Below are 72089 nucleotides of genomic sequence, written 5' to 3'. Positions count from 1 at the left end.
CCTGCTTTGACTTTTCTAATAAAGTTTTTAACATTCTATACACTCAAGTGTACTTGCATACCTTTCATATGTGGTTCACATATTTCACTTCTTCAGCTAGGCTTTTAGCTACAGTGGGAAGAATCCACAAGGTCATGTGTCTCTGTGTAATCAGCTTCATCTGGGTTTCTCAAAGACTCCCCAAGTGAAACAGATTCACGGGGATGCCCTTCAAACCCACTCTCAGTGAGCACAGCTGCCTGCTGCTGCTCTGCCCCAGGGCCCTCAGCATGGTCAGCGCAGTGCTCTACCCTTGGCGTAGCCCTCACAGCCTGCAGTGGGATGCGCCACACTCCTTTCATGAGGGGTCTGTGGAGCTGCTGGGAGTTTGTGTTCCATGAGCTGAACTGTTCATTGGAAATATATATAACCCTACATGGAAGCAAAGTTAGATTATTTTAAGTTTGGTACACATTTCATTAATAATTTTAAGTTTCCTTATCATAATAATATTGCGTAAGATTTTTTCACTATGCCACATCCTAAATAGATATACACAAAACCCTTCTATTTTGCCCCAGGGTGTCATATACATATAATATTCTATGTATGACATGATGTGGAAAATATTGCAAAGTTTATAACCATTTTAATAGTAACAAAGACTAACAGATATTAATTTTTATTGACTTATATTAATATTTAAATGTAAAGGAGTCCACTCTATCAATATTTCGGTACAATTTAGATCCATAGTTTTTGAGTTGATAATTGTATTAAAATTTGATTATGTAGTGATTGTTTATCAGCACAGAGTACTTATATGGCACTTAATAGGTCTTAAGCATACATTATTTAATTTTTACAACAACTCTATGAATAAGGTATTATTATCTCTTTCACAGTTATTTGAACCAGGCAATTCCTCAAGGTCACAGAGCCCATACACAGGGAAGCTGAAATCTAAACTATTATCTTTGCTATCACTATATACTCTCTAAAATCCTTAGTTATACTAACCTAAATTTCTATTTAAATGTTTGAATAATTTATAGCATAAATTCCTATTATAAATCAGATAATGGAGAGCATATTAATCAACATCACTAATCACTACTATGATATTTATTTGTGTGGCAGTTTCTTCTTTTCTATATAATTGGTCTCTTTCAATTTAATTTTTCTACAGACATGTCCTCTCCTACATTATCAAATTTTAGGGATAATAAATGCTAGGTGAGAAGGATGGAAGGCAAATATTTGAAATTGATACATCAACTAAGTTAGGTTTGGTGCCTCAATAAATCAAGAAATTAAACTGAGTCAATGTCCATTACTTCTAGTGAACAAATGTATATAAAAAATGAAAAAATTTGCTCTTTGTCAAAATACTATAAATTTGAACCATAACTGATGTATTGAGGATGTCTACAAATGTTTACAGAAAAGGGTTCTTATTACCAGTTTGGTTTCATCACTTCCAATATTATTGATTTCTGAAAGTTTTCTTGATAAGGTATGACCACATATGACCCAGGTCTTCTCATTCCTCTGTCCTGTAGATTTCAATGATCATTTTTTTTATTCTCACTGGACCATGTATAAAGTAAATCTCAATTATGAAATTGTCCAATAGATATCTACAATATGTTCCCTGAGAGCCAGAAGATAAATTAGAAAGAAATGCAGATCACCATTATCTTCAGAGGAAACTCTTCTTGCCCAAAGTCACAGAGTAAGTTAGTGGCAGACTTGTTAAATGTCACCTCTCTTAATACTATATCCTTGTTCTTGCTGTCACTAGAACAAGAGTAACTTCACTTAACTGTGAGCTGGACAGCATGCTTTCCTGAACACTTAATGGGAGAGAGCATTAAACTAACATTCTTTCTTCTTTCATAACAAGGTTTGTGAAATAGAGCCTCCTCTACTGAACCCTTCTTGATTGAACAAAAATGAATACAAATTGCCTTGCCCTACTTCTAATTCCAGAGGGCAACTTGTATTTCCACAGTGTGAGAAGTCATGGGAAGCTCTACTAAGGCTTTGAATAATTGTAGTACCTAACACTATGACTACTGACTTCTCAGAGTACAGCTTCTTAAAAGAATTTATAATATTTTTAGAGCAAAAGTTTCTTCACTATTCCCTTTCTACTATTATTTGCAAATACATGTTTATTATCATATTTTTTTTGAGGCAAATCTCCACATTACGGGAGACTAAGAAACATTTTGCTGTATTCTCCAGTGAAATAGCCTGAACCAGGTTGGTCATGAGGGACAATCCTACCATTATGTATAATATAGACTCATATAAATATCAGCAATCACTAGTCTAAGACTAATTTTACAAATGGAGGAAACCATTGCTCAAACGGGCAATGATTTTTGTAAGTGATCTCAGTTATGAGCAGAACTATAAATATGATTTTTTTATAAAAAACTTTATTGTTGAAAATATTACATATGCGACCTTTTCCCCCATTGACCTCTTCTAGCCCACTCCCATGCCCACACCAGGCCTTCACCACCCTATTGTCTATGTCCATGGGCTATGCATATATACATACAAGTTCTTTGGTTGATCTCTTTGATCTCTTCCCACTCCCATCCCTTCTCACCCTCCTCCTTGCACCACCTTCCCTCTGAGATTTCACAGTCTATGCTTCTGTGTCTCTGGATCTATTTTGTTTATCAGTTTATTTTTTTCATTTGATTCCACACATGAGTAAGATCTTGTCTTTCTCTGACTGGCTTATTTCCTTTAGCATAGTAATATCCAGCTCCCTTGATGCTGTCTCAAAGGGTAGAAGATTTTTTTTACAGCTGCATAGTATTCCATGGCGTAAATGTACTACAACCTTTTATCCACTTATCACTGATGGGCACTTGGGCTATTTTCAGATCTTAGCTATTATAAATTGTGTTGCTACGAACATAGGGGTGCATTCTTTCTGATTGGTGTTTTGGGTTTCTTAGGATATTTCCTAAAAGTGGGATTACTGGGTCAAATGGCAGTTCCATATTTAATTTTTTGAGGAAACTCCATACTGTTTTCCATAATGGCTACACCAGTCAGGAATGTGATTTTTTTAACACCCAGCAGGTGTACTTTTTACTGCAGCGCATGTTTCTTAATAGTTATATTGGTGTTTGGAATATAACAAATGCAATAAAATGTATATTAAAATGCAAATAACTTTACATTTCTATTGACTTTGATGATTCATTTAGTAAATGTTAATTATTTTAACATCACAGTTTATTTAGAACATAACCTTTCGAGTTGAAACTTCTGGATTTGGATCTGTCTTTCACAATATTATAATATGTAGAAAGGCTAAAAAAATACATAATTAGAGAAAAATTTCTCCTGGGAATTATTCAAATCAGATAAATACTAAACCTAGATAATATACAAAGAAATATATAGGGATCAAAATGATAAAAATGTATTCATTTAATTGCATGCAAAACACTATTTATTTTAAGATGCATCATTATCCTATATAATAAAAGCCTAATATGCAAATCGACTGAATGGCAGAATGACTGGCAGAACAAACAATTGCTATGATGTGCACTGACCACTAGGGGGCAGACGATCAATGCAAGAGCTGCCCCCAGCCGGCAGGCCCCAGGCTAACCAAGGCAGGTGAGAGCAGGGGCTCCCACAATGGCACCTGGCTGGCTAAGGTGGGTGCCAACGGGGGCCCCCCAATTGCCCCATGGGTCGCCCCACAGATCAGCTCTGATTGCCAGCCAAGCCTAGGGACCCTACCCATGCATGAATTTTGTGCATCAGGCTTCTAGTTTTATATAATAAATAATATCAATAGCACTATGCAACAATGCTAAGATTCACTTGAAGACAGATAAGGTGATACTTCAATGATAAGATGCAAAGAAATTTGTTTTAGAATTTATGAAATATGTTATATCTTTCTTAGTTATAAAAAAATAGAAAATAAAAGTCAGGTAAATAAAGGGAGATGTTACTATGTACCATGGCACAATGTTGTTGATTTTATAGGTATAATCTCATTCAATACTCACAACTGTCTTTTGAATTAGTTGCTATTTTCATTTCATTTTACAAATGAAGGAGCTGAATCCTGCAAGGTGACTTCTGGTAAATCAAGTACTACTCTAAGGTATATTATATCTAATTGAGGTATCAAAGTCATGCACACCTGCAATGAGCAATAATCTCATGTCTTAAACATAGTCTAGTCTAAGATCATCCAGTCCATGATCATATATTGACTTTTGGCTTAATGCTTAAAGGAAAGGAAAGGAAAGGAGGAGAGATAGAAACATCAATGATGAGAGAGAATCGTTGATTGGCTGCTTTCTAGACCTCCCTACTGGGGACTGAGCCCACAGCCTGGGCCTGTGCCCTGGGGGAATCAAACTGTGACCTCCTAGTTCATAGGTTGATGCTCAATCTTTGAGCCACCCAGCCGGACATGTTTAATGCCTTTTTTATGAGCAAAAATGATGCACCCATAATTGTGTACACCAAAACAAACAAATAAAAAGACTGAAAATAAAGATTTGTTCAAAGGACTGAAAAATCCAACTGAGCCCAATTTTCATGCTTTTACAAAAATAAAAAAGAAAAATTGAGCATGGACTCATATATTTTTAGTACATTATTTTTCCCTTTTTTTTTTTCCTCTTTTACTTTTGCCTTCCAGGAACACAGTAAAGTCAATTAAAACTTGAAGAATGGGTAGTCTCATTTGGGTGATTGGGCAATAGGAAGGTTTCTGTTTTGCTGTTGTTTTTTCCTTATCCTGGAGGACAGTTTTTAGCAAGTTCAAGTTATTTGGGTTTGTGCACTACCTACCATGCCTGTAGTGTTTGTCAAAAAGAAACGAACGAAAGAAAATAAAGAAAACACATGCACACATATCAAACTAGTATGCATGTCAGAACGTCACAGAGAATTCAAACAGAATTGGGAGCCTTGCACGAGGGAGCATATTTACTGAAGCAGAAAGTATTCTCTGTGTGAATAAGCTTCTCAAAAGTATCTTGGCATAAACGTGCTTAAACTCACTTAGAATAGCACACTCTCCATGGCATTCATGCCTGTCAGCTTCCTCAAGCTTCACTGCAAGCCACCTCCTCATGGTGTGACGGTTTCGCACTTGTTTGTGACATACATTCAAAACCTTATCAATATTTTAAAATTTAATAATCGCCATTTAAAATTATCATTTGCTAATGTCATTATGTGTTTTAATCATTTTAAAATCAGAACATCTATAAATGTTCATTAATTTTATATAAATAGAGTTCAAATTAATTCATTTGTCTTAGTTTAGTGATGTAAATTATTCTGATTTCCATTTGCTTTACCACCTAAGGATATTAAAGAAGTGAGAGTTTTTTTTTGTCCTATTTTTCTTTTTTTAATCCTCACCCAATGATATTTTTCCATTGATTATTTTATAGAGAGTGGGAGAGAGAGGGAAAGACAGAGAGAAATATCGATGTAAGAGAAACATCGATTGGTTGCCTCCAGCATGCGCCCTGACCAGGGCCTGTGCCAGGGAGGAGCCTGCAACTGAGAATTGAACCCAGGACCCTTCTGTCTTCAGGCCGTCACTCTGTCAGGCTAGGGCTGCCCTGTTTTTCTTGGAATAGGAGCAAACATGGATTATAGGAATCTGAAAATTGAGAAACTCAATTAATTTATCCCAGAAAGGGCCAAACATTCTCCAGGTAATTCTAGTGTGCTCTGAGGTTTAAGGACCACTGACTTTTACAACCGAAGGGTAATATCATGAAGGGTATTAATTAATACAGATGTACTTTCTGGAATCTAAGGCAGCATTATAACTAGGTCTTGAAACCAGAATACAAGAAAAGATTGAGAGAACCAAGGAAGTCTTTCCTCTGTCCTCTTTGCTTCTTTCCATTTGCTACTGTTGTTCTATTTTCCTCAGGTTTCTCTGCTACTTAATCTGCATGATTAAAATAGGACTACCAATACCTTTGAAGTGCACAGTTCAGTTAAGATTACTCTGGCCCTGGCCGGTTTGGCTTAGTGGATAGAGAGTCGGCCTGTAACTGAAAGGTCCCAAGTTCTATTCCCATCAAGGGCACATGCCCGGGTTGCAGGCTTGGTCCCGGTGGGGGGCATGCAGGAGTAAGCCAATCAATGATTCCCTCTCATCATTGATGTTTTTCTCTCTCTCTTCCTCTCCCTTTTTCTCTGAAATTAATAAAAAAAATATATAAAAAAAAGATTACTCTGAAATTTCTCATCCCAATTACAAATTATTGGGAGTAAGATTGGCCATTATTGAGTCATATATACACCCTTAAACCTCTCAGCTGTGGCCTGCACCTGGGATCATGTTTTGTGAACTGGTTGCACTCTCATGAGTATGGATAGAAGAAGATAGAGGTGGGAAAAGGAATATAGGCAGATAACCCCAAAATGTTGCCAAAAAAACTTATTAATTTAACTTTAATGCTCTAATCTCTATGCTATGTACATAGTGGTAGATGAGGACCTGGGATATATGGTTTGTCAAAAACACAGGATCCTGCAAGGAGATTGCTAGGACTCCTTCCTGTGATTTTGAAGGGTCTGTATGAGTGAAAGGCTACAAAGTTTAGGATTCTTTAGCTTCCTAGTCTATCTCTTCTAGAATGAGTTTGTTTTAATATTTTTCCCTCCCAGAATCACAGACATATTTATGAGAAATGAATAAATAAATATTACATTGTTCTGGTTAGCTTAAGATGTTCTATAGTGGAAATTGCACAGTGAGGAGTGAGGTTAAGAAGATGGGGCCTACTGATTTCTCCTTAATGTTAAAATTAAGTAGAAAATGTAAAATGAAGTGAAACCAATGTGACAATTATAATAATTTCTTTCACTGTGGGGGTGACTTCAAATCTGGTTGGTAGAGGTTAGTTTTGTTGTTACAGCAATGTAGAAGTGGCATAAGAATGGAAATGCAAAAATCAAAACCTAGTAGTGTACAACTGAAGTGTAGAACAACAAAGGCCTCATTTTATATTCATGATTTCTTAAACCAGAAGCCAATATCAGACACTGCTATAGCAATAAGAAAAAGTAGAATAAACATTGAAAAAACACACAAAAGGCAGAGACTTTGTGTAGAAATTTCTTTAAAAATGACCAATAGCCGAAACCGGTTTGGCTCAGTGGATAGAGCGTCGGTCTGTGGACTGAAGGGTCCCAGGTTCGATTCCGGTTAAGGGCATGTACCTGGGTTGCGGGCACATCCCCAGTGGGGGATGTGCAGGAGGCAGCTGATCGATGTTTCTCTCTCATCGATGTTTCTAACTCTCTATCTCTCTCCCTTCCTCTCTGTGGAGAATCAATAAAATATATTTAAAAAAATAAATAAATAAATAAATAAAAATAAAAATAAAAAAATAAATAAAAATGACCAATAAGATGAGAAATAGCAAAGAGAGAAAGCTTCTCTTAAGCCTGATTAATCAGTTGTATTAATAAAATAAGCTTTATGGAAAACAATCTAATTCACTTGGTAACTTATTATCACTTACTTTTCAAGTTTCTACTATTTGGTAAGCACTAAACTGGTGCTCTGGAGTTAGAGTTTATGCCACTATCATTTTGACAACACAGGTTACCATATTTGGTCTTCCAAAATGACAAAGAGGAACATGATACCCAGAAATGTCCAAGAACTAATATTTTAAATTAAACTCTAGATCCCTTAGCAAGAATTAACAAGTGCTGTGATTTCATTAATATATTGTCTTAATTTGAAGTCTTTTTAAAGGACAAAGAACATGACCTTATTAAAAGGCTTTCCATCATTTTAGAATGATAGGCTTTTTCTTTTCGCTTGGGTGTAGAAAAAGAGAAGTTCTGGATTTATTTACTTATTTTAAATTGTATTTATTTATTGTTAGTTTATGAATAGTTGGTATACAATGTTGTACTAGTTATATTCATATCAGATGTACAACAGTGTTTTGCCATTTTCATATCTTACATTGTTATCACCTCACTAATTCTAGTAATCATCTGTCACTGTGGACACTTATCACAGTATTATTGACTATATTCCCCTTCACCTTTTACCCATCCCCCCAACTCATCCACTCTGGTACCATCCCTTTTGTCTCTGTTTCTACCAGTCTGTTTTTATTTTGTTTTGTTTGTTTTAGATACTATATATGTGAGACTATATGATATTTGTTTCACTGTCTGACTTGTTTCACTTAGCCAAATACCTTCTAGGTCCATCCATGTTTGTTGCAAATGGCAAGATTTTATTCTTTTTTATTGCTGTGTAATATTTCATTGTGTGTTTTTGTGTAGAAAAAGAGAAATTTTGGATTTATTTATTTTAAATTGTATTTATTTTTTTATTTTATACAATATTATGTTAGTTGTACAATAGATACACATATGTATGTATTTATATATATTTATATATGTGTGTCTATATATATATATATATATATATATATATATATATATACTAGGGGCCCGGTGCACGAAATTCGTGCACTGGGTGTGGGGCGGTGGGGAGTGTCCCTCAGCCCAGCCTGCCCCCTCTCACATACTGGGAGCCCTCAGGCATTGACCCCCATCACCCTCCAATCTCAGGATCGGCCCCTTGCCCAGGCCTGACGCCTCTGACAGAGGCATCAGGCCTGGGCAGGGGACCCTCATTTCCCCCCATCACTGGTTCTGCCCCCAGCCCAGGCCTGATGCCTCTGGCCTAGGCGTCTGGCCCGGACAGCGGGGACCTGCAGTGGCAGCGGGGGGCGCCGCGATCACTCGGGCTCTGCCCCTGCCCCTGCAGGATGCCTCTGGCTGAGGCGTTCGGCCCGGGCAGCGGGGACCCACAACTGCAGTGGCCCCGAGATCGTGGTCTCCGCTTTAGGCCCAGGCAAGGGACCCCTAGCTCCTGGGACTGCCAGCTTCGACCGTGCCCAGCTCCCATCACTGGCTCCACCCCTACTTCCTGCTATCACTGGCCAGGGCGGAAAAGGCGCCTGATTTTCCGATCATGGCTGGGGGGCAGGGCAAAGGTGGTCCCAGGGCCGCCTTTGCCCTGCCCCCCAGTTCTTAGCTCCCCCGTGGGTTTCCGATCACTGTCAGTGGCAGGGGGCTTCTTCCTGCTTTCCCTTTCGCCTCCCTGCATTGTGCCTACATATGCAAATTAACCGCCATCTTGTTGGCAGTTAACTGCCAATCTTAGTTGGCAGTTAATTTGCATACAGCCCTGATTAGCCAATGAAAAGGGTATCATCGTACGCCAATTACCATTTTTCTCTTTTATTAGTGTAGATACATGCATACACATATATATGTTGCATATGGCAACATTTCACTCTTTTTTATTGCTGTGTAATATACATTGTGTGGGTTTATATGTTACTAGAGACCCAGTGCATGAAAATTCATGCACTGGAAGGGGGGTCCCTCAGCCCAGCCTGCCCCCTCTCACAGTCCGGGAGCCCTCAGGGGTGGGAGGCAACCCGGCAATCAGGGGAAGGCGATGACCCATCACACCTCTGCTGCTGCCACTGCCGGCAGCACAAGCCTCAGCTGGCCCTGGTTACCTGAGCCTCGGGCAACCCTGGGCAGCTGGGGGGGCTGAGGCACTGGGGGACTCCGGAGGCAAGCACATAGCAAGGCCCGGCCTTGCCGCATGCCTGGTGCCATGGTGGGGCTGAAGGGACTGGGCACCACCATCTTGTGGCTGTGGGCACCATCATCTTTGAGGGCAGGGCAGTCAATTAGCATATTGCCTCCTTATTGGCTGGGGGTGCCGTCCTCTTTGTGATGGCATGAGGGTCAATTAGCATATTCCCTCTTTATTAGATAGGTTATACACATACATACATATATACACATATGCATGTATATTTGTACATGTATATTATATATATATGCACACACATACACACACACACACACCTCACATCTTTTTTATCCATTCACCTACTGATGGACACTTAGGTTGCTTCCATATCTTGGCTATAGCTGTTGTAAACAGTGCTGCAATGAACATAGTAACGCATGCATTCTTTTTTAATTGGTGTTTTGTATTTTTCAGATAAATACCCAGAAGTGGAATTGCTGGGTTTCTGTTAGACCCATGTATACTTTTTTGCGGAATCTCCATAACGTTTTTCACAGTGGCTGCACCATTTTGCATTTCCACCTACAGTGCCCAAGGGTTCCCTTTTCTCAACATCCTTGCCAAGACAGGTTATTTGTTGACTATTTATTAATAGCATTTCTAGTGTGAGGTCGTATCTCACTGTAGTTTTGATCTGTATTCCTTTGACGATTAGTGATTTATTTTTAATTTGCTAAAAATAATATTCAGAACAATTTGAGTTACTCTTAGAAGTGGGCCAATTAGTTTGAAAAAGTTGAAAATGTACAGATAATAATGCTAAGTTGATAATTTACTTTATAATTTTTTTAAATTCTTGTTATTTTTTTTAATTATTTGTAAATTCTGTTAATACTTTAATAAAAAAAAAACTAGGGCATTTAAGACAGGCAAGAAAAAATTCTAATTATCTTTTGTTGCAAAGCACCATATGTTGCTGCTTTAGCATCAGAAAAGATAATGAAGAATATTCAGATATTACACAAAACTTTAATAGATCAAGCCGGGGTAAAAAAGTTAAGCTGGTCAACACATTGCAAAGTAAATCTATTTATGACATATTTAATCATCCCAAAGTATTTATCACTCAGCATAAGCACCCATGAATGAAAGGAAAAATGTGGTTTATCATTTTAATACTCAGCATAATTTTGTATCCAGCTGTGGCCCTCCAGAAATTTGAAAACTTTTTGTGTGGGATTGAGGTTTTGAAAGGAGAAGGATGAAGGGGAGGGTGATTTGTGAGTCCTCTTAAAAAGCAACCAGATGTTTACTCTGGCACTTTGCATAAAAGTTAACTGAACATTAAAAATATTGACAGTGTATGCACTTTGGATAAAACAGGTTTTAACTTGGCTTTATTATATATTTGATCTCTTGCAGAAAAGAACATGGAGTAGTGTCTTAAAGATTTTAAAAATAAATATGCATCTAATTTTGTTTTGGGAAATGTTGTAATACCATACGTGTATTTTTAGTTGGAAAGAAAAATATGAAAGGAATTTTCATCAACTATTATATACAACAAGTGTGTTCCAGTCACCATCCTTATATTGTAGCTAGCTGGACCTCTCTTCCTCAGGAAGAAATGACTGAGCACCAAGTAGGTATCAGGCACTAGTTAAGTTCTAACAAATAAGCAAAATTGCATTTGTCCAAAGACAGGCAGGCTTTTTTTTTTCCCCTGCAACTTCCTGTTATGGTAAAGTTTAAAAGAACAGATTGTTCTCAATTGTTCTCTCATATCTTTGTGTGACCCATAATCAAAATAGCGGGAAAATGCCATTTCAAGATTTAATTTAAATGAAGAATAGTGAACAATGTATCCCAATGTATTTTAATGGATCTAAACTTTGACTTCCGAGGACTTTTGATCCAAATCTACATTCAGATAGAAGAGAAAGTTATTTCAGAGTATTTTAAGAATTACATGTAACTGAAAAAATATTGATTTGTGGATAGAATTTATCAAGTTTTATTAAGGTATTTTTATACTGTCTAGACTTGTAGTCATGAAAAGCACTTTGCGTTGCTAAATAATTCATTCAATTTGATTTCTACCACAAAATCTGATTTTTGGTATTTCAAAAAATTTTTAGTTTCTAAGTCACTTCTCTCTGTCTCATACATTTTTCAAGTTGAGAAGACCACAATTCAAATGGTTTTCTTTCTAGAGACAGACATATTATTCTATTGTGTGAGAAATACCTCATGGCATGGTCAGCCCCAGTGTAAGGGTTAAATTCGTGAATTAAAACTTAATTGTTTTCCATGTTCCATACTTTGTGCTTTCTTTACAGTCTGAAGCTCCCTCTTCTCTACCCCAAACCCCAAATATTCACATCCGATTCTTCAGCTACAGAAAGCTCATCCAGGCCACTCTGGCAAAATGATGCTTTTCTCCACAACTCCCAATGTTCCTATGCATCAGAATTGCCCATGCGATTCTACCCTCATTTCTACGTTCACTAAATATCCCATCCTCTTGATGGAATTTGAGTTTATTCACCTGAATAAATGAGTCACATTAAATAGTTAACTCACTCACTTTAAAGAATGAAAGATTAATAACCAAGCCTGGTTGAATTTTTATCTGAACTGAGTTTACTTCCAAATTAATTTCTAACTAAGCTCAGTATAAAATGTGTTTTTAATGGGAAATATTTGCTCAGAAGTTGTTAAAATTAAATTCACAAAAAAGATGAATGGTTTTTTTAAAAGTAACATTTTTTATTTCATAGAGAAAAAGGAACATTTGTAATTTTTTTTATATGTGCTATATCTCTGACTTACATTTTGATTTCTCACTAGCTATATGCTTAGTTAAGATTTTAGGAGGTTTTTATTTATTACTTTCTTTACTTTGAAATTTTATTAATGTATGAATTCTATAAGCTTTGTGATTCATTTAATTTTTTTCATAGACCCCCAGGTTCTTTTAAGATAATAAGAACATATATATATGCATATATATGTTCTTATCATATTAAATATGTATTAAAAAGTAGGTTGGACCAGGAAAATAAAGAACCCCCCACCCACAGAAGCCTGGCACCTAGTAACCAGCAAGAGTCGGATGTGCTGGGGATGTGCGGGAAGAAGCCTCATCTGAAGCACAGGCCTGCAGCATCTCCTGAGAACTAAGACAGGTGCAGCTCTGACGTGTAGGAAGGCCTTCTGGTCCCCCAGGAGCCACACTAAGGACAAGGTACCCACAGCCAACCAAGGGGGACTTTGAGTCTACTTAGAATGTTGAAACTCTCAGAGAATATGGCATCCACACTAATGAGGAGAAAAAGAAAGCAAAACAGATGATCTACTTAATTTGATAAAGTGAACAATTAGGTCCTAAATTAGAGTTAAAAATTGAAGCAACATAATGTTTTAAGAAAAATAGCTATGAGCAGAAGTATAATATTAAAATCTTAGCAATGTCAAGCTTTTGAAAACATTTTTTTAAATGGTCTATTTTTTTAAAAAATATCTTAAACTGTCTCCAGATTAAGGCAATGATGCTGTTTAATAAACTGATGACATTTCTTGAATTACTGAGTCATTGCCTTCCATTAGAACAACAACACGAAGAAAAGTGTTTTCAGCCCTTGGTGCCTATCACCACACCATGCTACTAGATGTTGCCACTTCTTCAATTTCTTCCATAAGTGGTGTCAGAACCCCTCCTTTATCAGTCAATCAATCTGCCAACTGACAGTGTCCTCTCTTACCCTCACATTCTCTAAGTTATTTCATAGTTCAAAGGCTACTAAGTGAGAGCCAAGCAATAAGGAGCTGCACAGCAAAGCCACCATTCCCATAATTTTCACTAGTAATAACCCATGGCAGCAGCTGCACTTAAGAGGGGTCTGTTTAAGTTACTATCATTGCCATTATTAATAGGCAGCCAATGTCAAGGCATATTCAGTGTGAGATATAAAGATACCCCTTGATTTATTGGCTTACATTTCTGAGCTTTAAGAGAAGAAATTCAGTTAGTACAGGAATTAGAACGTAGAAAATAAAATAAAGAAAATAGAAAAAAATATCACTGAGGATTAGTATATACCAGTTAAAAATGATTAAATTTACTTAATAATTATTTAATTAATATTCTACTTATTCTTCAAAAACTGCTATAATATTTAAAGATTTAGGTTCAAGGAATGCTTAAGAAATTAACCATTACATTTATGGAAACTTCTTACATTTTTGCCCACACATTATATAAGGGAAGAAACTACTTGACTTTTTTTTTTAAAATATATTTTTATTGACTTTAGAGAGGAAGGGAGAGGGAGAGAGAGATAGAAACATCAATGATGGGAGAGAAGCATCACTGGTTGGCTGTGAAAGGACAGACTGTGTCCCTGACTCCTCTTCCAAGGAAAAAAAACCACTAAATGTATCAGTGACCACGCCCCTGTCTTTGTGTAACCAGACCCTAGCCGCACTCTGCCCTTGCGTCGCTAGCCCCCAGCCCTCACTCAACCAACCGGAATCGGCCAAATCAGTGGTCCGAGTGTGTCCCCAGCCCCCAACCCCAAGCCTTATAAATTCTTTGTTCTCTTGGGAACCGGGGCTCTTTCGCACCCTATCTCTGAGCTGGTAGGGGAGGCCGAGGGACCGAGCCTGGGCTTGAATAAAGACTCTATGCTTTTGCATCGGACTCGGCACTCACTGGTGGATCTTTGGGGGATCTTGAAATCTGGGCATAACAGCTGCCTCCTGCATACCCCCTACTAATCCAGCATGCAACTCAGGCATGTGGTCTAACTGGGAATGGAACTGTGACCTCTTGGTTCATAGGTTGATACTCAACCACTGAGCCACACTGACTGGACAGAAACCACTTGATTTTTGAGAGAGAGAATCTTTGTAGAAACCATCCCTAACCTTAGTTATTACCTCTCTTCATTGAAAAGCAAGTTGACTGGTTTCTGGGCTGAACATTCTATTTGACATTGGTTTTAATAGCACTCTTAAATTTGTTAATATTTATGCAGGGGTGGGGTGATTATTGGTTATTTTCTTGTTGGTTGGTTGGTTTAATTTCATCAAAATCTTTGTTTCCATGTGAAAGATAGCAATTGCATTTTCATTATTGCTTCTTAAAATGCAATTACTTATGCTCCTCATTTTCAATCCCGAGGAGAAAAGAGTTGTATACATTAAAAAACAGTAAGTCACCATCATGCATTTAGTTATAGAGATGATCCCATTGTGTATTTTGTGAAGAATCAGGCTGGGGATGTAACCCAATACTGAAAGAATCCCACAATTAAGGAGACTGACTAGTATGTACACCTATTTCATCAAACATTGTTAACTTCTTTTATTTTCTTGTAGAGAGAATAAGGCCCATTTTAATCATATTACTGAAGCAGGGTTGAGATTTGCTTCTAATTACTTTCCTTATATGCCACTTCTCTAACACAACTTTGCAGTGATGACATAAGAAACATCAAAACCTATAGAGAATTTTTATGAGATTATTTGAGTCACACTGATGACAATTGCTGGTGTTACAGCAAAATTTCCAGGTGGCAGGAAGACAAAACAGCCAGGCTCTCGGAAGATCAGGAAATGCACTTTATTGCAGGAGCACCAGTGCTGAATGGCTCAGGGGAATTGGTTCCCAAACCTGAGCATCAAATCTGGTAGGGCTTTCCCTTTTATCCCCCTTTGTGCCCTAGATAGGCACTAGGCTTCCGGACTTTTCGAGGGCTTCTGCAGCCCCTGTGATGGTTGTAAGGGGGAGTGAGATTTCGAACAAGACTCTGTCTGGTGCCAGGAGCTGGCAGCTCTTGTAGGGGTTTTGCATAGTTTTATGGCCCCTGTAAGACAGGTTTTTCAAGGCTAGGCTACAAGCAGAAAAGGGGTTGGGGTTTAATTGTAGGCTTGTATGCATACATGCTAGAATGCAGGTTTGACGGGGCACAGACCTAGGTTGCCACCCCGAATTGCCTTCACACTGGGAGGCAAAAGTTAAATGGATTGAGAAAATGTTCCACAGAATGACAGTTTTGCAGCTTATTTTATATTAGAATAAAAACCAGAGATATGCTGAACCAGTTTGTCTCAGTGGATAGAGCGTCAGCCTGCGGACTCAAGGGTCCCGGGTTCGATTCCGGTCAAGGGCATGTACTTTGGTTGCGGGCACATCCCCAGTGGGGGGCGTGCAGGAGGCAGCTAATCTATGTTTCTCTCTCGTCGATGTTTCTAACTCTCTATCCCTCTCCCTTCTTCTCTGTAAAAAAATCAATAAAATATATTTAGAAAAAAACAGAGATATAAAGAGAATTACATAAAGTAGATTAAGGGGGCAAGAAAAGGCAAAGGGGAAATCTCTGGGATTAGATAAGTAGGCAAAATAGAGAAACACATGCTTCTTTTACATTGATGGGTACAGGATAGTTAATGATTAACATTTATAACGCATAGAGATTGCACATGTGGAACAAAATAGCTATAAGGGCACTGTGGTCTGTGCTCTGGTGTGCTGATTATGCCCCAGGGGGCCTGGCAAAGGGGATTGCTCTGAGATTTCAAAGATATCTATCTTAGATGCAAAAAGACAATGGGCAGGCTCACTTAAAGCGAAGCTTCATCTTTGTCAAGGAAGCTACAGGCTCACTTTTAGTTAGAAATGTTTATGGTCAAACCATCCTATGTGGCTACTTTGGTCTCTGAGTTTGGAAGGTTTGCCACACAGGCCTCCCCTCAGCTTGTCAGGGTTAGCATGTGGCTCTGTTTTCATTCACAGCAGGATAACTAGTCTTGTACTGGGCCAAGAAAGCTGTTCATCGGGAGTTCATTGATAAGTCTTTCATTTTTCACTATGCATCGTATGTCTGTAGAAAGGGGTGATTTTTTTAAAAAAAAATATTATTATTCATTTCAGAGAGGGAAATGAAGAAGGAGAGAGATAGAAATATCAATGATGAAAGAGAATCATTGATTGGCTGCCTCCTGCATACCCGCTACTGGGGATGGAGCCTGAAACCAAGGCATGTACCCTGACCTATAATGAAACTGTGACCTCCTGGTTTATAGGTTGGTGCTTAACCACTGAGCCACGCTGGCTGGGCAAAAGTTGTGGTTTTTGATAGATCAGGTGACATTGAGTACCCATACCACATGATTAGAGAACCTTCTAGCTCTGTTCTCTACTGTCCTACTGTGCCTAGAACTGAGTTTGCTCCATTGTAAGTCCTGAATATATGTTTTTTAAAAAGAATTGAGTGCGTAATTAAAGAAGGATTTCAAAGGTACTTATGTCACCTCTCGGGTTTACCCTAAGCTACTGTGTATTACATGCTTGGAGGATGATCCTGCATCTCCCACTGCTCAAGCAGCACATACTTGTGAGAAGGACCTGTAAGAGCCTGATGATAGGGACTTGTGAATGTGAAGAAAATGCTTTAACCTTTGGCAGCAGATTTGCATGTTGATACAACAATCATCCGCCCCCCCCCCGCCTCCTGTACATCCAACAGTGTTTTATTATAATGTTAAAAGAACATGTGATGCACTTATTTTCATTTTAAAGAAAAGTGTCATACACAGCTGACAAGAATGCTGAAGTTCTGATAAATATAAAGTGTTTCTATGTGGAAAATTATGGATGTTATACAGAAGCTGAATGACACTTCTCAAATTACGGATGTGTAAAATGAGATTTTCTGCTATAGCTCCTTTTCATCTGTGAAAATGTTCATCATGCTTTAGGCTGAAGTGGGTGCTACACAGTGTGTAATGTGTAATTAAAATAAGATGATGGTTATGAATTATCCAACATTTTTTAGATTCTGTATTTATGATTTATTTTTTCACTTATTTATCTTAAAGGAATGACATGTTTTAGATACAGCATTTTCTACTTCATTTAAAAAAATAAGCAATGATTAAGTATCATACTATGAGTAATACCGTGTTAAAAATTACTAGGTTAATTAATAGGTAAATAATGGAGTTATGGAGGAGGAGATTTTAAAAACAAATTTGATTTATAATGCATTTAGAAAACATGTGCTTACACCTCAACGAAGAAGAATTATTATAGTAAGACAGTAGGGGCAGCAAAATAATATTTCAATCTCTATAAATCCCATGCCTCAGGAAGACCAAGCAATGTAGCAAACAATCAAGTTTATGAATTGATCAAGTCTGCTGAATACAAGGTCAAAATGTAAAGCTCAATTGTGTTTCAATAGACTAGCAATAAACTTCCAGAAATTGAATTTTTTTTAAGTATGGTTTATAACACAAAAATCAAAAATTAATAAATAATCTCACCAAAGAATGTAAGACTTCTATTCTGAAACCTATAAAATATTGGTGGAAAAATTTTAAAAGTCATACATAGAGCTATACCTTGTCCATGGATTGAGAGAATCAATATTGATAATATGTAAATTTTCTCCAAATGGAAACTGCAGTGATAAAACTTCCAGGAGAAAACTTGGTGATAATACTTTTGTGACATTTCAATAGGCAAAGCTTTCTAAAACAGTGCACAAAAACACTTAAAAAATCCAAAACTAGTTATAAATTGGACATCATACTAACTAAAAACTTCTATTCATCAAAAGATCCCATTAAAAAAGTTAATAGAAAGAAAAAGGGGCATAAAAATTTATAGTACAAATATCTGGATAAATACTTTCAGAAAAGTACAGGGTGTGACAAATTAGGTTGACAGTTGTTCATCTCGAAAATAAAACAGTAATTAATAAATAATACAAGAACAGACTGTTTTGTATACTCACAACTGCAAACCTACTTTTGCCTCACTTTGTGTATATGTTAGAAGAAAAGAAAACTACAGGTAAACTATCTTCATGAAAAGATAGCATGGTAATCTCTAGAGAAAATCATAAAGAATCTACAGAAAAGGCTATTAGAAATAATTCATAAGTTGAGCAAGGTGGCAGCATGCAAGGACAATTTATAAAAATTAATATATTGCTATATGCCAGCAATGAAGACTTAGAGAACTGGAACTAATCTTGATGTCCCTCAACTGGTCAATTTGTTAAAGAAAATAAATGGTGGTACATTTCTATAATAAGGTGTCACAGAACCATAAAAAAGAAATTCACTACTAATATATGCAACAATAACTAATATTGAATGCATTCTGATAACTGAAAGAAGCCTGCTTTCATAGGCTGCATACTACATGATTCCCCTTCTAGGACATCCTGAAAAAGATAAAACTATAGAGACAGAAAAGAGATTAGTGGTTGCTAAGCGCGGGAGTAGTTGTGGGTTTGACTGTGAAAGAGCATGGGGGAATCTAGGTAGGGATACTATACCTTGACAGTTGTGCTGATTGCCCAACACTATGTCTTTGTCAATATTTACAAAATTTTAAGCTAAAAAATGAGATTTTCACTATATGTATATCATACCTTAATAAAAGTTTAAAAAGGGGAAGATAAACTACTAGGTAATTAAAACTAATTACATTTACATAGAGAATGTTGGCAATAGGAAAGAACAGTTAGAGTTAGAATATTTTTTCTAAGGATTGCTGATTATTTCTAGAGATTTAACTTGTCGGTTTTTGTTTTAGATGTGATTTTTTAAACTATGTAAATATACATAATTGTACAACAAAATTAAATTTTAAAAAGCAATTGATAAAATTAAAGTAAAATTAAACAAATAATTCTGTTATAAACTAATATAATAACATAGAGGTTTTCAAACAAAACAAACAAATCTGCAATAAATGATTGTAAGTTATTTTCCTAAATCCTGTCTTGATAGTGTTGATATTATTGTTTTTGTTATTCAGAGTCAGCCTTATGTGTACTTTGCAACCCAGTGAACCAGTAATTATTTTGATGTCAATGAGAATTGAGATATTTTACATGAATCAGAGGAGTTATATTCTCCTAAAAAGATATAGTGAGATTTATCCAGTGTAGAGATTTTGGTAGGCAGGTGGAATAAGAAGACAACAGTGCATTTGATGTTAAATATACAGGCAAGAAACTATAGCAATAAATGATAGCACAAGGTTAATTGTGCATATTTCCTTTAGTCATGATATTAAAAATATCTATGAAGCTATTTCCTCTTGGTTAAAAATGGTATTTAGCAACATCAATTTGCATGTAGAAGAGGCTCATTGCTATTTTGTTTCTAAGCCTGTTCAGTAGAAGGAACTAGAAAATATGTACTTTTTTTTTTGGTTTGTTTGTTAATCCTCACCTGAAGATATTTTCCCATAGATTTTTAGAGATAGTGGAAGGGAGGGGGAGAGGGAGAGGGAGAGAGAGAGAGAGAGAGAGAGAGAGAGAGAGAGAGAGAGAGAGAGAGAGACATCAATGTGAGAGAGACACAGTAATTGGTTGCCTCCCGCACCCTGATCCTGGTGGGGGATGGAGCCTGCCTTGACCAGAATCAAACTCGGGACCCTTCAGTCTGTGGGCTGATGCTCTATCCACTTTGCAAAACTGTCTAGGGCTGTGCTTTATGTATACTAGAAGCCTGATGCACAAAATTTGTGCAAGGGCCTTGGACCCTGCCATCACTGCGGCTGCTTCTGTCTAACCCCCTCTCCCCCCCCCTCCCGCCCCCCGCCTGCCATGGCTTTGTCTGGAAGGAAGGACATCCAGAAGGACATCTGGTCTAAATATATATATATATATATATATATATATATATATATATATATATATATATATATATATATATATATTACATTTGAGTTCATATTGATATTTTTAATTCAAATTCATAACTATATGATTATTACTTGTTCTTCATTACTATATTGATCACCTAAAATGAAATAGATGGGTAGCTTTCTAAGGTATTGCTTGATACATATAATAAGAAAATTTTCTGTGACTGGAAGCAGAAACTTGATGCTAGTTATCAGAGAGGGAATCCATGCCCTCCCACCTGGTTGCCACATCTAAGCCAGTTATTAGAACTAGAATCTATTGATTGCGGGGGGAGGCTGGGTCAGCCTCAGAAATGCAGTCACAGTTTCTGCTCTAAATCCTCCCCAGAAGGTTGTCTATCTTTTCAGCAAAGAGACTATGACCTGAAAAAATAAGTAAATACCCCAGAAAAACTTATGATTTTAAGATAATAGTTATGAATTGTTGTTATTATCTGAAAAACCAAAATGGTCAGAGTAATTATGGAGATCAGGTCACATTGTAAACTTGAGAAAGACATACTTGGCTACCAAATGAATTCCCACATTAGCGAGAGATATTTTTGTGGGAAAAGCCATCACAGCCTTTGGAACTGTCCCCTGCATCTCCATTTCACGTTCTTACATCACCAAATTCTTGAAAGATTCAAGTGTTTTGATTTTTATTTACATCTCAATTTATCTTTTCTTTCATTATGCAAAATGTCAGATGCATTTTGAAGAAAAAGCGTGTATTACAGAAAACATAATCAGATGGTGAGGTCAATGTGAAATGCCATTTACTGTATCAATTCACCCATCACCAGTTGACCTGGAAGGTTCTTTTGTCAGATGCAGTTAGCCTTGCAAAATGGGGAAATTCACATTTAATGTCCTATCTCTGTACTGTGTCAGCTTCTCTGCTCCCCGTAATTCTGTTTTCCAGATAAACTTTCATGTCTTGATAGCCTTTAGAATACCAAGTTTATCATCACCCGACCCACCACATATACAGTTTGGATTTGGAAGTAGTCAGTTCCCTTAACCATTACACAATTGTACCTCTCCAGAGACTTCTTCCTCAGATGACTCTACCAAGGTGCTAGTAGAGAATGGTCTCATAGTCTGCCCTTTGTATTGTTTGAAATTCCTTATTCTCCTAGACTTAACATGACATGTCAGATCAGAATCCGCCTTGATCTCTTCGTTAGTTCTTAAAAGCACATATAATCTGAAACTGGGATCTATGCCTGTTGTGCCCCTATTGCTGACCAGTTCCTACATAAAACTCCAACGGAGGGTTTTTGCTTTGTTTTTCAGCCTCTCTGAGATGGAGAGTGTCTGCTACCTCCTAATGCTTGTAGCCAGAATCCTCATACACTTTGCACCACAGGACTGCATGACTGTATGGATTAGAGTTCAATCTGTTCTGTGCCTGCTCATGAGAGGGACAGCCCTACTTTTTCTATAAATTCCTAGCTTTTATTTTTTCTACCTCCATTTATGACATGCGAGAATAACCTGTAGCCTGTACCATGTGACTTGTGCACATGTGTGTATGAGCCCACGGGCATGCATGCACACACATACATGTTAGTTGAGGGATACTTGGCATGAAATAGTTAGAAAGTCGACCTGACCCCTGTGTGTGCAGATGTGGAAGTTGAGGGGAGAGACCTCACCTGCAACATCGCTTCCCAGGAAGCTTGGGACAGCTGTGCTTCTGGTCAGTGTGTGGGGAAGAAGCTGTATTCTTCAGTCCTCAACAAGGAACTTCCACTTTCCACAGGAGTGATGAGAGCTGCCCCTCCCCAAGCACAGCATGCTGATTCGTACAGAGAATACACATTTAGAACGCAAGTGGAAAGCCAAACCTCTTTGTTGTAGGGAAAGGAAGGAGGAGGAGAGATAAACATGTTTTTCCTAGCCCATGACTAAGGAAGAAAGCCTTCAGAATTATCTTATTTATATAACTTGTTGAATACTGATTATATATAGATGACTAATTAAATGAGCTATATTGATGTTATCTCCCTCCCTCAAACATGAGAAATGACAGATAGAAGAGAAAAACAAGTCAATTCAGATATGAATCTGGAAGGATGACCGGGAATGAGGGATGGGAAGAGACAGTGAATGAACGTTTTTAGCCAAGTGTTAGAAAGAAGATGGAAAAGTCATAACTGACCGTACAGTTGAGAAGTTAAATCTATGTGCCCACAGAGTCAAATACCTTCAGGAAGGTGACAAGCGCTGCAGACCAGCTGAGGAACTCAGAGAGACAACGCAAACCGTGCAGGCAGGAGGCGAGCAGAGGGCTCAGAGGAGTGTCCATGCAGTGATCTGTCCCTCCAGGACCCTTCCCGCCTCATGCATGAGATGACTGCTACTCCTCAGGAGACAGTTTGTTTACTCTGTAACACCAAAGAAGCGACGAGACTTGAGGTCCCCAAACACAGGGGAAAGGAAGTGGGAGACAGGGGCTAAACAGACATTTTGTGCAAGCGTGCGTTAGGAAATGTGGACCCTCAGGACCCTCCTTCACTACCTTCAAGGAAGACTGCCATCCAGGCAAATTGTACTCCCCACCCCAGCAAGAGGCAGAAGATTTTGCCCTAGAGAAACTGAGTGGTGCAGAGAGACAATCTTTACACAAAAACGTATATTTCATTCATTTTAATTGTTACCCAGAAGGAATATTTTCTAAACATCTCTGATCAGTGACACCAAACACTTACATGATTTCCAGAAGGGCACACTGGCAATGAAGTGCCCTGTACACTCTGTTTGCCTGCTGTACAGCAGCAGCAAACTCTTGCTCCAAGTAAGTGTTAAAAAATATTTTCTGTGTCTATTAATGAATTCAGCCACACACTTGTCAAATCTCAGTGATCAAAAATCATTAAGAGCTGAAAGAAACTTTTGTAGGTCAACTAGTATGTTCCCTGGGCACAATAGCTCTTAACCAGAGTTTTCTATCATATTTCTGTACAATGTCAGGATAGAAGTGAACAAACCCACATGGAACTTTAGAGCTCTTAACAGTTTTGCTTCAGTGAAGCCAACCCAAATTATTTAATAGTTTAAAGTCAGTCTCCTATCTTATCAAAATTTCAGCATCAGCATTCATGAAAGATTTCAGTGCCATTTCAGACTAGCAACTGAAAAAGACACTGGTAGTCTGCTGCGTATCCTTGGAAATGGGAAATGAGGAGACTTTTTGATGAGATTATGCTATCTTTGGGATAGGTTATAATGACACTGGTGAAAGGAAATGCAGGACAGAAAAGGGCCTGAAGCAAGATCGTCCTCATTAATTTTATCTCAACTCCATTGCTTTCATTTGTTGTTGGCACTGTATTTTTCAGCCCGCCAGCGCTGTGAGAACATGTCTAGTTGTTCCTAAAATTCACTGAGAGTTCTGACTTTCATGGAATATTTTTGATAACTCACTTCCTATTTGCTATTCAATGAGGAATTTGGGGAACCTTATTGAATTAATTCCTTGGTTACCATTAATGTTCTAACTTTTAGAGTAAGTCATCATGCTCCTTCTCACTGATCTCCTTTGATCTCAGTTTTATATCCTGTCTCACTGGTTCCTATACTGTCTCAGAGGAATCAGTGTGCATAGAGCGCTTAGTGCAGTACCTAGCAGGAGTCAGTGTCTGGTAACTTGTAGCTGTTTGGATTGTCACATCATTATTATTACTAGCATGCAATTTCATGCACTCTTTGTTAGTATCTTTTTTAAAGTATTTTTTTCTATATCTGGCTAATGGTTTAATCATGTAGAATCATAATAAATGTTATTCCTTCTTTTAATGACTTCTTTTCCTCTCTATTCTTTTCTTTTGAAAACAAATGTAAAGTCATGAGGACTCAAGGTTGCATAATTACACTTTTGAGAATCCTCATTTTCCTTAATCACATTATGACGGAATGCCAGGTAAAGTGTTAATTCCAGTTCTGCTTTGTCCTCTTTGAAATATCTCTATCAAGAAGTATTTCTGTTTTCATTTATTCCTTAGGACCTAAAATTCAAAGTATATACTCAGTATTATTCAATTGAATCCATTTTTGACTTAAATATCTGCTCAGTAAATTATATATATACATTATGTTATATGTTTATATATATTAACTATAGTGCTAGAATATTTATTTGCCTTCTCATTGAATTCTATTCTTTTTATAAAACTAAGTACACTAAATTTCACCTGTCTTTTATAATTAGAGTTACAAACATTCAGGTTGTCATGGACACATTCCTTTATGCCTATTTTCCTGGAATCCCTTCTAGTTTGCATTTGTGTTTGTTTTCCCATAGTTTAACAAACAGAATGAATGGTTACATTAATTTATACCACAGTGGGCCTGGCAGACTCCATATTGACTTTCAGCTCTATCCTGTTCTGGTCTGGTTAGTATTCTATTTTTTTTTTTAATCCTCACCCAAGGACTTACTTTTAATGATTTTGGGGGGAGAGAAAGGGAGAGGAAGAGAAAGAGAAAGAGAAATCGATGTGAAAGTGAAACATCTATCCATTGCCTCCTGCACACGTCCTGACTGGGAATCAACCCACTACCTTCCTGTGTACCAGACGCCACTCCCACCAACAAATCCACATGGGACAAGGCAAGTATTCTTATTTTAAAGAAATTTTTATTGACCTCTAATACAATACTCTATTAGCTTCAAGTGTACATCAGAGTGATTCCATATTTATATACATTACAAAAGAATCCTAGTGTTAAGTCTAGTTACCATCTGTCACCAAAGTTATTATAATATCATTAACTATTTCTTATGCTGTACATTATATCTCCCATAGCTTATTTATTTTGTAATTTAGTCTAGTATTCTTGAGATGCATGTGCAATGAACAACATTCTTAATTGGAAATTTAGTTAAATCTGAAAAACAACCAATGAAACCAGTCTCTCCTTTCCAAGACCTTCTCAGATTCAATGTAACAATATATGTATCACACACACACACACACACACACACACACACACACACACGAGGGAAGAGAGAGACAGAGTCTGTTTATTCATATCATTTATCAATGTATATTGGTGACCAATCAAATCTGAAATGTAAAACAAAACACATACATATACATTAAAATATTAGAAGAAAATTTAGATGCAGACTTTTTCATAACTTTGAAGTGAAGAATGAATTTCTAAGCTTGACATCCAAGCCAACAAGATACTGAGTAATTATGAAATTATGAAAATGAAGATTTTATTGAAAGTATAAAGTGAAGAAATAATTAACAATCCAGAATAATATCAAAATCTTTTTGTTATCAGGAGAATTTGGTGAACTCAAAATCAAAGTTGTTTTGTACCTTGTCATTTAAAGAAATCCTAAGTACTTACTCTGGGAATAAATTAATTATAGAAGCATTTCCAATGTAAAGTTCTGTTCTAGCAAGAAACTAGCATTACAATCTTTCTTTAAAATTTCTACACACCAACATGTAAACCTGTGTATATATATATATGAAGTGGGGGGAGGGGGTCAGTGTTGTTTTCTAATTAGAAGCAAAAAAATTACTAGTAACATGGATTATGATTTTATTAATTGATAACAGTGCTTATTTCATTTTCAAAATATATTAAATGAATTTTTTTTCCCCACAAAGAAGGACTAGCAGTAAATTTTACAGATAAAAGGCCTTGACTTCTTTTAGGGCTTTCTTTCCTTCTGGGCTTTCTCTATGAAGGACCCCAAGGGTTGTAGAACCTTAATTTTGGCCAAATGCTTAGGATTCCTCAGAAAATGATATATATTAAAAGTATCAATGTCTGGTTGGTGTGGCTCAGTGGTTGAGTGTCAACCTATGAACTAGGAGTTCAGGGTTCTATCCCAGTCAAGGCACATGCTGGGATTTGGGGTTTGATCCCCAGTAGGGGGCATGCAGGAGGAAGCCAATCAATGATTCTCTCCCATCATTGATGTTTCTATCTCTCTCTCCCTCACTGAAATCAATAAAAATATATGAAAAAAACAGTATCAACAATCATTTTGGTAAGGAAAGTGTAACACAGGATCAACCACACACAAAATAAACTTTCTAAAGATTTTTAAGGCAATGAAAATACTCAGCATGATACTTTAATGATAGATATATGTCATTATACATTTGTCCAAACCAATGAAATATACATCAAGAGTAAACCCTAACGTAAACTATAGACTTTGGGTGATTATAACGTGTTCATGTAGGTTCATCAATTCTAATAAACGTACCACTCTGATAGGGGATATTGATAATGGAGGAGGCTATATATGCATGCATGGCAGCAGAAAGTATTCGGCAACTGTCTCTATCATCTTTTCAATTTTGTTGTGAGCCTAAAAAACCTTGCTGTCAAATTTATCGATGTTTATTCAATTATAATCATTAAAACTGTACTTGAAAATAATCCAGTTTAGGATTAATGTGAAAAATACATAAAGAAATACTATCAAAATCCAGTAATTCAGACATTTCAAGTGGAATTCTCATTTAGATTTCAGTCGCCACCCAGTTTCTATATTTTTCTCTGGTCTAAAGTAATCGAATATGAAGTAATCAATTCTGCTTTATGCCTCTTCATTTAGCAAACATCTTTGAGTGTTTATTAGGTTTCAGGTGCAGTATGTCTTAAGCTTGTTATTTAAATTAAATACTGACAAAAGCTACATAATGCTGTGTTCTAATCCTAGAACTACAAATTATCAAATTGTCCAAGCAACTTATTGAAAACTGAACTGTACACATTCTGGGAACTAAACTTATTTTGCCTTCCCTGAGGACCAGTAATGAATGCAATGTCTAAAGTTGCTCTCATTGGAAATAAATATTCACATTGTACAAAAAAAATGTAAAGAGAAAACACACAATAAATGCATTTAACATTTTTCTTATTTTGAATCCATTCCCAGTTTGAAGGGGTCCTGACATTATCAGGGAAATGGCCTTAGGGCCATAATCCTATTGATCACATTGAGTGTCTTGAGAATTTATCAATATGAACTGTATGCACTGAGCACTTGTCAGTCACAAACTCATAAAAACAATTGTAAATGTAACCCAAGTTTGAGGTATTGAGAAAAAGAATAAGAATTTCCTTGAAAACTTTCATTTTCCTCTGTTTGTAAACAAATAAAGGCTCTTCTCTACCTTATGGCATCCATTATGTTTTAGATATTAGTTATGGTTAAATACTCCAATAAAACATTTTAAAGTTATTTCCTGAAAATAAAATATTTTGAGATGGACTCTGAGTTCCTGAGACTCTATCCTCTTCTTCTTTTCTGTTGCCCTGCTATACAAGAGTATAATATCCAGGAGAAGGAATTCAGCCTCAATTGACAGTGAACCAAATGTTAGAATCTCCTTCACTATCCATATGTCTATTGGGTCTTAAAAGAAACCTAAAGGGTTGGTTTTGGTGGAAGTGGAAGTGAAAGTAGGTCTCTCTCAAAACTAATCAAACTGTTCTCTGTTTCATTTGCTTTTCCCCAGAGTTAATGAGGACCAGTCATGTCACCGCCCGTTATCTTTGAAGTTCACCATCCTGTCTTCCCGATTTCCTTCATCTTTGTATGTTCCTGCCCCTCACAAAACAGTGGCTGGTCCAAAAGACTGGTCACCGACTCTCTTATTACTAAAGTCACTCCAACACTGTTTGACTATCAATCTTCCTTTCCATTTAGGAAAATCCCCACAGGGTATCTAGATGTTCATTCTCTCAAGAAAGAGGAGAAAGTGCAATGCACTGTGGATGAAGACCAGCAGTGGCCCAGCCCATTCCCTGTTCTTCAAATGCCTTTTACCTGGTTGGGGACGAAGAGCAAGAAGAAGGCCTCCATGTTGCATTGTTTCTTCTACAGCTCGTTGTCTCTCCTCCGTATGGTTGCTGAATCCTACAGTAATGTCTGCATTGCTGTGTTTCTTATTTTCAGGATTCTTAAGAGATGGGTCTTTGGTTGCCTGACTCACATTCCTGATGCCCTGACCCTTGCTTACTCCCTGTGTATGACAGTGAGAACTTGCCTACAAGCTTCAAGTCCAAGAACTTTTGGACGGCACAAGGCAGGTGTCATACCGCAAAACTTCAGATTCTCTCCATAACTTTCCCAGCCTCTTCCCACGGATATAGGCACAGACTGTTTTAAAAACCCATATTCCACATGTGAGAATAAAATAACCTCCTTTTTTTTTTAGAACAATCATGAATTTAGACATTCATATCCTATTGTACTCATAAGCAACTAAAAATAAATGTTTCAAGATAGCATTATATGAAGTCTTCATTTATTTCGTGTGCAGATCTAAAAAGCTAGATTAGTTTAGGAAGCAGACACTGAGGAAGATTCCAAGAAGGCAGTGATTATAAAGAAACACTTTAGTGTAAAACACAGTTACTTGAAGAAAAGGCAGAGCAATTGTGTGGAGTGTACCTTTTGGGCCAGCAGGTTTTAATGAACTCAGACATTTCACTAAAGTCTCTAACCAATGCTTTCTTGTATTCCTATATTTTGACAAGTCTGGGCAAATTACTTCTATGGTTTTAAATTAAAATTGTTTTTATATGCTTTGAATACTATTATAAATAATGTACTTATGGCTTAGCTTTGTAGGGTGATTTTTTTTTTTGAAAATGTATTTAACCTTTGTGAGTCTCAGTTTCCTCATTTGTGTAGACTACCTGGATCATCATTTTTCAAACAGTGAACTTCAGAGTTATTCCATCAAATTCACACCATTGAAAATTGTGATAAGTCAGATTCCATTCCATTTTCCAATACATAAATAAATTAACTACTTTAAAGATTTCACTTTTAAACACAATTCTCTCAGAAGCCTTGAGTGCTTATATCGTGAGCATGTGTACAGTTATTGAGGAGCATGTGAGCATGCTCATAATTCCATCACTCAATCAGTTGATCACTCTGTAGCAGTTTTAACAATTAACAAATTTTAAATTACATTTTAACTCAGTCATTTTGATTCTAAAGGTGCACTGATGGAAAGAATGTATAAATAACAATGATATTGAAATAAAATATGGACCATGTATCATGAATCATGCAAAAATGGCAAATTATTATTTTTTTAATGTTGAAAAAGGTGAGTAACATAACATTCTGAAAGGAGTTAGTAAATGCTTATTAACCCAATTAATGTGAAGCTATTCTTCTCGGTTTGAGATAAAATAACTCAGATCGCAACCTGAGTGAGACTCTCCCTGCTTCAGTGGCTTTTGCTTGAGGCCTCATGAAAACAGTTTGAAAACCAACATAACGTTTTCCTTTCCTAATGATTTCAGATATAAAAGGTAATTTTTGTTAGAAAAATTACAATTGAGCAGTTGTAGAATTTTTTATTTGGATGTTTCTATACTGTCTACTCAGCCAACATTAATAATTTTTTTAATAAAAATTCCTTTCTAAATTATTAAGTTTTAACCAGTTACCAAAATAAATGAAAGCTCTTGTGTTTCAGTTACCATAGTATCAGATGGTGGCAACAGAATGGGCCTACCTTCTATTACCAATTGAGTTTAATGAGGAACACTAGCTTGTAAAAGGAAACATATCTGAGTCTTCTTAAGAAAAACAATAACATATTTGATATGTATTAAAAATGGATGTGTCTTCACATACAATAAAGATATTTTCTGACTAAAGACATATTTGGGACCATCTGTTTTCTAATACTTTCTTACTAAGAAAAGTAATAACAAATTCGATGGGAAGTAAAGAATATAATAACATTTCAAATGTCATCAAAGTAAAAAGGAATAATAAAATAATAGTTAAAAATAAATAAAATCTCTAATCAAGCTGTGTGTATTATTCCAGCTTCTCTTTTTACTAGTTTCTGTTTACAGACAAACCATTTATTATTATGTTCTATATTCTCATTTACAAAATGGTAATTATAAGAGAATGTACTTTATTAAAACAAGAATTTGTGTAAATATCGCATTACCTTGGACATAGCAAATTCTCAATAAATGCTTTGGCTTTTGTTAGTAAGATCAGTGAGTTTCATGATTTACATTGAAATCTTTTGTCCATTTTGAGTTTATTCTTGTCTATGGTGTAAGTTGGTGGTCTAGTTTCATTTTTTATATGTATTGTCCAATTTTCCCAACACCATTTATTGAAGAGACTGTCTTTACTCCATTGTATGCTCTTGTCCCATTTGTCAAATATTGAGCATAATGTCTTGGGTCGATTTCTGGGGTCTCTGTTCTATTGATCTATATGCCTGTTCTTGTGACAGTTCCAGGCTGTTTTGATTACAATGGCTTTGTAATATAATTTGATATCTGTATTATACTCCCTCCTACTTTGTTCTTTTTTCTCAAGATTGCTGTGGCTATTCGGGGTCTTTCTTTGGTTCTGTATAAATTTTTGCAGTATTTGTTCTAGATCTGTGAAATATGCCATTGGTATTTTAATAGGTATTGTGTTGCATCTATAGATTACTTTGAGTAAAATGGACATTTTAATGATGCTAATTCTATGGATCCATGAACACTGTATATTCTTCCATTTGTTTGTAGCTTCCTTATTTCTTTTTTCAATGTCCTGTAGTTTTCTGAGTACAGGTCTTTTACCTCCTTGATTAAGTTTATTCCTAGGTATCTTGTTTATTGTTGTTGCTGTTGTTGAAATGGTCAATGGTATTGTTTTTTTAGTTTCTCTTTTTGAGAGTTCATTATTGGTGTATAAAAATGCCATCAATTTCTGGGTGTTAATTTTATATCATGCTACTTTGCTGAATTCATTTATTAAGTCTAGTAGTTTTTGGTGAAATATTTAGGGTTTTCTATGTACAATACTATGTCATCTGCAAATAATGATAGTTTCACTTCCTTCTTTTCAATTTGGATGCCTTTCATCTTTTCTTCTTGTCTGAGAGCTGTGGCTAGCACTTCCAGTACTGTGTTGAATAAGAGTGTTGAAAGGGGACAACCCTGTCTTGTTCCTATTGTTAAGGGAAACACTCTTAGATTTTGCCCATTGAATATGATGTTGGCTATAGTTTTGTCATATGTGGCCGTTTTTATATTGAGGTATGTTCTTTCTATTCCCGTTTTGCTGAGAGTTTTTATCAAAAAATGGGTGCTGAATTTTGTTGAATGCTTATTCTGAATCTATTGATAAGATCTATGAGTTTGCATCAGCCTTGCAACCCTGGGATAAATCCCACTTAGTCACGGTGTATGATATTTTTAATGTATTGCTGGATCTGTTTGCTAATATTTTGTTGAAGATTTTAGCATCTATGTTCATTAGGGATATTGGCCTGTAATTCTCTTTCTTTGTCATGTCTTTATCTGGTTTTGGAGTTAGGGCAATGCTAGCCTCATAGAAAGAATTTGGAAGTACTCCTTCCTCTTAAATTTTTTGGAATAGTTTCAGGAGGATAGGTGTTAATTCTTCTTTGAATATTTGATAAAGCTCAAATGTGAATTGGTCTGGACCAAGGCTCTTTTTTGCTGGGAGGTTTATTATTATTATTATTATTATTATTATTATTATTATTGCTTCAATTTCACCAGTAGTTATCGGCCTACTCAGGTTTTCTGATTCTTCCTGATTGAGTTTTGGAAGGTTGTATTTTTTCTATGAATTTGTCCATTTCACCCAGGTTGTCCAATTTGTAGGCATATAGTTGGTGTAATATTTTGTTACAATCCTTTGTATTTCTGTGGTGTTACTTGTTCTATAACCTCTTTCATTTCTGATTTTATTTATTTGGGTCCTCTCTCTTTGTATCTTAGTGAGTTTGTATCTTGTTTATCTTTTCAAAGAACCAGTTCTTGATTTCATCCTGTAAAAATCCCAGAAGAAACCATAGGCAGCAAAATCTCAGACATTTCTTGTAGCAATATGTGTGCTGATACATCTCTTAGGGCAAAGAATACAAAAGAGAAAATAAACAAGTGGGACTACATCAAAATAAAAAGATTTTGACAGCAAAAGAAATCATCAACAAAATGAAAATGGAGCCCACTCTATGGGAGTGAGGAGGAAACTGGTCTTGCAGAACTTGTTATCTAAATGCAGAGGCCATGGAACTGTGAACAATGCTCAACCCTGGGAGGGGAGAGTTGCTATGCTGGTGCCAGGATGGACCATGGATGTGGCCTGACACCTGGGGGCCTTCCTGCAGGGCCACGAAGGGGGCAGGGGGCATATCTGCAAGACAAAGACCCCAGCGGGATATATATAGACAGGCTCTCTGCATGTTTCTTCACTCTGATTTGGAAATTATTCCCAGAGTCCACCAGTGTTAATAAACAGGGTCCCTCCCTTTCTCTAGGAAGTGTGTTTGGTATTTCTTTGGTCTTCTGTTACAACACAATCTCATGTATATGTGGCACCTGATAAACAAAATAAACTGACAAACAAAATAGGTCCAGAGACATGGAAGCAAGGAACAGACTGACGAATCTGAGAGGGAAGTGGGAATGGGGTGGGAAGAGATTAACCAAAGAACATATATGCATATTTGTATTTCCCATGGACACAGACAATAGTGTGGTGAGGCCTGAGGGCACAGAGTAGGGTGGACGTGGTCAGTGGGGGAAAAAAGGGGATATCTGAAATATTTTCAACAATAAAGATAAAAAATATCAATGGGAAGTGGGTGGCAAACAAAATACATGCTTGAAATAGAATTATTAAATTAGTATGCTTTAAAAAATTTGTCTTGGAGTGAATTTTTATGTCAGAAATGTTCACTAGTATTTTTATCAGTAAGTCTTATATAAAAACGAGATATCCATAATTTATAGAGAAAGCAAAATATCATAATTTAAAAAAAAACAATTCACATTTTAAAAACAATGAATCTTTTTTGCAGTACTATAATGAAATCCTTGTACAAATATCATCAGGACAAATAATAAATAAATTTATACAACTAATTGGATTCATACAATCTGAGGAAATGAGTGTCATTTGGGTCAAATCCTCAAATTACAAATAAGTGTTATCGTATATCAACTGAACATTTTTCTCAGTAAGTCTTTGCACTGCTTTTCTTACTTCTCAGACACGTCGTTTGAGGTTGCCGTCTGATGTAGTAAATCTTGTTTACCTGGGTTGGATCACTCACCCAGTGGCAACTTTTACCTTCAAACAGCAGTTAATTCAAATATTGTATAATGCAGAATGCAATTTGGAGAAAGATCGCACTTTAATTTTACTAGCAAAATCATTTTTCATCTTCCCCATATCAATCTACCCCAGGAAAGGTGTGTGATTCTATGAAGAATCTTCCAGTGCACCTGTGTTCACGAGAAGACCACCCTTGGTGGGAAAGAAGTTTTCTTCTCTATTTGATTTATGTGGTGCTTGTGTGGATAATTTTCTTGAAATTTATGAACAATCTTCTCTGCTCTATTGAGCCATTAAATCCAAAGTAAATCCATTAAATCCATTTGGAATACACAAAAGAAGCATACAGCAAAAATTATTTCTATGAAGAAATTCTTAGAGGAATGAAGTGACATAGCTACAGAGGTCAGCACTATAAGATTTCCCAAACGGAGACAGAATGATGGCATCTCTGTGATCTTAAAGGATGAACATTGCTCTGGAATGTGCATTTTGCACTATAGGAAAGAAGCTAGGATCTATGGTTCACTTGGCTTCATTTTACTTTTACCTTCCAAACTTCTTTTTGTTCAAATTATGTCACCCATTTTTTATTTTGTTTAAATTTGCATTTCATATGTTATTGTAAACATATTTGGAAACAAACCAAGGACTATATGAAAATATGAATAAATAACTAATGTTAAAAATTAAGAAATAGTGTTGAACAAATGCAGAGTGAATGAAAAGAAAATGTATTAGTTTACTAATGGATTTCCTGGTAGATAGCTTAAAGGTGAGAGGATTTTGGATTTCAATAAGAAAAATGGTGCAAAATAGGACAGAAGGACATAGCTAAAACAAATATTGCTTTCACAATTTTTTCAAGCAATTGTCATGCATTTTTATTTTTTTTCCTTTTACCATTCTTTGTTTCTTTACTACATTTCACTTCTCTATATTCAAAGACTTTCATGTTATTTGACATGGAATATTAAGAATTACTGTGACGAAAAAGTATCTTGGTAATATGACAAAATTAGATGTTCAGATCCCTGATATTAAGGGGTAGAAAAAAATTGGTAGGGTATCTAGGTAGTGCATTAAAAAGAAGAAGGAGAAGGAGAAGGGGTGGAGGAAGAAGAAGAGAAGAAAAGGAAGAAGATGAAAAGGAAGAAGAAGAAAAACAGAAAAAGAGAGAAATTACTTGTAAAGCTGCCATGGACGAGGGGTTGGGAAGAAAATCAATTACTCATTGAAGGTGACACAGGAGAATTAATGACATGAATTCATAGCTTCTCACCATAAAGCTGAATAATGACACAGACACTTAGACTTGGGAATTAGACGGGAAAAGGTGCATGTAAGGTTCTTCTATTTATACCTGATTGAGATATGAAAAGAAAATGAGAAATGGGATTACTAAAGAAAAATTCCAGACAGTTAAGCAATTTTAGAAATGATTCATTTTAAGATATGGCCATCAATTATTTATGAGGGTTAATAAATAGATTTATAAGCAGAGGTACATGAATTTTAGAAATACATAAATGCCCTACAAATTATTTACAACCTCAACAACTCATAACACATGTAGTACTGCTGAAAACACCACTTACTTGACTTTAAAATGTGCACCATAAACTATAAAAGAACTGGTTACAGAGCATCAGCCATTTGTAATGAGCTGTGCAATATTTAACATCAACTAAGTGTGTTTTCACTAGCGCCGAGCCGTTGACTCATTTTATAAGAATTCCTAGTGCCTAATGATTTGTTTGTAGGTTAAAATAACTATTTAATGAGTATAATATCAGAGATATAATTCTGAAATAGAATATAACTTGGATTTAGTACATGCAGTTTATTATCAAGCATCCAAAATATATTTAAAAAACAATTGCCAGAAATAACTTATAGCACCTATTATTTTTGTCTCCATTGGTATCCAGCTCTTCATGTTTACTTCTTTCCTTTAATCATTACGTTTAGGTAAATTCTCAACATGCCTTTCGTTGGTACATCCTTTCCCATTCTTTGTGCCTATTTGTTCTACTTCCCTAGTCATTTCCCCAAAAGCTTTTGGTTCCCAAAGGGAGACATTTTTCTATTATGTGTGGCAGTGAACAAATAGAAACATTCCTTCCTTACCCTGGTTTCTGGAATGAATAGCGACAATCACGGAGTCCCTGTCATCATCTCAGAGAGAATCATTGATTGGCTGCCTCCTGCACACCCCCTACTGGGGATTGAGCCAGCAACTCAGGCATGTGCCCTTTGCTGGAATCGAACATGGGACCCTTCAGTCTGCAGGCTGATGCTCCATCCACTGAGCTAAGCCGGCTAGGGCCAAATGTATTTCTTAATCATGTTAGGTGATGGCTCTGTGTCTCAGTTGGTTGCTGCTAGGCTTCAGGTATTTTTTTTAATATGTTTTTATTAATTTTTAGAGAGAGTGGAAGGGAAAGGGAGAGATAGGAACATCAATGAGAGAGAAACATCGATTGACTGCCTCCTGCGCGCCCCCTACTGGGGATCCAGCCTGCAATCCCGGGCATGTGCCCTGACCAGGAATCAAACTGTGGCCTCTTTGCTCTTCATTGATGTTCAACCACTGAGCCACAGTGGCCAGGCAGTAAACAGTTTCTGCTCTTCCCTCCTTATTCCAGGGTCCAGACAGAAAGAGAAGCACATTCCTGGGTACACCTTTATTTCGTACAGAAAACAGGAACTAGGGACCACTAATTGAATCACACAGTTGCATTTATCTACCATCCAAATGCCAAAACACACCAACACATGTCACTGTTACAAACCAAAAGCCAATGAAACAAGTAACAATAGGCAGGAAAGTAGAATCTTGTAAGAGGGAAGGTAAAAATAGCTGAAAAATTACCCTATGTAATGCTTCTATATAGTTTAATAATAAAATAGAAATAGTAGCAAATATATTAGCTTAATAATGTCTCAATTACAAATAAGCAGTGATTTTAGGAAACCTGGAGAATATAAAAGATAGTAAGGAAGGAAGGAAATATGTATAAACTTGACAGCTAGTTATAAAAGCTATCAACGCTTTATGTATCTTCATGAGTTAATATTACACATTGTTGTTCAAAATATTATCAAATGCTGCTATTAGTAGAAAAAATAAAATTTTTATAGTAAAGAAGACTATATTTGTGGTATATTAAAAATATACTTTAGCCCTGGCCAGTGTTGCTCAGTGGTTGGAGTGTTGTCCCCTTCACCAAAGGGTTACAGGTCCAATTCCCAGTCAGGGCACATGTATCAGGCAACCAATTAATGTCTCTCTCTCTCTCTCTCTCTCTCTCTCTCTCTCTCTCTCTCTCTCTCTCTCTCTCTCTTCCTGTCTCTGTACAATCAATGAAAAGCATATCCTTGGGTGAGGATTAATATATATATATATATATACTTTATCTAAGCAAAAATATGCCACACTTTATTTATTTTTGTTTTATCTTGAGACTTTTAAACTACTATTTCTGTTTTTAAATCTGGCTATGGAAGAAGACTTTTACATGACAGCTCATTTATTTCCTACAAAAGTCACCCAATTAAAGGACCTTTACAAACATTCGTATGCTATCAAATTTACATAATTTGACAGTTGGCTCAGTTGAGAGCCTTTACTTTAAGAATGTCATCTTTGCTAGTTGCCTATTTTATTGTTTTACAATTATGCTTATCCTGCTGAAAGCTGTAGAAAGAATGACTCTAGAAACTTATTTTGAATATGAGGCAATAAGGCAAGTAGATGCTGAATTCATTAGTCTGCAGCTTTCCTGAGGACAGGCTTTTCGTATTCCCTACAATCCTGACAGAGAATAGACACTGAATAAATTTTGAAAGACTGCATTAATAAATAGTATCTCTCTCTTCATTGCTCACATTGACCAAAGGAAAACACAGTTTCATACAAGTCACAGGCATGAATATGAATATGATTTGAGAGTCTTTTATGAGACAGAAACTGTGCTATGTATCAGGCTGAATTGGCAGCAAAGACTTTTTAGCTGGCTATGGACAAATGCCTCCAATGAACAGATATTAGCAATATACTAGAGGCCCAGTGAACAAATTCGTGCACCAGTAGGGTCCCTCAGCCTGGCCTGCGGGATGGGGCAGAAACCAGCTCTCTGACATCCCCTGAGGGGTCCCAGATTGCAAGAGGATGGAAGCCAGACTGAGGGTCCCCACCAGTGCACGATTGGGGCCAGGGAGGGATGCAGTAAATTGGCCAGCTGGGGAGGGACCGCGGAAGGGATCCAGAGTGTGTCTGGTCCATCTCTTTCAGTCCCAATCAGCCGGACCCCAGCAGCAAACTAACCTGCCAATTGGATTGGAGCGTCTGCCCCTTGATGGTCAGTGCACGTCATAGCAAGTGGTTGAGTGGCCTTAGCATATTACACTTTGATTGGTTGAACAGATGACCAGACGACCAGACCCTTAGCATATTAAGCTTTTATTATATAGGATATTCAGATGTAATATTTAGACAGGTTAGGCTAACCCAGGTCTTCCCATTCTTGAATGCACATTAGTTCCTGAATGCACATTAGACTAGCCTACACAGTATTTTTTTAATATATTTTATTGATTTTTTTACAGAGAGGAAGGGAGAGGGATAGAGAGTCAGAAGCATCGATGAGAGAGAAACATCAATCAGCTACCTCCTGCACACCCCCCATTGGGGATGTGCCAGCAACCAAGGTGCATGCCCTTGACTGGAATCGAACCTGGGACTCTTCAGTATGCAGGCCGATGCTCTATCCACTGAGCCAAACAGGTTAGGGCAACACACACAGTATTTTTTATAATGTCAATACTAGGACCCACCCCCAGAAATGCTAATTTAGTTAGTCTGGAAGGGGGATTGTACATAGATGGTATCAAAAGCTCCCCAGATGATTCTAATATACTACCTTCATTCAGAATCATTAATCTAGTTACTCCAGTACATTGCTACTATAGTGTGGTTCTTAGAATAGCACCATTTCTCACATAAGAGGTTGTGAGAAAGGCAGAATCTCAAGGCTCATCTCAAACTTACTGTATTAGAATCAACATTTTGACAAGATCTTCCAGGAGATTTATATGCACATTAGAATTTAATAAGTGCTGTGCTCAGTGTATAAGGTATTATGACAAAATGATGTCTTGGGGATGGTGAGACAAAGGAGTGGTGTGACACTGTCATAGGTAGTCAGATAGGCATGAGCCGAGCAGGAACCGTAGGTCAGGTTCAGAGGATCACTAGAGCAGAGAGCCACAGGTGCCTAGCAACAGGCAAAACTCCAGCCCTTGCCTAACCACTCCCTTAAGCATTAACCCCTGGAGATGACATGTGGGCCTCTGCTGTGTTTCAGCTCCAGGCCCAGAGAAGCAGCAAAGTCAGATGGAATAACAGCATGGCTGACATCTGGACCAGCTGTGATGATTAATGAACCCTGTGCCCTGGCTCCAACCAGTCAGTCCCTGTAGACCACAACCCTGAGGGGGCATACCTGGAAAACTGAAAAAGATTCCATTGAGGTCCTCCCCTAAGACCTCCATATAAAAGCTCTTAGGGCAGGGACCCCTCGCATCCTCTCTCTCTCTTTGCTCTCTCAGGCACCTCTCTCTCTCTCTCTCTCTCTCTCTCTCTCTCTCTCTCTCTCTCTCTCCCCTAAGCTCTCAGAGCCCTTCTTTCCTCTCCGTAACTTGTATCCTGAGCCCGTTTCTTCTATGGCTCACTTCTTTTACCTCAGGGATAAGGCCCACAAAGCACCTAGCTCTGCACGCAAACAGGAGTTTGCACCCATGAGACCTATGAGACTAAAGCAAACAGAGGCCGTTCTTGTTTTTTCCCTAAATGAATAAATTTATTAAAACTTTGAAGACATTTAACAATTTATTGAAGCCATAAATATAAATTCTTAACTCTAAAAACACAAAAATTCAAGTTCAAAGGCTTTAGAAAGAATCCCTTAAAGGGTTAGTGCTACATTTTTGTTAGGCTGGTACTTGGAACAATTTTGATATCATTTTGAAATGAAATTTTTGGACTGGAACCAGGATTCTTTGTCCGCCAGAACTGAAGAATGAATCCATGGACAGAAGGTAGCATAGCAAAGGTGGAGTTTTATTGAAGAACAGGTACAGACTCCCACATGGGGAGAGGGAAAGAGTCCCACAGAATGGACTCCCACGTGGGGAGGGGGAAAGGGTCCCACCAACTTTCTGTTTCCATGGTTTATAAAGGCTCCAAGTCTCTGTGTCCTGATATCCCCTTTGATTGGTCACTATAGCAACTCCTGAACTCAAAGGTCAAACACCACATGGGACATGTGATGCCCTCCTCCCTCATTGTTCTCTTCTTTCTTCTTATTTTGTAAATATAGACTTTTGGGGCTACTTCCCGTTCCCTTGTCTTATGTAAATACAACAGTTGCTGCTCCCTGCACCTGGCTTCCTTGTGTTATGGAGATGTACCTTCTCCCAATCTGTAGCCCTGTGTTTTTCCATGGACCCCAATTCTAAAAATTCCCTAAGCCTGCCTATATTCCCCTAAAATTCCTGTTTCAATTTCACCTCTGACCCATTGCCTTGATAAACTGAGAGGCACATGAAATTATAGAGAGATGAGAGTTTCATATTTGTATTTGTGTAAATGGAGCAAATACCACCAGGTTTCCCATTTAACGAACTGCCCTTTCTTTTACAATACTTTGGAGCAATAAGCCTTTACCTTTTCACTGTCCCCAATCAGAGAAGAGCCACTCAGGTGCCTTTGTCCTAACACACCTTGAAGTATTTGTCAGGAGTTAAAACCCTGGCTGAATTATCCGTTATAGGGATGCAGGTAAAAATGTCCCAGAAGGTGCTTACTCTGTTCTTTCACATGTCACATTCACTAGGCTGGTCACAGGTAGAAATTGATTAAACATTTTGCAACCATGATTTTATCCACAAGTAGGTTAAGATTATTAATAAAAGGCATGACGTCAGAACCTGAACCAGCAGTCTGCCCCAAGGTGGCTGTTCAGGGATGAAGCTGTGACACAAGCCATCCCAGCCGCCTTGTGCCTCCATCCCATCCAGGTACCGTGTTTCCCCATGAGCCAACCACACCAGAAGGTCACCAGGCTCTGGCAGTCCTGGACAACAGTGGCATCCCATGCCTTCGGTGCCTGCGTGTGGCCTGGTGGTGGTCTCTACAGGAAGACACAAGTGCCACCAAGCTGAACCAGTTGGGGTCTGTGCCGTCTGGAACTAGCCACTCCATCTGGTCCACCATCTTCTCCATGCAGTTTCTCTGCCTTTCAGACCAGGAGCACGGGGTACCCAGCCATGAATGAGCAGCCAGGGAGCACATTGAAAGGAGTTTGGGAGGTAAAATAGAAATTTTTAGGGGGGAAATAGGCAGGTTTAGAAAAATTTTAGAAATTAAGGGCCCCATGGAAAAAACACAGGGCTACAGAGCTGGGAGAGGTACTTTTCCATAGCACAAGGGAGCCAGGTGCAGTTATATTTCCATAAGACAAGGGAGCAGCAACAGTTACATTTACATAAGATAAGGGAACTGGGAGTAAAAAAAGGCCTATATTTACAAAATAAAGAGAAGGAAGAAAGCCCAGAAGGAATGGGAGAACAATGAGGGAGGAGGGCCTGGCATGTCCCATGTGAGGTTTGACCTTTGCTCGCAGGAGTTGCTCTACAGGGACCAAATCAAAAAGGAGGGGGGGGGGTGATCATGGCCAATCAGAGGGCAGATCAGGACACAGGGACTTGCAGCCTTTATAAACTGTGGAAGAAGGGACTGGTGGGGGTGGAACTCTTTCCTGTGGGAGTCTTTCCTCTTCCCCACGTGGGAGTCTGTACTTGTTCTTCAATAAATGTTCACCTTTTCTATAACATCTTCTGTCCTTGGATTCATTCTTTAACTATGAGAGACAAAGAATCCAGGGAACCATCCTGCCCAGGGCAATACCATGTAATCCAGCCCAGAAATCCTGTATCAACATCACAGCGACATTGGGTATGGCTGGGACTTGGGGTGGGCCTCCAGGTGCAGTGCTCCAGGAACTTGGTCAGCAGCCGTAGGGTGCACAACCTCAACTCGTCCTCCATGGCCAGTGTCCTCCTAGAGAGCACCGAAGAGGCCTCCAGATGTGACTCAGATTGGATGCCTCCCCCTGGGCAGTCCTGGATGGCCTGGGAAAGCACACGAGGTTCCCACATGGAGCCCCGCGCCTCTGTGGCCGCTCCTGCGCTGAGCCTTGCACCAAGAGGCAGTTGTTAATGGTGAGTGCACAGCTATCCTCCCGAGGCTCAGCATGGAGAGAACAGACATAAATGCCTATCTTCCATCTTTCTATAACATGGATTCATCTGATACTTCATAAGCAGCTCTCTAAGGGTCTGGCTTCCAATTTGAGCAGACATCTAAGGGCTGGCTGTGACCCTCCCGAGAGACTGGGGTACTAGCAGACATTTCCTACACCTTATCTGTCTAGCCTGCTCTCACAACAAAACCAAGTGATCCGTATCTCCCTGAAAGGAGTTTGTAACACAAGCTGGTGCTTCAGCTTTTGCAGGTGATGTGTGAGGAACTGTCACCCAGCTCACCTGCATCTGATAGCAAAGCAGCTTTCATTCATGAATCTTACGAGATTGTAGGGGGCAGGGGACGCAGTTCAAAACACATCGGCTCTCTCCCTGGGCTCCTAAAGGCAAACAGGCCCATCCCTCAGTCTCTCCATGAAAGGGATCTGTCTGCATACTTTACAAGCTGCTGCCCGATGGTCTGGCTGCTAATTTAGCTGTGACCCTTCTATGAGACTGAAGAGATCAATGGATATTTTCCTCCCTATCTCCACCCAGCTCACTGCAACAATAATAGCAAGTTGCCAGTATGTCCCTGGTGTGAGCTTCACATGTCTGATGCCCCAGCTTTTCCAGTTGCCACAGAAGGAATGGGCCCCAAGCCACCTATCTCAGGTAGTCATCAGGCTTGCATTCACAAGCTCCACAGAAATACATGTATTAGCAATAGTACCTCCATATCCATTAATAGTATTTATGTAATGACTAATTTTTTGAATCAAAAGACATAGAGTGTCTAAATGGATAAAAAGCAAAACAAAACAAAACAAAACAAAACAAAAAAACCCAGTCATATGCTGCCTACAAGCGACTCACTTCAGCTTTAAAAACACATACATAAATGTGAAGGGATGGAAAAAATATTTCATACAAAGGAAAATCCAAAAAGCAGAGGTAGCTATACAGCTATACTTATATCAGATAAAATAGACTTCAAATCAAAGACTATAGTAGGAGACAAGGGGAGTCACTATATGATGATAAAGGCATAAATTAATCAAGAGTGTGTAATGTATGTAAACATCTATGCACCTAACATAAGAACATCCTACATAATAAAAGCCCAATATGCAAATTGTCCCCTCCGGCGGTTAATTGACCTGGAGTTCGACCACCAGGAGATCAGGAGTTTGACCGCTCACTGATGTGCGCTGACCACCAGGGGGCGGGTGGAATTGCTGCAACCTCTTGCCGGCTACCTGGGGTGGGGTGATGGGGACAGAGGTGCAGTGAGAATGTGAGGTGTCCGCTGAGCTCGCTCTCACCCCCCTGCTACCCTCCCCAGGGATGCCAGGGCTCGCATGCCAGGGAAACCCCAGCACTCAGGTGCCAGGTGCCCACAAAGAGCCCTCCTTCTGGGTGAGAAGGGCCGCAGCCACCAGGAATTCAGGGGCTGGTCGAGCTCCCTGTGGGTTCATGCAGGAGCTGGTCTGCGAGGCCGGCTGGGAGAGAGCATGCTGCCTGCCCGGGGTTCTGTGCAGTGCTGCTGGGCAGCCCAGAGGCCCATGCTGTGCCCTGGCCCGTGACATCTGGCCACACTCACCGCATCTCCAAGTGGGGACTTGGGTGCTGTAACTCAGGCAGAAGGGGGTAGGCATGGCGGCCTGGGGCCCCAGGTTCTGCCCAGGGTCAGAGATCAGCTGAGACCTGTCCTTCCACTCCATAAGCTCACACTGTGATCACCGGCTGGGCCTAGTACACCGGGCCTCTAGTCTTAATATATAAAGCATATATTAACAGAGCTCAAGGGAGATGTAACAGCAATAAAGTTTTAGCAGCGGACTCAATACCCAGTTTTATAACTGGATAGATCTTCCAGAGAGAGAATCAGCAATGATAGTTATACTTACATTACACATTATATTGAATGAATCTCCAAGACATACTGAAGAATGAAACTAACACTAGCAGAATGTACATTTTCTCAAGTGTATATAAAATATTCTCTAGGATAAATCATATGTTTGGCACAAAAATAAGTAGCAATAACTTTAATAAGTTTGGAAACATATCTAACATCTTTTCCAATCACAATGGTATAAAACTAGAAATGAATTACATAGAAAAACAGGAAAATTAATAATTATGTAAAGATTAAACATTAACCTTACATAGCTAATAGTCAAAAAAGAAATCAATTGGTAAATAAAAAAAATCTGAGATCATAAAATTGAAAACACAACATGCCAAAATTGGGATAGAGTAAAAAAATTCTAAGAAATAAGTTTGTAGCAATATATGCCTACATTAAGAAAAAAATCTCTAATAAACAACTTTATACACCAAGAACCGAGAAAAAGAAGCACAAAGCTGAAAATTATTAGAAGGAAGGAAATAATAATAATCAGAATAAAAACAAATAAAAGATAAAAAAAGACAATATAATATTGATAAAAGAGAGCTGTTGTTTGAAAGATAAATAAAATAAATCTTTAGAGGACTCAAATAAAATTATAAATGAAAGAAAAAAAAACATTACAACTGATACCACAGAAATACAAAGAATCAAAAGACTTGATGAGCAATTATACACCAACAAATTGGACAACCTAGAGGAAATGGATAAATTCTTAGAAACATACAACCTACATAAATGAATCATGAATAAATAGAAAATCTGAAAAGAACAATAAGAAGAAATAGGATGGGATTACTAAAAAATGATAATACAGAACCAGATGGTTTCAGAGGTGAATTGTACCAAACATTAAAAGAAGAATTTATGCCAATACTCAAAGTCTCCCAAAAGAGTATAAGAGGAGAAAACAACCTCCATTCATGATAAAAAAAATCTCAACAATCTGTACAGAGAGATAGCATATGTCAACATAAAAAACCTAAAATATGACAGGCCCACAGCTAACATCACACTCAACAGTGAAAAGCTGATTTTTTTTCTCTAAGCTCAAGAACAAGATAAGGATGCCCAGTTTTATTTAACACAGTAATGGAAGTCCTAACCAGAGAAATTAGGAAAGAAAAAAAAAAATTAAAAGCATCCAAATCAGAGGAGAAGCAGCAAACTTGTCTCTATTTATAGGTGACATTATATTATACAAGAGGCCCAGTCCACGAAATTTGTGCACTCGGCAGGGGTCAGGTAGGGGTGGTGTCCCTCAGCCTGGCCTGCGCCCTCTCACAGTCTGGGAGCCCTCGGGGGATGTCCGCCACTGCCACTGATTTCGCCAGCCGTGAGCCTGGCTTTTGGCTGAGAGGCACTCCTCCTGTGAGAGCACACTGACAACCAGGGGCAGCTCCTGTGTTGAGCGTCTGCCCCCTGGTGGTTAGTTCATGTCATAACAAGTGGTTGTTCTGCTGTTGGGCCGAAACTGGCTCTCCGATATCCCCTGAGGGGTCCCAGATTGTAAGAGGGTGCAGGCCAGGCCAAGGGACCCCACTGGTGCATGGTCAGGGCTGGGGAGGGATACAGGAGGTTGGCCAGCTAGAGAGGGACCACAGGAGAGCTCCAGGGTGTGTCCTGCTCATCTCTCTCAGTCCCAATGGGCCAGACCCCAGAAACAAGCTAACCTACCAGTTGGAGCATCTGCCCCTGGTGGTCAGTGCATGTCATAGCGAGCAGTTGAGCGGCCTTAGCATATCATTAGCATATTATGCTTTGAGTGGTTGAATGGCTGACCAGACAACTGGACACTTAGCTTACTAGGCTTTTATTATATAGGATAAAGAAAACCCTAAAGTCCACCAAAAGACTATTAGAATTAATAAACAAAATCAGTAAGTTGTAGGATTCAAAATCAATAAAAAAATCAGTTATGCTTTATACATTGACAACAAGCTATCAGAGAGAGAAATCAAGAACAATCACAAACAATGGCATCAAAAATAAAAAAAAATGCTAGGAATAATTTTAATGAAGGAGGTGAAAGATCTATACACTGAAAATTATAAGAAATTGAGGAATAAAATTAAATTGAAAAAGACACAAGCAAACAAAAAGATATTAAAAGAAAATGTTATATATGTGCTCAATGGAATGTTAGTTGGCCATAAAGATGAAATACTGCCTTTGGTGACAACATGAATGGATCTTGAGAGTATTATCTAAGTGAAACAAGTCAGATGGAAAAGGACAATAAAATTATGGTTTCAAATAAAATTATGGTTTCACTCACATGTGGAATATAAAACAAAATGTAACAAATGAACTAACGAAACCAAAACCAAACCAAATGTATAGATACAGAAGACATGATGGCGGATGCCAGGGAGTACAGGGGATAAGGGGAGCATGGATTGGTTAAAGGGGATTAAATATATGGTAAAGGAAGAAAACGAGACTTTTGGTTGTGAATACACAATAGAGTCTACAGATATCAAGTTATACAGTTGTACAAATGAAATGTATATAATGTTATTAACCAATGTTACTTCAATCAATTTAATTTTAAAGATGAAAGATACTTGGTGCCCATGTATTTGAAGAATTAATATTGTTAACATGTCCATACTACCCTAAGCAATCTACAGATCGAGTGCAATCCTTATCCAAATTCCAATGTCATTTTTTTCAGAGAAATAGAACAAACAATGCTAAAATTTAAGTTGAAAACAAAAACACGAAAGGCCCTGAATAGCCAAAGCAATCTTGAGAAAGAAAAAAATGCTAGAGGCATCATACTTCTGGATTTCAACCTTTAGTAATCAACACATTATAATATTGGCAGAAAAGCAGATACATATTACAATAGAACAGAATAGAAAGCACAAAGGAAAAACCTATGCACGCTGAGTGGGGCAAAAGTAGGTTTACAGTTGTGAGTATGCAACACATGAATTTATTCTTGTATTAAAATTTATTAATTACTGTATTATTTTCCATACAAACAATAGCAAATCTAATTTTGACCCACTCTGTATTTGGTCAACAGATTTTATTTATTTTTTTAATATATTTTTATTGATTTCAGAGAGAAAAGGAGAGGGAGAGATAGAAACATCAATGATGAGAATAATTGATCAGCTGCCTCTTGCACACCCACTTCTGGGGATCGAGCCTGCAACCTGGGCATGTGCTCTGATGGGGAATCAAACTGTGACCTCCTGAGGTTGATGCTCAGCCACTGAGACACACCAGCCTGGCTCACTGAGGATTTATATGTTTACTAGGGGCCCGGTGCACGAAATTCATGCACTGGGTGTGGGGGGGAGGGGAGTGTCCCTCAGCCCAGCCTGCCCCCTCTCACATACTGGGAGCCCTCAGGCGTTGACCCCCATCACCCTCCAATTGCAGGATCGGCCCCTTGCCCAGGCCTGACGCCTCTGACAGAGGTGTCAGGCCTGGGCAGGGGACCCTCATTTCCCCCCATCACTGGTTCTGCCCCCAGCCCAGGCCTGATGCCTCTGGTCCAGGCATTAGGCGTGGGCAGGGAACCCCCAGACCCCTCCGATTGCTGGCTCTGCCCCTTGCCCAGGCCTGATGCCTCAGCCAGAGGCGTAGACCCCCATCACCCTCCGATCACCTGATCGGCCCCTTGCCCAGGCCTGACGCCTCCGCCAGAGGTGTCAGGCTTGGACAGGGGACCCCCATCTCCCCCCGATCACTGGCTCTGGCCCCCGCCCAGGCCTGAGGCCTCTGGCCCAGGAATCATGCCTGGGCAGGGGACCCCCATCTCCCTCTGATCGCTTGCTCCACCCCCCGCCCAAGCCTGACGCCTCTGACCCAGGCTTCAGGCCTGGGCAAGGGGACCATCATATCCCCCCAATCCCTGGCTCCGCCCCCCACCCAGGCCTGATGCCTCGGCCAGAGGAGTTGACCCTCATCACCCTCCGATCACCAATCACCGGATCGGCCCCTTGACCAGGCCTGAGGCCTCCAGCAGAGGTGTCAGGCCTGGGCAGGGGACCCCCAGCTCCCCGCGGTTTCAGGCTCCGCCCCTGCCCAGGCCTAACGCCTCTGGCTGAGGCGTCTGGCTCGGGCAGCGGGGACCCGCAGCTGCAGCGGCCCTGCAATCCTGGGCTCCGCTTTAGGCCCAGGCAAGGGACCCCTAGCTCCCGGGACTGCCAGCTTCGATCATGCTCAGCTCCCATCGCTGGCTCCACCCCTACTTCCTGCTATCACTGGCCAGGGCGGCAAAGGCGCCTGATTCTCTGATCATGGCTGGGGGGCAGGGCAAAGGCGGCCCCGGGGCCGCCTTTGCCCTGCCCCCCAGCTCTTAGCTCCCCCCTGGGTTTCCGATCACTGTCAGTGGCAGGGGGCTTCTTCCTGCTTTCCCTTTCGCCTCCCTGCATTGTGCCTACATATGCAAATTAACCGCCATCTTGTTGGCAGTTAACTGCCAATCTCAGTTGGCAGTTAACTGCCAATGATAGTTGGCAGTTAATTTGCATATAGCCCTGATTAGTCAATGAAAAGGGTATCGTCGTACGCCAATTACCATTTTTCTCTTTTATTACTGTTGATGTTCATCAGGAATATTGGCCTGTAATTTTCTTTACTGTGGTGTCCTTTTCTCATTTTGCCATAATTTAGGGTAATAAATGCTAGACTCATAAAATGAGTTTGGAAGTATTCCTTCTTCTTCTTCTTCTTCTTTTTTTAAAGAAGAGTTTAAGAATTGGTATTAGTGATTATTTAAATGTTTGGTTGACTTAACTAGTGAAGCCATATGGTCTTAGATTTTTGTTGGGAGGTTTTTTATTCATGATTCAATCTTTCTAGTACTGATCAGTCTATTCAGATTTTCTATTTCTTTGAAAAACTAGTAATTTTCCATGTCTTCTAGGTTATCCAATTTGTTGGGACATAATTTGTTCATAGTAGTCTTTTATGATCCTTTGTATTTCTGTGGTATCACTTTGATTTTTGAGTTCTCTGAGTCTAAAGATTGGTCAATTTTAGCTTTTCAAAAACACAGCTCTTATTTCATTGACCTTTTCTATTGTGTTTTTTTTTTTTGTCTCTATTTTTAATTTCTCTTTTGATTTCTTTCTTGATCCATTGGTTGTTTGGTACATGCTCTTTAATCTCCACATAGTTGTGAATTTTCCAGTTTTCTTGTAGTTGATTTCTAGTTTCATACTATTGGAAAAGATGTTATTAAGACTGCCAGCTATCAGAGGGGAAAGGGTTTGGGGGCGGGGGGGGGGGCACTGGATGGAAAAGTTGAAGGGATTAAGAAAACACCTCATAGACACAGAAAACAGTATGGTGGTTACCAGAGGGAAAGGGGGGTGGGGGAGAGAAAAACTAAAATAAATGAATAAGTAAAAATTTATTAAGACACATTTTGTGGTATAGCATGGTCTGTCCTGTAGAATTTTTCATGTGTGCTTGAGAAGAATGTGTATTATGTTCTTTTGGATGGAATGTGCCATATATGTCAAGTCCACCTGGTCTAACAAGTTGTTTAAGGCCCCTGTTTACAGTAGCACTGACTGAGAACACTGTTAAGTCGTGAACATTAACTGGAGAACAGTCGGTTTGGAAAGTGCATTCCGTGGGGCTCCTGCCTCTGTTCACAGCCTACTGTGCAATCTTGGCCAAACCATAACCCTTCCTGGCCTGGGCTGACCCATCTGTTAACATTGCAGGATTTCCCTCTTTTTAAAAATTACGTAAATTAGAGCTAGTTTACAAGCTTAGGTTACCTGTGACAGATGGCATATTTAAGGAATTATTTGTTAAAAATATTTTTTTTATTACCCTTTCCAAGGAGACCTGCAACAGGAGTTTGTACACTACACACTCAGCGGCAAGCAGGCAGAGCGGCCCTGTTTTGCTGCCACCACAGCTGTGAAGAGGAAAGTCTGGTGTAGAAAATGAACTTTGTTTCTGTCGCTCTATATGGAACAAATGTTAGGCCAGCTTTTAAAAACTCTGAGTTAAGGTAAACAAAACAGGAAATTGTGTGAGCCTCACCAGGACTCCATTGGTGTATCTGAGCTCCTGCTCCCAAAGGGCCACTCATAAATGAATTGCTTGAACTACTAAGAACAAGCCCTTCTCATCTTCCAAATGCTTTATTTACTGAGGAGACTGTGCTTATATCCCAGACCCGGAGCCCTTCTTTCTGACCTCCAAAGGCATAAATAAATGGCAAGTCAGGGCAACAGGCAGAACAAAAGAGAGCTCCCATGTTCATGTCCCTGCACTGAACCAGACTTGGCCTATCTCCCAGTAGGTCCCAGATCTTCACCTATTTACCTGCTGACGTGGTCACAAGACAATCCTTGATTTGACTGCTGAGATGAAGACCAGAGATTTCATCATTGTGTGCATTAAGTGTAAAAATTGGCTCATCTGAACGTGCATCCAAATTATACACAAAGCAGTCATCTGTACTGGCCAAGAGATGACAAGGTGCAAAGTGATTCCCAGTCCCTCTCTCAATCTGCCCCCTGAATCACCACATTTGAAGGCTTTCATCTGGACTTCATACAAAGCCACTGACTTATCGTATGACCCAGAAATCGGAGTCTAGGCTTCAAATGGATGAAACTGTAGAGTCTGAACCTTGTCTGTGTGCACAGCAAGGCCAGCTGCTGGTTTCCCAAAGGACACATCCCACAGAATCAGTGCTGTCAGCTGATGTACTTGCCAGCACCTTTCTGATCAGCTTATTCCATGAATCGTCCAGGACAGCAACAGTATACCCTTCTGCTGAGGCACTTCAAAAAAATAAAAATAAAAAAATGGGCAAAGGACCTGAATGAACATCTTTCTAATGAAGACATACAAATGGCCAACAACCACATGAAAATAAGGTGCTCAACGTTGCTAATCATCACTAATTATAAAACCACAGTGAGATTCCCCTCACAGCTGATAAAATATCTATTATCAAATGGACAAGAGCTAACAAATACTGGTGAAGATGTGGAGCAGAGGGAAGCGTTGTGCACTGTGGATGGTAATGTGAACTGATCTGCAATATGACGTTTCCTCAAAAAATTAAAAATAGAACTATGCACTTATGACTCAGTAATCCTACTTCTGGGAAAGATCCAAATGAAACAAAACCATTAAATGGAAGAGATTTTTGTATGCTCATGTTCATTACATCATAATTTACAATAGCCAAGGTATGGAAACATCCTATGTTTCTGTTGATGAGTAAATGGATAAAAAAATGAATGCATGTATAAATACATACATATATATATGAAATGAACTTCATATATAAAATGAATACATATATAATATATACAAAAATGAAATATTTTTTCAGACATGAGAAAGAAAATCCTGCCATTTTTAACAACATGGATGAAACTGGAGGGCTTTACATTAAGTGAAGTAAGTCAGAGAGGGAAATAGAAATAACTGCATGGTATCACTTATAAGTGAAGAAAAAAAATTGACTCTTGATAATAGAAACAGAATAGAAAAGTGGTTGTGAGGGGTTTGGGATGGGAGGAATAGGGAGAGATTGGTAAAGGGTACAACTTTCAGTTATAACAAGATGAATGAGTTTTGAGGATCTAATGTTTAACATGGTGACTGTAGATGATAACACTATTGTATAATTGAAATTTGCTAAGAGAGTATAAGTTAAATATCTCTCACACAGAGAAAAGGTAAACATGTGAGGTGATGGATGTGTTAATTAACCCTGTGGGGGGAATCCTTTCACACTGTATATATACTTTGAATCTTTACATTGTACATTTTAAATATCTTACAATTTTATTCAACAATGTACCTCAATAAAGCTGAAAAGTTGTGTTAATGAATCTTCTAAAAGGCCTTATCATATTTTTCCATTTCTTCCTCTTGAAAAATTTTTACTCTGCTGATTGAATATCATGAACAGCTTTTCCAGAATCCCTCCCTATTCATTCATTATAATACTGCTCTCAGATGTAAATTATAAATATAGTTGATATGCAAAGTATGCATTCAGAGTTTGCATTTATTTCTTTAGTGTAATGTTGCCAGGAAGAATAAAGTGGCTTTTTTTATTCTGTTACCAGATACTGCAGGCAACTTTATTTTGATTCAATAGGAAATGTGAATTAAAGAGTTATCTAGCTGCCAGCTTATAGAGCACACTATAGTGTATATGGATGATGAATTATAATGTACATCTGAAACTTATACAGTTTTATTAACTAATGTTACCTCAATTTAAAAACAAAGGCTATGAAGAGTTTTGTTACTCTATTAGCGATCTGTAATACTTTAAAGCATGGAATGCTTCAAGTTAAAACACTTGGGGAAATGTCTTTTTGATAATTATAATAATCACTCTACCAGTCAATGTACTATTAGTGTTCCCTCACTCTGTTATGTTATTCTAGCATATAAATCTGATCTTGTTAACCTCCTACACAATATTTTTTCATGAACCCTCTCCCCCTCAGCCCCCCCCCCTCCCCATGATGGGGCAATCTCTAAATTGATTACCTAAGAGGCACTGCCCTTCATGATCTGGCTGCTCCCCCTTTCGTACTTTATGCCCTTCCTCCTACTCTTTTTACTTTGAGTTTCAACAATACTCAACTACTTGCCAGGTTTGTCCATACATTGGTACATATTGACTAAATGACACACTTCTATTTACCAATTTAGGTGATCGTAAATACTTCCCCAAACTCAACATTGCCCCTCTGTTACCTCCTTCTCTTCTCTTCCCTCAGTACTTTGCACAATATGTCTGAACTAGCAAATGCCTATTTGTTCACAGAATACATATGCATTGAGTGTCCCCTAATGTGACAGGTATCTGCATGTGTGAAGGTCTTTTCTTGCCACCCGTCCCTCAGGAACTCCAGAAGAGTTCAGTTGAGAAAAGAGTTCTCAACTCTGTCCGGAACCTGGATGCTTCATGTCTCGTCTCCACTCCTTGTCTTCCAGTATTATATACATGTTCTGTTCTGTTCTCTCCTGAGACTTTTCAACTTTGTTCCATTGAGCTTTGGAATCTTTCTAATTTCCCTCTTTGGAAATTAGAAACTCACCCAGTAACACATAATCTAGATTCTTGAATCCCAGCCTAGAGAAAGCACTAGAGGCTTCAAAAACAAAAAAAGAAAGAAAAAATGGCAGTCTTCTATAGGCACTTTTTTTGGACATTATTTTCTTTCTGTAACCCATTTTGAAGGGAGGAATTATGTTTATGCCTGGCATAAAAAATACTGTACATCAAGCATGTCAAACTCATGACCTACAGTGAATACTTTTTTTAAAAAATGTATATTTTATTGATTATTTTACAGAGAGGAAGGGAGAGGGATAGAGAGTTAGAAACATCCATGAGAGAGAAACATTTATCAGCTGCCACCTGCACACTCCCTACTGGGGATGTGCCCGCAACCAAGGTATATGCCCTTGACCGGAATCGAACCTGGGACCCTTCAGTCGGCAGGCTGACACTCTATCCACTGAGCCAAACCGGTTAGGGCATTACAGTGAATACTTTTGCGGCCCAGCCAATATAACGGTATGTAAGAAACTTTTTAATAAAAATTTTGTAACTTAATTTTTACAATATCCTGTTATACATAATTATTAATAATGAACTATGATGTTTGCTAATGGCTGATTACTATAATCGTGTTGCATTCATTTCCCTTACGCACCTTACACGCAGGTGCACCATTTCTCCCCACTAATACTGGCAGCGAATATGTTAGCAGCCGATTGCCACGCCATTAGTCTTGGCCTGACTTGTTTGTTTTGTGCAACAGGAAATGCATCGCTTTCGGAGAACAAGAAAAATAGGTTTGCTTGTATTACGCTTATTAATTTGTGCAGTTATTCAGTGTCTGGTGAGTTAATGTTCAAGAAAAAATTAATTTTTATTAAAATGTTCTATTATTTTTTGTTAACACTCACTCATTTATTTCGGCCCTTTGTATTCAGCATCAGCATGTCTCTATTGAAATACACCTACGTTTCTATGAAAATTGAAGCTTTTGTTTTCTTGTGGCCCACATCAACTTAAACCTTCTTTATGTGGCCCACGTTACCCTTTGAGTTTGACATGCTTGCTGTGCGTATGTAAACCTAATTAAATGAGTGAGCAAATAATGTGTTATTGCTACCTTGCTCACTACAGGGTGATTTTTGACAATGATATTCAACTCAATTTTTCCTCAAGTAGCTATGGTCTAGCAGAATGCTTTTGAAATTGCACTCTGAGGAGCCCTCAGGGGGTGATGGAAGCATGCCGGGGGCAGGGGATGAGAGACAAGAAGGGCCAGGCAGGCAGGGCTCCAGGCTGCAGAGAAAAGTCCCTAGAGTGCATTTTCTGCATTGGACTTCTTCCAAATATTTCAGCTGAATAAATGTTTCCAAGACTCCAAAGTTTAAAAAAGAAAAACCCACATACACCAAAACCACTGATGCAAAACTAGACAAGGGAGTGGCACCGGGTAACTTCCCATAGCACTTAAACCTGTTTCAATTGTACTTTAATACACTTCCTAAAACTTTTCTAAGTATGATACAACATTTTCCAAGAAGACAAAGCATTACAGGCTTGGCAAAGTTGCTTCTCCATCTTTAATGATGACAGACTTCCCATGGGCAAATTTGCATAACAAAAAGATTTATTTACCAGGCATCCCTTCACAGAGGGAATTCAATGATTTAATAATTCCATACCACTTTAACTCCTTGGCACCTAGAACTTGAAGTGTCTCCTGCCAGGAAGACAATTGCCAACAACAATGGACACCTTGGAAAGTGCTAATGCAAAAGGATTAGTAAGCTAGTGCAGACAAAATGAATTATGCTTAGCACTTACAGGTTTTCTGCGGGCAGTAGTAGGATAAATGAGGTATTATTAGTACTGTACATTTTGTGCCAGAGGCAATATCTAGCACTCCAGTGCTTTATACCACTTGATATGCCAGTCTCCACAGTACGTTGTGCCAAGCTGATGCTGACAGAGCAAAGTAACACGCTGAGAGAAAATCCTTTAAGTTCCTGTGTTCCTTGAAATAAAGAAAGATAAAAAAGAATCAAATAGAAATATACTTTGGATTAATTTTTTTACATAACTCCTATGGCTATTAATCACACCAAAAAATCAAAGGAAGTGGTTAGTCTGTCAAAAAGAACTTACGTATTTCAAAGGTACTTTTGATTTTACTTTATTATTTTTTGCTTCTCATCACTGATAATCCACATATTGGAAACAAAGGGGGGGCCTCTTGGGATTTAAGGGAGTGATTTCGCTCATGGTGTCAATATCTATAGCAGAGACAGTTTGCAGTTTTATGATCCTAAAGGAAAAGCAGCAAAATGTCATCTCTGCTCCTTCTAAATAGATGGTGTATTGACAGAAATGAACATGATTTGCCAACATTAGCACAGAAAGAATGTCCCCCTTCAGATCTCAGCACAGACAAGGAGCTTTAGAATGAGAACATCACATGTTTATGACAGTTATGCTTTGATCCAATGAGACCTAAATTGATATGTCATACACTTTGCCTTTATTAATGCATGTTATCACCCAGCTTCTTGTCCGGAAGTCACACCATCCTCCACTTTTTAAACTAGGCACAGTAGACTAGACACTCATTTTATTAGTTTGAGAAATGTATTTGCCAGTAAATGTTTTTGTTGTTGTTGTTAATCTTCACCTGAGGATATATTTTTATTGATTTTTAGAGAGAGTGGAAGAGAGGGGGAGAGAGAGAAACATTGATGTGAGAGAGACACATCGATTGGTTGCCTTCTGCATGCACTTTGACCAGGGCCAGGGATCGAACCTGCAACCTAGGTAAGTGCCATTGACTGGAATTAAACCCGGGACCCTTCAGTCTGCAGGCCAACTCTCTATTGACTGAGCCAAACAGGCTAGGGCAGTAAATGTTTTTTATGCAAGAAAATAGGCACCCCAAATATTTGAACATTAGCTTATTGTAAACAGTACAAAGTATTTAAAAATTACCTCTGTCTTCAGGAGTACAGCATCTGCTAAATCATCATTTTTAAAGTTGTGGCAGCAGATAATAAAATATTACAGAATCAAGGTTTCACTTTCCCTTGGAATCTCTCAAGGTGTGATGCAAGCCTGCATGCAAAATAAAGGAAATCATTGCTATTGGTCAACTGCAATAAAGGAATTTATTTATTTTTGCATCTATTTAGTTATTCATTCAGTACATAAACGCTCTACTAAGGGATAGTTAACTGTATTAGGTGCTAAAGGCCCAAACAAACAAATCACAGTTTTTGCGCTTGAGAGGATGACAGTATTATGGGATAGATGCATGGAAAATAACATGAGTAACAAAACGATCACAGAAGCTAGGACAGATGTGAACACTGGGTGCTATGGATGCAGAAGCTAGAAGATAAGCTGGTGAGTTCTTCAGTGATTTCCGTGCCCTAATGTTTCCAGTAGAATTTGAGAAGACTTGTGTTGGCTTCATGATCCCCTGCTAGAATTTAGAGCCCACGCTGCATCTGACAATTCTTCAGCCACAAACCTTTTGTCCAAGATGCTTCGTTCTGGCTGCCAACTGCCTGGAGAAACTGCATACTTGGGAAATTTATCTATTCAGCTTCCTTTATATTGGAGAGAATTTAAAAATTTCTCTAAAATCACACCCTCTTTTGTTACACCTTTACAGAGCTTCCCTCACTTCTTGTGTAGATACAATTTCTGTTTCTGCCATCAAAATTGTAGTCCTCATTTAAACTGACACTTGGTAGTTGTCATGCTAGTAGAACAGTTATCAGAGACAAAACTTGCAAGAAAAATGTTTTGAGTTTTAATCACTTCACTTTGAAAGCATTCAGATGTTTAAAAAAGCAAGTTTTGTCTCTTAGAAACTTTCCTCTCTTACTGTGAATTTGACTGTTTCAATCCCAGGAAATGCCAACTCTCCCTTGGAGAGCATTAGTCATCACTTTCTTATTATCAAGCATCCTAGAACACAATCCCATACTGATTTGCTTCCTCTATATCTCATTTTACAATTTCTCCTCCTTACTATGCATTAGTGCATAGCAAGTTCCATAATGTGCTTTCTGCCTGCTCCTGTGGCTATCTCTTGCATATAGCAATTTAGAATTTCACATCAGGCCCAAACCACCATATCCCTCTTTGCAATAAGTTATTCAGGTAGACAAGAAAGCAAGTAATATGGAGTTATATTTATGCTCCATTGAAAAGAGAGTGAAAGAAAGAAAAAAAATGTGTTTTTGGTTTAGTACCATCTAAATTGATAGTTTTCAATCCAATCAATCATCAATTGCTCTTTGAGTCCATTTATTCATTAAAATAAATCATGAAAAAATGGAACAGATGTGCATCTCAGAGGTGGGGGAAGAGATTAACCAAATAACTTATATGCATATATGTATTGCCCATGGACACAGACAATAGGTTGGTGAAGGCCTGGTGCAGGGCCAGAACCAGGGGGATGGAAAACAAGGGGAACAAAGGGGGTGGGTGGACATCTATAACACTCTCAACAATAAAGATAAAAAACCCCACCACTTTGGAGTAGCTACTATGTGTCCATTGCTGTGTGAGGAGCTGAAGATATAGTAATGCATGTGAGGGATGTGATCCTTGGCTTCAGGGACCTTGCTATTTACTGGTATATATATATATATATATATATATATATATATATATATATATATATATATATATATATATATATATATATATATTATTGATTTCAGGGAGGAAAGGAGAAAGGAGAAAGATAGAAACATCAATGGTGAGAGAGAATCATTGATTGGCTGCCTCCTGCATGCCCCCTACTGGGGATGGAGCCTGCAACCAGAGCATATGGCCTTGACCAGAATGGAATCCAGGACCCTTCAGTCCACAGGCTGATGCTCTATCCACCGAGCTAAACCAGCTAGGGCAATAAGGAATCCAAGCCTCCCGCAAGCCCCAGCTGGCTGCAGAGGGCTGGTCTCTGGGCAGCGCTCACGAGAGCCGGCCGGAGCGAAGGCAGGAGGCGGCAGCCAGATTGAAGGCCTGGATCCCGGGTGCCGGAGGGAAGCCAGTGCTGGCAGCCAGGGGAAAGAAGGTCTATTCTTGCACAAATCTTCATTCATCGGGCCTCTAGTATAGCAATAATAAGGGATGACATGCTAATGCATGCTACAACATAAATGCACCTGGGAAGTATTATGCTATGTGAAAGAAGCACAAAACAAAGGCTACATCTATAATAATAAAAGCATAATATGCTAATTAGACCAGACAGCCTTTGGGACGACTTTCAGGACCGAAGCCAGGGCTGTGAAGGAAGTCCAGGTCCCCGGTACCAGAGGGAAGCTGGTGCTGGCAGCCAGGGGAAGGAAGGCCTACTCTTGCACGAATTTTGTGCATCGGGCCTCTAGTTCTATCTAATAATAGACAAACATGATAATTGCCCGTACCTTCGCTACACCTCCCATTGGCTAATGAGCGTGGTATGCAAATTAACTGCCAACAAAGATGGCGACTAATTTGCATACTGCAGGCAGGGTGGGACAGCGCCATCCTGCCTGCCCTGCCGCCATCCGGGCCTGCTATCTGCGACCCGGGGTTGCAGGCATCTGTGTGCGACCTGACCCGGGGCGGCCGAGCAGTGCAGCAGCGATCGGCCAGCCCGCCCAGCCTCCATCCAGGCATCCGTGTGCGACCCGACCCAGGGCGGCCGAGCTGGGAAGCAGCAATCCGCCGACCTGCCCAGGCATCCCGTGTGCAACCCGACCCAGGGCGGCTGGTCTGGGCAGCAGCAATTGGCCGGCCAGCCCGAGTGTCCCATGTGCGGCCTGACCCGGAGCGGCCTGGTGGGGCAGCAGCAATCGGCCGACCCGCCCGGGCGTCCTGTGTGCAACCCACCTGGGGCGTCCTGTGTGCAACCCGGCCCAGGACAGTGCTTCAACTCCCAGATTGGCCCTGCCGTGTGCCTGACCTGGGGAGGCAGGGCAGGCACCGAGGGATCGGGCCTGCCATCTGCCACCCGGGGAGCGGGCCTAAGTCAGCAGGTGGTTATCTCCTGAGGGGTCCCAGACTGTGAGAGGGCACAAGTGGGGCTGAGGGACACCCCCACACACACCTCCCTTCCCTTGCCAGTGCACAAATTTTTGTGCACCAGGCCTCTAGTATTATATAATTATGGTTGCACACCTGTGTTACTTGCTAAAAATCATTGAATTATACAGTTAAAAATGGGTGAATTTTAGGATATATAATTGACACCTTTAATGATTTGTTATAAACAAAATTAATAAGGATGTATTTAAAAGTCAATGAGGGAATAAAATTGCCTAGGTGCTATAACTGACTGGCTATAACCATTGTGGGAGAGACTGATGTGTATATTTCTGGCAAGAACAACAGGGTGGATTGTGGGCCAGATTGTGTAATGGGGTGGAAAGTTCTGCCAGTTTTAAGAACATCCTGATTATTCCACCTTTCCAAATCAAGTTGCTACTCTTCTACTAAACCATTGGCAATGCATGCTCTTAAGAAAAAAGTCTAAAAGTACAAAAATCCTATCATCAAATCTAGCACCATCTTCTAGCCACACTGCTCTATTACAGCTTCATACATACAACAAACCCAGACCAAAATGGGAGGCTCTGGGGATGTCTTTGGTGATCCTGGATGCAGTAGATGCCATGGTAACTTTCAGTTCTGTGGTTCTCAGGCAAGTTCTCAGAAATTAACAGGATGTAGAATGCTGATCAGAGGTAGCAGCTTACCCCTTTAGCTTAAAGGAGACAGAGTCTACATACATGGACTCTGAGCGCTTAAAAGAAACAGTGGAAGAAGAAACACACACACACACTACAGGGATCTTATTCTAATAGAAAATGAATTCTGAAGAAAACATGCACTGTGCCTTCCTTCTACATCCATTCATGTATTTATTTCTGTTTGGTCCCAAGACATATTTGTATTATTGGTCTTACTGGTAAATAATATACAAAAGTGCACAGGCAAGTAATTACAGACTGTAGTTTATATATATTTTTACTATGTGGGTAGTTATTTTTTTTACAATTTATTCTATCTTTACTACATCATAATCCACAACTCTCAATCCTTTTAGAATTAAACATAATATGGATACAAATAAAGATCCAAATATGGGAGCAAACAAGTCATTATTTCCCAATAAGAGGTATTGTTTTTCACATGTAAAACCTAGTATTTTCTTTTCCAGGTAATAAGTAGTAAGTTTTCTATAGGATAACTTTATTTCCATTTGTAGACACACAAGATCACATTCCTTTCTCCTTAATAATAATTAATAATAATAATAATAACAATAATAATACCTATCAAGTACTTATTATGTGCCAGGCAAATTTATAAATGATATCACACACACACACACACACACACACACACACACACCTACACACTGAATCCTCAGTCTAATCGCATGAAGTAGGTACATTATTTTTCTTAGTTTATATTTAAGAGAACTGAGGCATAGTGTAACCAAATAACTGCTCATATCACATACATAATAATTGGCAAAGCACAGATACAACCCAAAGCTTTCTGCTTCCATGGTTCACATATTTTATTACTTTGCAAAATGACATAACTCTCCTATAACTTTATTTTTTCCTATACTTTAAAAAGTTATTATTATTTTTTTTACCCAACCAACAACATTAACTGAGATGTTTTGGGGTTTACAAATTCTAGTTTCTAACTTTATAAACATTTTATGATTCTTGACTTGTCTTTACTTATTTTATCTGTTGCTTCATCAGAACTCCAGAATTATCAACTAAAACAACAAAAAATACACTGGCTGTGAAAGAAGAGATGTTGTATAGGCTAAGGGGAAAAACAATCAGAAAGACTTTGTCTAGTTATTTTTCATAGGACTTAGTTGACACATCATAAAATCTCATTCACTTATACAATCAATTTTAATTTTAGAATTAGTGCTGATAAATGGAGTTATGAAATAGCATGATGTATTCTGCAAACTAAAAGCTATCCAATTTTGATGAAGAATAATACTCAAAGCAAAGAATATTAAGAGATGAGGCAGGAGAGAGATCGTAGAATGCTTTATAGGACATTAAAAGAAATGCCTGTTTTATTCTGAAGATATTTTTGTACACCATTAAAGCTTTCAAACATGGAAGTGATGAGGCAATAGTTGCACTTTTAAAACAATAGCTTTACTTATAGCATAGCATATTAATTTGAAACAGACAGAACATGGAGCTATGCTGAAGGCTGTTGCCATAGTCAAGGGCCTATATTAGAAGAGTAGCAGTGATGATGATGGAGAAGTCATTCTATAAGAAATATTTGGCATTTTATTGAATATGGGGAAGAGTAAAGAATCAAGTATAATTTACAAGTAACAAAATCAAGTGACTCATCAAATGGAGGGGGTTCCAACAGTTAAACAATACAAAAGAATAAGAGGTTTGGGCTATCACTAATTCTCTTTACTGTCTATACATGATTCTCTATCCTCTATAATAAAGAGATAATATTCAAATTAATCCTAATGCCCTCACAAGATGGCTGCCTATGATCAGGCCAGCAGAGGGGTTAGTGCGGGACAACCAAACGACTGAACAAGCAGGCTGTTTGGGGCAACCAGGCCGGCAAGGGGTTAATGAGGGAAGACCAAACAACTTAACAGCAAGCTTCGTGGGGTGACCAGGCTGGCAGAAGGGCCATGAGAGGCAACCAGGCCAGTGGGGGCAGCAATTGGGGGCCACAAGCCAGAATGGGGGGGCAGTTGGGGGTTTTACCAGGCCGGCAGAGGGGGGGCAATTGGAGGTGACCAGGCCAGCAGGGGATGGCAGTTGGGGGTGACCAGGCCAGCGGGGGTGGGGGTAGTAAAAGGCAACCAGGCTGATAGTGGAGGGTGGGCAGTTAGGGGCGACCAGGCTGGTGGGATGGTGCAGTTGGGGGCAACCAGATTGGAGGGGTGGGGCAGTTGGGGGCAACCAGGCCAGTGGGGCGGGGGTGCTGCTGGAAGCCAATCCACCCTTGCTGCTTGACGCAGTCGCTGCAGGGAAGAAACATCTGCACAGCTTATGTTTCAAGGGACCTGCGGATATGACATATATTTGCTCCCCCTCTTAAGTTCTATGTGTTTTAACCAGGACCACCTCCCCGAGAAAGGTTGTTTCCCCAGGTTAGGGGTTAACAGGACTAAGGAAGAGAATAAATCAGTAAATCCCCCTAGTGTTACAGAAATACCATGTACTACTTATGAAAAACTTGGACTAAGACTGTTGGCAATAAATTTGGGACATGTTGGGCCCACATCCCCAGGGATCTGTCCACCAGGGAAAGCACCAAAGCCTATACCCCTGGAGACCTTCTGACACAGGGCAGTCCCAGGGAAGGCAAGCAGTGAGGCTAGGAGGACATAACCTTTACTGGGTAGGACAATCTCCTTCAGTCACTTCCTTGTAGCTTATCAGTAGAGCAATAGAATAGTGACCTTGGAATAGCCCTTATAATGGAACACAGAGATTAACCTAGACAAGATTAAAATCAACAGAACTAGATAGAGACAGGATTATGGAAATGAAACTAGGAACTGTAGAAGGTTCCCCAAAACATACCATGATGTAATTATAGAGGCATGCTTATGTGATCAAATAGTATAAATATAGATGTAATAGAACAATAAAGAGAGAACCCAACCATGCTGATCAACTGAATGCTGTCTCCGTGTCATTCCTTTTTCGCCGACTCCGTCCACACCTTTGGGAACCCCTGGACCTGCTGGGGCTGGACCCCAGCAGGGGGGTAGTTAGGGGCTACCAGGCAGGCAGGCAGGTGAGCAATTAGGAGACAATGGTACAGGATTGTGAGAGGGATTTCCAACTGCTGGTTTAGGCCCAATCCCCAGGATCAAGCCTAAAACAGCAGTTGGATATCTCCAAAGGGGTCCCAGACTGCACTGGACTTCTAGTAAGAAAATAGAATTTCAAGTGGAAGGAATTTGAGTTATTTCTGAAAAGGGTTATAAAAGGAGGCTATAGATTTTCTATTCCTATATAGAGATAACAATATATTTTAACTCCTCTCAAAGGCTATCCTAATTACTCTTAAAATAATTAATTTTAACAAAATTCTTATTATTTTAGAGTTCAAAGTATTATCAACATTTCATACTATTTGCATCAAATAACAAATAAAAAAGAAATGTGAATACCTCAACTGGGCTCTATTTCAACTTAGGAAAAGAGAATTTATGAACACCAATGTGTAAGCTACCTTTAAATTTTTGAGTTGCCATCCCTTCTAGTTTATTCAGCAAACAATAATTGAGCCACTATTATGCATTCAGGCCCCTGCCTGGGTCTGCAGAAATAATCAGTGGAATTGCCTCTATCTTATCTAAATAGAAGCACAGACTTATAAATCAACGACCTCTTCATCCCCTATCAAACTATTCCTTTTGTTCATTTTTATAATTCATATGCAGCTACTCTTTTAGTGTTTATTTTTTAATTGCAGTTTACTTTCCATATTATTCTGTATTAGTTGGGTGCTTAAAATATTGGGGATACCACCCTGTAAAGTACATGATTGTGTAACCACTATGCATTCATCTGAAACTAATATCCTATCTAATAAATAGAAAATATGCTAATTGATCCTCACACCATTGCAAAGATGGTGGCACCCACAGCCAATAAGGAAGAAATATACTAATTTATTGCCCCGCCCTCAAAGATGGCGACACCCACAGCCACAACATAGTGGTGCCCAGTCCCCTCAGCCCCACCACATGCCTGCCTCTGGAGTCCCCCAGTCCCCTCAGCCCCCCAGCCACCCAGGGCTGCCCTAGGCTCAGGTAACCAGGGCTGGCCGAGGCTTGCACTGCCGACAGTGGCAGCAGTAGAGATGTGATGGGGGTGTCACCTTCCCCTGATCGCTGGGTCACCTCTGGCCACTGAGGGCTCCCGGACTGTGAGAGGGGGCAGTCAGGACTGAGGGACCCTCCCCACTCCAGTGCATGAATTTTCATGCACCGGGCCTCTAGTAGAATAATATTGACTAATGAGTGTACTGTTACTCTTTTAGACTGATTAGAAATTTCAACATTTCGTATTTTTTCATTACATTATATGTTTAAAAATTTAAGAATAGATTTGTATTCTGCCTCATAGTCTAAACCAGTAAAATATAAGGATCATGTCCAGGACTATTACGCATGCAATGTTTGTGAATTTACTTTTTTAAAAGAACACTTTTTGGTAAAATACTTATTTACCTTTAGGCATTGAAATATTACACAATGTTTGTATTATTTATTAATATTTATTTGAAATGTTACAATAATTTAATGATACAGGAGCTGTTATACCCACTTCACAGATGAGAAAACCTGAAGCTCAGAGTAATCAGCGAGCTGAAGTCTTTTCACAATATTAATCCACCTAAAAGTGCCATAAAACCTTCTTACCCTTCTGAATACCCTTTTATACCATAATTCAATCTTTTGCAATTCCCTTTTTTTCCCCTGCACATAATTCCTGATTATCTTTTGGGCTTCAGGAACAGAAACTCTGAGTTGGTTTTGCCAACTATCCCATAGAAACTCTGTTAAGATTATTATTAGATTGCTTCAAGTAAAAGCTGTCACTATAACATTTTATTGATGTTGCTTTTTGCCTACTTTGATCTCTTGAAATAGTTTTTCTTTATTTCAAAAATTATGAAAAAAAATGTTATTTAAGTTTGTATATTTCCATAGGGAATTAAAAGGTATGATTGCTACTATTCATTTCACCAAATAAGTAATTGTTTTATTTTTTAAAAAATATGATTTGGGAATCTAAACTGAGTATTTTCAAAATGTTACTAATTTTGCCTCTCTCCCTTCTGCACAAATAAAATAAAATAAAAGAATAAGAGAAAGAAGCAAAGTAAAAGCTGCACCTTTGATTCTGAAAGGATCACACAAATGCAACTCTCAAAGCTGGTGTTTCTGTCTCCCCATGACATTGCTGACTTTCTGAAACAATGTGGCTGTGAGCTTTGAATACAGAGGGTTGGGTAACAGGTAGCAAATTATGAACACACTAGAGACCCGGTGCATGGATTCGTGCACCGGTGGGGTCCCTCAGTGTGGTCTACGGGGATTGGGCCAAAACTGGCAGTCCAACACTGCCTACTGCTCCTGCCTGCTGTTCCTGCTCATCCCAGCCCCGCTGTGCCTGCCACTGCCGCCACTCAGTAGGCTCACTGTGGTCTCAGGGCTGTGGTAGCCAGCCATGAGCCCTGCATCTGGCGCCCGTCCTGTATTGAGCGTCTGTCTCCTGGTGGTTAGTGCACATCATAGCGACCTGTTGACCAGTCAAATGGTTGACCGGTCATTTAGGCTTTTATATGTATAGATGTGTCCTTCTGGACTCAACCTGAAAGCACAATTCAAACAATGAAGCATAATAGGAGTCCAAATGCAGAAAGCAAACTTTTGATTCATTTAACACAATTTTCTCATTTCATAGATGTTGAAATTAGACACAGATAAACAAAATTATTTACTCAGGTCTTTATTTGCTAAAATATATGCCATACACAGATTTGCATAGATACTGATGCGTCTTACATCTAATATCAATGTACATTCAATGCTGAAGTTTAGCTAAAGAATGCAGTTGGGCCTTAGCTGGTTTGGCTCAATGGATAGACTATTGGCCTATGGACTGAAAGATCCCAGGTTTGATTCCGGTCAAAGGCACATATCTAAGTTGAAGGCTAGATCCCTGGCCCTGGTCAGGGTTTGTGTGAGAGGCAACCAATTGATATGTCTCTCTCCCATCAATGTTTCTCTGTGTGTCTCTCCTTCTCCTTTCCACTCTCGCTAAAATTCAATGGAAAAAATATCCTTGGGTGAGGATTAAAAATTATAGAGTTAGGAAATGAAATATTTTAAATTGTTCTTTAGAATTGTTCTTTAAAATCAATACACAGCATTTGTTGAGTGTGTACTATATCTAACTCTGTCAATTATATCAAGAAATTTCCAGCTATAATAGTTCATGAAGTCCATTACTTGCCATAACATTCTTAACTCAGGTGTTTAGAGTCAGCTTGGTTTCCTTCATTTTTGCTCTCCAACTGCGATAAAAGGTGCTATTGAAAACATTATATATCAAAGGTCAGATTATGTCAAAACTATGAATTTCATTTCAGTTTCCAAAGGGGTTTTGTGTGGGTGTTTCACATTCATTAATTGCATTTGAGCCATGTTTTTAAACCTATTTTAGCCTTACCTGAGTGTCTTTCACATAGGTTCCCCAAGGACACTACAAATGAGCAGCAGTCACTTTCAAGTTTCAAAACAGATCTGCTACTGTCTAATGTGGTTTAAAGGTCCTCTAATCAAGATGATACAGAATTCACTGGACTTCTGAGTGGGCGATCACAGCATCCTTGGAGGTGGGTGTAATAAAGGAAAGAGGAAATAGGTCTTAGGGGAATGAGTTGCCAAAAACAGACTGTTTCTGTTCATGGAGTTTTAGCATTTCAGAAGAGGTAGGAAAATTTGCTGTCACTTACTTTATTTCCCTCTACATGTGAAGAAATTGATGCCACTGAGGGCAAGGGACATATTCCCCAGCACACATCTAGGTAGAACAGAAGCAGGAATTAGAATCTAAGTATTCTGATTTTAATAATTATGGCTATATAAACATTGAATGCGCTTCTTTGTGAGACAATCTGTTATAATATATATCATTGGTTTATTTGTGATTATATCGAGTATAATTGCTTTTCTGAAAAGTGATACTCATCCCAAAATTAAACTAAACACAATTTACATGAGAAATCTTTCATATATGAAGACATTAACATCCATTTGTTTTTCCTTAACTGTTCCCTCCCTTTATATCCTGATCTATCTTACATTTTTGAAGTTCACTTTATCGTTTTGATTTGACTTAAAAACAAAGTGCAATGAAACCATTACCTCCCTTTCCCCTCCTCCTTTAAAACTGGGTTTTTCACTTAGATAGAAAAAAACATTCATTTTAATTCACACTGATTCTAAACTCAAATAAAAACCTTAAGTCATTGAAGCATAGAATCTTTGGATTGAATGGGGCATTAACCATCATCTCATTGAATTACCCATTTATGCTTGAGTGTTCTCTACAATTTCCCCCTTGAAGTGGCTGCCCTTGCTTACATTTGAACAGTTCCATGACAGGCTACATATTACCTCCCGAGAGAGCTTGCTTCATGTTCAAATAGTCCTAGCTGTTATTTCTTCCTTATATTGTGCTTAGATCCATGCACCAGGAGTATCCCAAAATTGGTCCTACTTTGTATTCCTGGTACCATATAGCTGTAAGCAATCCTTCAAATATTTACAGACAGCTCTTTTGCTTTCTCTCTGAATCTTTTCTACTCCAAACAAAAGTTGATTTTCCTCTACTGTTTTACACAATAAGGTTAAGGGTCATCCTTAACTCTATTGAGTACCTAATCTGTGCTTTCTGAAACAAACTCAATATTTTTACATCTTATTTCAAGTACCGTATAAAGAATTAAAAATTGTTTCCACAGATGTACCTGGCTAGTGCCAAATAGTCTACTTAATATATAGATAGCAAGCTGGAGAGCATTATGCTAAGTGAAATAAGCCAGTCAATGAAAGAAAAATACCACATGAAGTCACTCACTTATGGATAATAAAGACCATTATAAACTGATGAACAAAAATAGATACAGAGGCAGAGCAGCATCGAACAGACTGTCAAACTACAGCGGGAAGGCTGGGGAGGGTTGGGGAGTGGGAGGCGGGGTAAGAGATCAACAGAAGGACTTGTATGCATGCATATAAGCATAACCAATGGACACAAGACACTGGGGGGTAGGGGCAACTGGGAGATTGTCAAGGGGGAAAAAAAGAGACATATGTAATACTCTTTGTAATACTTTAAGCAATAAAATAAATAAATAAATAAATAAATAAATGAAAGAGGAACCTAAGTTCACTATTTTTTTTTTAATTTTTTCCTTCTAGCAACTCATATTCAACTTGCTAATGGCTAAATCCCTCATCTTTTTTCTTTTTTTTTAGATGTGCTACTGCTAAGTTGCATCTTCCCCATCCTGAATCTCTGCTATTAGAATTTCAGAACCAAGAATCAATTCACTTTAAATTTTGCTTTCTTAAATTTGATCCTTGAGTTTTGCTTGCCATGTTTATTTTTGGAGGGGAAAAAGATCCTGATTTGGTTCTCAGCATATTTATTACTTCTTCCACTTGGTTTTGTCAAACAGTCATATGAACATATCTTTAATTTCTTTATTTACTAAGTCATTGCTTTAAAAAGAATAAAAGTAAGAATATGACAGTGCTAATAGTTTAAATTTCTGCAGTATGTACCCAGAAAATTTTCTTGTCTATAATCTCATTCACCAATCACATGGACCTTTATTTAAGTAAAATATAGTGTGGAAACACAACAATTAAAGTAGATAAAAGCAGACCTGATCTAGTTGAAGATCTTTTAATATAAATGTGAGAGCAGGCTTGTGTGTGTGTGTGTACACGCACATGCGCGTGAGTGTGTGTGAGCGCACACACACACACACACACACACACTCTAATTCCTGTCTTCTTTGGGTCAGTGACTCTCTGAAGTACCTACACAAAATATCTAGAGAAATTCATAACATAATTTGAATTATCAGAATAATTACATTTTGAAAATGATTATCTTATAAGCAATGATTCCAATCTGTATTCATTTGCATACAACATTATCACGAGATACTAACATATGGCCAATAAAAATGAAGTTATGTTATATATACTGCCCCAAATTTGTCTTTAAATAAATGAATGTTAATAAATTCCCAGTGGAATTTTATTTTCAAATTGATAAAATAGTTAAAATTTGATGTGAAAAAATTTCACATATTATACAAGAAAACTTTGAAAACAAATTTTTTTCAAAATTCCTGTTTGGATATCAGTAAACAGAATGAGTAACACTGATATCCAAACAGATATAACTATTTTTATATACCTTTCTACACAGGGAAACATAATACATTATGTGCTAAATGGTGTAATAATGGGAAATCAATTTGGAAAAATTTATTTAGATATTACACCAAAATAAATTCCAAATGAAATTAATATTTTTCTGTATAAATACCATTAAGTTGCTAGAATTAAACATAAGTGAATGTTTATATAGTATCCTCTTTTTCTTTTAATCCTCACCCAAGGAGTGAGGATATTTTTCCATTGATTTTTAGAGAGAATGGAAAGGAGGTGAGGGGGCGGGGAGAGAGAGAGAGAAAGAGACATGTGAGAGAGAAACATTAATTTCTTGCCTCCCACTTTCACCCTGAACAGGGGTAGGGATTGGACCTGCAATCCAAGTACATGCCCTTGACTGGGAATCAAACTGACACCCTCTGGTGCACAGATTGATGCTCCAACCACTGAGTGATCAGGGCTTTTATAGTATCTTTAATGCATTAGTTCCATGGCAGAAACCAGAAATTATGTGACTAACTTAAAAGTCAGAGTTGAGCCCTGGCCGGTGTGACTCAGTTGGTTGGAGTACTGTCCCATACACCAAAAGGTTGTGGCTTGGGTACCTGTTAGGCCACATACCTAGGTGATGGGTTCAATCTCTGGTTGGGGTGCTGATGGGAGCCAACTGATTGATGTTTCTATCTCACATTAATATTTCTCTTCCTCTTCTTTCCTCTCTCTCCAAAAAAATAAATGAACATATCCTCAGGGGAGGATTAATTTTTTTAAAAAATCAGATTTGAGAAAATGGAACAAAATTTAAAAGAAAATTACACAAAAGAACAATATAAAAATGATATAAGTTTCATATAACAATAAAATAATTTCTAAAAAAATTTCTCAAATCATATGAGAAAATTAACAGAGGAACATGAATAGGCAATTCATTTTTTTTAATATATTTTATTGATTTTTTACAGAGAGGAAGGGAGAGTGATAGAGAGTTAGAAACATTGATGAGAAAGAAACATGGATCAGCTGCCTCCTGCACACCCCTACTGGGGATGTGCCTGCAACCAAGGTACATGCCCTTGACCAGAATCAAACCTGGGACCTTTCAGTCTGCAGGCTGACGTTCTATCCACTGAGCCAAATTGGTCAGGGCAGCAATTCATTTAAAAAAAAAACCAAAAAAAAACCTACAAATGAGCAATAAACTTGAGAGTCATCAATCTTTTTGTAATTAAAATGACAAGAAGATAGATTTTTCCATAACTTGTGTTGCCTAATTTTTGAAGGATTACTAATACCAGGATTGATGTGTCAGAAAATGGGTATATTTTTCTCTCTAGATGGATATAATCAATTAACTTTTGGAGGAGGACAATTTGAAAACAAGTTTATGTCAATTTTGCAATATCCATACAATGAATAATAAAAGTGATTAAGAGGGATGTAGGTTCATAATTATTGACTTGGAAAGGTATTTATAATATATGCAGAATGATAAAAACAAACTGGGGAAGAAAGGTAGATTGTATTCCACTTCAGTTAAAAAATACACATAAAAACAAAATATGTGTCTGCTTTTACCTATTTAGTCAAATTAGCTCCAGGCTTTGCCTTTTCTACCCCATTCTTCACAAGTACCGAAAAATTCATAACAGTTTTCTAAGTGCAGTTATAAATAAGAAATATTTTTATTACTTTGGGATGTAAATTATCAATAAAAACAAAGTACTTGAAGAAGCTAAATGCTGATATTCATTCAATATGTTTTGTAAAATACTAAATTTGTTAAAACTATACATGAAGCATTATCAATATTGTTGAATTCTGGCAAGAACTAGAAAACCATAAACACTGAAAATTTCTAGCTTGTCTCACCTGATGATAGGTTTTCCTTATACTATACTTCAGTAACACGAAGAATCACACATCACTATTTTTTTGTAATTTCATACTAATATATAAAGAGCCAGGTGCCGTCATGACCGAACGGATGACTGATCACCATGAAGTACATGGAGCACCTCTCAGTCCTCCACCCCGGCCCCGGCCTCACCATGGGGCGGGGTGGAGGATGGTGGGTGGGACTGGGGACTGTTGAGCAGCAGCAGTGATGGCAGCGGGCTGCTTTGCAGGGCTACAGCAAGCTTAGCAGAGCAGTCACCAGGCAGCAGTGAATTTTGCAAAGAAGTTGAGGGGCAGGAAAGTTTCGTGGATCAGTCGTGGGGCGGGGGGAGTCTCCCAGAGCATCCAGTGATGAGCTTCGTAAGGTGGCAGCAAGCTTTGTGGAGTATTCGAGGGGTGGGGTTGCCTCGCAGAGCAGTCATGGGGCGGGGGTCGGGGGGGAGTTTTGTGGAGCAGTCGTGGGGCGGGGGTAGTTTCACAGAGCAGTGGTGGGGCGGTGGGGAGCCTCTTTGAGCAGTGGCGGGCCAGGGAGAGCCTTGAGGAGCAGTCGAGGGGCTGCAAGCATCGCGGAGCATCCCGGGGCAGGGAGCTTCATGTAGCATCGCAGGGAGGCAGAGGCCAGAGACTGAAGCCAGGCCAGGCCTAGGGTCCCTAACCATGCACAATTTTCTGGTCACTGGCCTCTAGTATATAAATAATATTACTATTATTAAAGTATTTACTATACATCGTGTACTCTGATATTGGAAAAATTAACTTATTTCCTTATTTTATTACTAGAGGCCCGGTGCACAAAAATTTGTGCATTCTGGGGGGAGGGAAGTCCCTAAGCCCAGCCTGTGCCCTCTTGCAGTCTGGGACCCCTCGGGAGATAATGACCTGCTGGCTTAGGCCCACTCCCCGGTGGCAGAGGGCAGGCCAAGTCCCGAGGTGCAGCCCCTGGTTGGGCTCAGAGCAGGGCTGATTGGGGAGTTGGGGCATCGCCCCCTGTCATGCACAGAGCAGGGCAGATCGGGAGGTTGTGATGCCACCCTCAGTCACGTTCAGGGTAGGGCCAATTGGGGGGTTGGGGCACCGCCCCCTGTCACACTCAAGGCAGGGTCGATGGGGAGGTTGCGGTGCCACCACCTGTCATACACAGAGCAGGGCCGATCAGGGGGTTGGGGCTACGTACCCTGTCATGAACAGAGCAGGGTCGATCAGGGGGTTGGGAGGCTCCCCCTGTCACTCACAGAGTAGGGCCAATAGGGGAGTTGGGGCACCGCCCCCTGTTACACACAGAGCAGGGCCAATCAGGGGGTTGGGGCACCGCAACCTGTCACACTCAGGGCAGGGCCGATGGGGAGGTTATGGCTCAACCCCGTCACACACAGAGCAAGGCCCGTGGGGGGCAGTTGGGGCGCCAGCCTCTATCACCCACAGAGCAGGGCTGCTCAGGGGGTGGGGGCACCGCACCCTGTCACACACAGAGCCGC

The 72089-nt window shown here is 38.9% G+C and overlaps 1 protein-coding gene and 1 pseudogene across 1 annotated transcript; both read right to left on the bottom strand.

Annotated features, from left to right (window-relative positions):
* Nucleotides 1–39356: 39356 nt before the first annotated feature.
* On the bottom strand, nucleotides 39357–41550 carry BCL2L10 (BCL2 like 10). Its single transcript, XM_059704888.1, is given in 4 exon segments — nucleotides 39357–39362; nucleotides 40432–40515; nucleotides 40518–40634; nucleotides 41365–41550. Coding segments are annotated over 4 exon segments (393 nt in total).
* An 8130-nt stretch (nucleotides 41551–49680) lies between these two features.
* LOC132238874 (periodic tryptophan protein 1 homolog) lies at nucleotides 49681–56263 on the bottom strand (annotated as a pseudogene).
* Between the last annotated feature and the right edge of the window lie 15826 nt (nucleotides 56264–72089).

Source organism: Myotis daubentonii, chromosome 7, assembly GCF_963259705.1.
Source record: "Myotis daubentonii chromosome 7, mMyoDau2.1, whole genome shotgun sequence".
Classification (NCBI taxonomy): domain Eukaryota; kingdom Metazoa; phylum Chordata; class Mammalia; order Chiroptera; family Vespertilionidae; genus Myotis; species Myotis daubentonii.
This window is presented reverse-complemented; position numbering and strand designations above follow the sequence as displayed.